The sequence below is a fragment of the Hibiscus syriacus genome, unplaced genomic scaffold (assembly GCF_006381635.1).
Source record: "Hibiscus syriacus cultivar Baekdansim isolate YM2019G1 unplaced genomic scaffold, ASM638163v2 tig00112216_pilon, whole genome shotgun sequence".
Lineage (NCBI taxonomy): Eukaryota > Viridiplantae > Streptophyta > Magnoliopsida > Malvales > Malvaceae > Hibiscus > Hibiscus syriacus.
Window position 1 is genome coordinate 516,308 of NW_024063269.1, and position 72,089 is coordinate 588,396.

Here is a 72,089-nt window from a genome sequence, read left to right on the forward strand (position 1 = left end):
ATATCAGTCATCTGAGTCATATTCATTTACAGAATTTTTACTGTATTCGAATCGTGTGTAGAACTTCATTAATTACACATATGAGAACAAACATTTCCATTCATGCATTTACCAATACCAACATGTTCCATAAAGCATGAAAATGTAGTAATGTATTACCTCGATTTTCATGCCATACTGATCAACCATTTAAACTCCATTCGAACGTCCTCGATTTATACAGATGGATCGGAAGGTACTGGGTCGAGATTCCAATTTTCTTCTCTCACGAACCCGGACCATAAAATATACGAACTTGAATCCAATATAATTCCCCTTGTGATCAAAATTATTATTAGAACTAATTTAATAGTTTGGGAATCCAAATGATAAAACTAAAACTTTTAAAGTCGCTAAAATATTTAATAACTAAAATCATGTACTATATCAAATTAATTTAAACTTATCATAGCTTGGTTGAAATTTATTCAAACTTAAGAACAAGTTAGAACCTTACCAAACATAGAGGACTGAGACTATGATTTGCCCATCTTACTTTTTCTACACCCCACAACCACGTGAATTTCAAAATAAATTATGAAACCACTTCTTCATTTCACGCAACCTTCCACCATTTCTATATTTTTTCTTTATTCTTCTGTGTTGTTAATATCTCACGCAAGGATATTCCAACGGCTGATCATCGGCTTCCATTATCTACTGGTGGACACCACATCAGCCGTCGTCGCTAACCGTAAGTCGAAACCCAAATTATACAGTTTGAATCACCTCATTTTCCTATCAGAAATCTAGCCTTTGATCATCGATAATATTTATAAATAGCTACATATGATGGAATTGTACTCAATATGGAGCTCACATCGTCGATTATTGATTCTGTTGGAGCTCGGCTAAGCCCGGTGGTAATTTGCATCTCGGCTACTGTAAGGATGTTGATCAATGGCTGATGTGGTTTAACGATATGGCTCAGGATGTAAATACTTATATAATTTATATATATATATACTTATAGTTTATATATATATATATATATATATATAGTCTATAAAGTATATAAGTATTAAAGTATACACTATAAAATATAAAACTATACAATATAAGTATTAAATATAAAATATTAAAGTATATATACATATATAAAATATAAAGTGTATATATATATATAAACTATATATAGTCTATAAAGTATATAGTATAAAGTATTAAATAAAAAGTATAAAACTATATAATATAAGTATTAAAGTATTAAAGTATAAAACTATAGAAATAAATATTAAAGTATATAGTATAAAACTATATATTCATATATATATATATATATATATATATATATATATATATATATATATATATATATATATATATATATATTATAAAGACAAAAGGATAAAAGTATACAATATAAAGTATAAAGTATATAAACTATATAGTGTATATATATTTATAAAAAGTATAAATATATAAACTATTAAATTATATATATATATATATATATATATATATATATATATATATATATATATATATATATAATATAAACTATAAGTATATATATAAACTATATTTTATAAAGTAATACTTTTTATTTAATACTTTATAGACTATAGTTTATATATATACTTATAGTTTATATATATATATATATGTAGTCTATAAAGTATATTAAAGTATATAAGTATTAAAGTATACACTATAAAATATAAAACTATATAAGTATTAAATATAAAATATAAAATATTAAAGTATATATTATAAAGTATAAATATATAAACTATTAAAGTATATATATGAATATATATAAAAGTAATTCTCTGATTCTTTTCTCTTCTTACTTTCTAGGTTTCGAAAGAAGAATTACAAAACTCATACATGAATGAACATTTCAAAGGTAAAGAAATGAAATAAATAATGATAATAAAATAAAGGAAAACCTGTTTATGAGTTGCTAGTATAGCTTTCGAAACTCACTGCTTGTGATAGTATTGCTGTCGAAATTCACTACTTGTGCTTAGAATACAGGGAAGGAATGTTGTTTACACCGTTTGATCTCTGAATATGGGAAAGAAAACTTTTACACGCACCGTTCTTTTGTTGCTTTTTTGTGTTTAAAAAAATAAAAATAAAAATCTTTGTTCTTCTCGTAATGGTCTCTCTCGGCTCAAGTATCTCCTCTATTTTTTTTTATAATCTCCCTCCGTGTCTGTGTTTTTTCTCTCTGTATCTGATGGTTAATGCCTAAGAACCGACCCTCACCTCCACTTTTCTTTGGTTAACTCCCAATAACCATTTTTTTAGTTTTTTAGGATTTCACGTGGACTGGGCTTGGTCTTTGGATTGGGCCTCCAACTACTCTGCTTCAGGTCTGCTCCGACTTAGCCCCGGATAAATCAAGTATCTACAGCTGCCCCTCTTTACTCATTGTCATGTAATGAGATAGGACAAAGATCAAAAGATGATCAAATTTTTCCGGTCATGAGAACTTTAAAAGATTAAACCACTCACTGTTACGTCGGGATAAATGAGACTTGAAAAATCTTCAAATGACGAGCCTGCTCCCTATTCCTTCAGGAAGTATAAGACTCGAACAATCTTCATAAAATATGTCTGCTCCCTATTCATTCAGGGAGTATCAGACTCGAACAATCTTCAATAAATGGGTCCGCTCTCTATTCCTTCAGAGAGTATAGAACTCGAACAATCTTCATAAAACGGGTCCGCTCTCTATTCCTTCAGAGAGTATAGAACTCGAACAATCTTCATAAAACGGGTCTGCTCTCTATTCCTTCCGAGAGTATAGAACTCGAACAATCTTCATAAAACGGGTCCGCTCCCTATTCCATCAGAGAGTATAGAACTCGAACAATCTTCATCAAACGTGTTTGCTTCACTATTCTTCCATGAAGGCTTATAGATGATTTGCTTCACTACTCTTCCGTGAAGGCTTAAGTTTGAATTGCTTCACAACTCTTTCGTGAAGGCTTAAGTTTGACTTGTTTCGAAGGCCAAACCTGAAAATCAAACATTACCAAACATTAATGTATGTTTGAAAAATATTATACTCAAAAATTTAGATTTTGAGAAAATTTCTGAAAATCCATCTTCATCGTGAAAACTTGTCTAGAAGCCATTGGATATGTGAATCTACTTTGGCTCAGTTGTCGTCTAAACATCATTGTTTTCAATATCTCAAAACTAGTTATCCTCATCTTGATGCTTTCACATCTTCAATCTTCAACTATCCTTGGGACCTGTAGATATTTAAGTCATCATGCAATTATGAATGCCATGATCCTATTCATGTCTAAATGTATGCAATTATGCAATTTAATGCGTTTTCTTCTTCGAATGAACTCCATTTCCTTTTGATCTCGATGGAACTCGGTTTCATCTTGGGCACAGAACATTTGATCAGCTCATCCAGCTAGCAATCTCAACACCATATCATTCGGTTTAACAAGACCTTGACTTCTTTCTTTCCTGAAAACCCACCGGTACCCATAACCAACTTCTTAATTAATAACAATCTCCTTGGATCATCTTTTAATGGCTGAAATTTTCTATGAACTCCAAGGTTTTAGTTTCCCGTAGCCACAGAAGCTTACATGTTTAAACCATTGTCAGCTTCAGAACACCCGCATTTTCCAAAACCTTTTGCACAATAATACAAAATGATCACATGTACTTCAGGTTAAGCTATATGTTTTAGCCTTTCAAAATAAGATGCTTGCAAAAGGGAAATTAGCAAGAAAATACATCTCTTTATTTATATAATGCAGAGAATTTTTAGGTAACTACATGGCAAACTTTTAACTGGGAAAAAAGCAAAAGAACAAAAGAGTAGGCATCTTCAAATATCAATAATGCAAATGCTTTTGAACTGGCACGCCGTTAGAATGACTTGAGTGTAGCTTCAGTCGAAAGGATCTCCAAAATTGTGATGATGCTTAAGAGTGTGAAGCTACTCCTAAACTCCCAAATCTCCATCATTGGATGCCCTAAACCAGTATTGAATCTCATGTGCATTCAATTTCTCTCCTGGTTATTTCAATCGATACTCATTAATCTTTAGTCTCAACCCTGATCACCAACTGTCATTATTACTATCCATATCAGGAGCTCTTTCCACTTTCAAAATCAATTCAGAACCTCCACCATGCACGAATTCTGAATTTAAACAAAACTCAAGTCGCCCTTTGCGGGTTTTCAACTTGAGACCTCCTTTGGTTTTCAACTTAAGACCTCCTTTGGTTTCAAGACGCCCTTTGCGGATTTTCATCTTGAACCCCCTTTTATTTCTTTTTCTTTTTCTTTTTTCATCATTTTTTCTTTTTTCATTTTTTCATTTTTTCTTTTTTTTCTTTTTCTTTTCTTTTTTTCTTTTTCTTTTCTTTTCTTCATTTTTTCTTTTTCTCTTTTTCCTTTTTTCATTTTTCCTTTTCTTCCTTTTTTCCATCATTTTCATTTTTCTTCAAGCGAAATATCTCTTAACAACGTCGGAATTCACTGGATAGGGTAATTCCGATCCGTGCATTTCGGTTAAGACTAGAGCTCCCCCAGAAAAGGCTTTCTTGACAACATACGGTTCTTCACAGTTGGGCATCCACTTTCCTCGGAAATCCTTTTGAACAGGTAAAATCCTTTTAAGCACCAAATCTCCCTCATGGAATTCTCGAAGGTAAACTTTCTTACCATGTGCTTGTATCATACGTTTTTGGTACATCTGACCATGACAAATAGCTTTCAATCTCTTTTCTTCAATCAGATTCAATTGGTCATACCTAGCCTGTACCTATTCTGCCTCATTTAGCTTTACCTCAGACAAAATCCTAAGTGAGGGAATTTCCACCTCAATAGGTAAAACAACTTCCATCCTATATACCAGAGAAAATGGAGTTGCCCTAGTTGACATCCGTACAGAAGTTCGATAGGCAAACAGAGAAAATGGAAACTTCTCATGCCAATCCTTATAGGTCTCAGTTATCTTCTCTATGAGCTTTTTCATGTTCTTATTAGCCGCCTCTACTACCCCATTCATCTTTGGTCGATAAGTGGTGGAATTATGATGCTTTATTTTGAACTGTTTACAGACCGAGTCCATCATCTTATTATTTAAATTCAACGCATTATCGGAAATAATCCTCTCTGGTAAACCATATCTACAAATGATCTCTTTCTTTCAGAATTTGCATATTGTCGACTGGGTAACATTTGCATAAGAAGCTGCTTCTACCCACTTGGTGAAGTAATCTATGGCTACCAGAATGAAGCGATGACCATTTGAAGCTTTGGGCGAAATTTGTCCAATGACATCCATGCCCCACATTGAGAATGGCCACGGAGCTGTCATTACATGCAACGGGTGAGGAGGAGTATGTATCTTATCTTCATAAATCTGACATTTGTGATATTTTCGGGCATAATTGACACAGTCTGTTTCCATAGTTGACCAATAATACCCAAATCTCATAATCTGCCTAGCCATAGCATGCCCATTAGCATGGGTACCACATATTCCCTCATGCACTTCTTCAAGAATCAATTTGGTTTCTTTCGTGTCCACACATCTTAACAAGACCTAATCCAAACTTTTCTTATTTAGAGTCTCACCATCAAGCACATACCCTGATGTCATTCTTCTAATGGTTCTCTTATCATTCTCAGTGGCCTGTTCTGGATAACTCTGATACCTTATATATTGCAAGATATCATAATACCAGGGGTTCCCATCTTCTTCCTCTTCAATATTAAAACAATGGGTTGGATACTCATAAGCTTTCATTTCAATGGGCATCATATTTGAATGCTCGTTCATCTTAAATACTGCTGCCAGTGTGGCTAAGGCATCTGCCATTTGATTCTCTTCTCTGGGGATATAATTGAAAGTTACTTCTTTAAATTCTTCAACAAGTTCTATAACCAACTTACGGTATTCTACAAGCTTGGGATCTTTTGTCTCCCATTCTCCTCTGAGTTGGTAGATTACCAAAGCTGAATCTCCATACACCTTGAGCATTTTTACTTTGCGTTCAACGGAAGCTCTAAGACCCAGAACACAAGCTTCATACTCGGCCATATTGTTTGTACAATCAAAATTAAGCCGACTGGTGAAAGGATAGTGCTCTCCCTCTGGTGAGACCAAAATTGCCCCGATTCCATGTCCCATGGCATTTGAAGCACCATCAAAGTTCAACTTCCAATATTTACTAATGGACGTAACTTCTTCTTCCACCGAAATAGTCATTAGATCCTCATCTGGGAAATCAAAGCTCAACGGCTCATATTCTTCCAAAGCCCTACTTGCAATGAATTCCGCTATAGCACTTCCTTTGATTGCCGTCTGGTTTACATACTGAATGTCAAATTCAGACAATAGGATCTGCTAACGAGCTAATCTTCCAGATAATGCAGGCACACATATAAGATACTTCAAGGGATCAAGCTTGGATATAAGCCAAGTAGTATGATACAACATATATTGCCTAAGCCTTCGGGTAGCCCATACTAAAGCGCATCACAACTTTTCAATGGGTGAGTATCTAGTCTCACATTCAATGAACTTCTTGCTAAGATAATAGATAGCCCTTTCTTTCTTCTCAGATTGGTCACGTTGCCCCAGCACACACCCCATTGAATTTTCATAAACCGACAAATACAAAATCAATGGTTTGCCTGAGATAGGTGGCGCCAAGATTGGAGTACTCGACAAATATCTTTTCACTGCTTCAAAAGCTCTTTGACAATCCTCACTCCATTCCTCTGAGTTATTCTTGCGAAGAAGGCGGAATATGGGATCAAACTTTTCTTTCAGTTGTGAAATAAACTGAGCTATATAATTCAATCTCCCCAAAAATCCTCTGACTTCTTTTTGTGTTCGTGGGATTGGCAAGTCTTGAATAGCATTTACTTTATCTGGGTCTATTTCAATTCCCTTTTGGCTTACTACAAATCCCAATAACTTCCCAGATGTCACCCCAAAAGTATATTTATTTGGGTTGAGTTTTAGCTGGCATCTTCTTAGTCTTTTAAAAAGCTTTCTCAAATTCCCAATATGTTCTTCCTCTGTCTTGGCTTTGACAATCATATCATCGACATAAACTTCTATTTCTTTATGCATCATGTCGTGAAATAACGTCACCATGGCCCTTTGATATGTTGCCCCTGCGTTTTTCAATCCAAATGGCATTACTTTATAACAAAACGTTCTCCATATAGTAACGAATGTCATTTTTTCCATATCTTTAAGGTTCATCTTAATTTGATTGTAGCCAGAGAAACCATCCATAAAAGAGAACAAAGAATTTCCAGAAGTATTATCCACTAGCGTGTCTATATGTGGCAAAGGAAAATTATCCTTTGGACTAGCTCGGTTGAGATCTCTGTAGTCGACACACATTCGAACTTTCCCATCCTTCTTCGGTACTGGGACGATATTCGCCACCCATTCAAGATATTTGGCCACTTTAAGAAACCTGGCATCAAATTGTTTTTTCACTTCCTCTTTAATCTTGAGCAGCATCTCGGGTCTCATTCTTCTCAGTTTTTGTTGTACCAGCTTACATTCAGGCTTTATTGGCAGTTTGTGAACAACCAGTTCTGTATCTAAACCCGGCATATCTTCGTATGACCAAGAAAACACATCCTTGTATTCTTGAAGCAATTCTATCAACACATGTCGACCTCTGACTGACAGAGTGGTACCAATCTTTACTTCTCTATTATCCTCATCTGTCGCTAAATTAAAAATCTCAGTAGACTCTTTATGAGGCAGAATCTGCTTATCTTTATTCTCCACCATTTTTAGCAATTTAGAAGGTAGTTCACATCCTTCATCATCATCACAATCCTCGATTTCCCCTTGACATATAGGCTTCTCGAAATCAATCTCCGGGTCAGAGTCATTGGCATTCATATTATTGATATCTGAGCTCCTGAAAAAATAATGAAAGAGAAGATATATATACATATATACATATGGGAGGATCTTTTCCCATATAAATAAATAGAAATAAATAAATACATACATATATACAACAAAGAATGAATGAATGAAATGCATGGGAGAATGTTTGCCATTTGGAACTAACAGAATGCATCTTTTATTGAAAGCAAGAAAAAACAAACAGCTTAACCTTTTACATAAAATCACCTATTGCCCTAGGGTATGAACAACAGGGAGAAAGTTCTAGTGCATTACTCTGTAAAAGATTTGTAAACTACAGGCAGTTCTTCCGCGGTCCAATTGTTCAACACGAAGCCCGGCGGTGCAGGATAAATGCTCATAGCTCTCATTTCCTCAAACTCACCATCAGTTATAACATTAATGCCTAAATCTCCCAAGGCATTCTCAACCATCACCTCAGTGTTCCTTGAATTCCCTTGAAACATATGTCCCCCAGATATGAAAATACTGCTCATCGGTGGGAAGATCATGAGTTCCCAGCTAAGGTCTTCACCAGCCAATCTGGCCTTTCTCATTTCCTGACCCTTCTTAATTCCCCTCAGCTTATCCCTCGGAGATGGCTGATACCCCAAACCAAATCGATCTTTTTTAGTAATAGGGCATATTGGATTCACCGGTCCTTGCAACTGTCGACCTAACCCCTTTTCAACTTTCGCTCCTCTTCCAAGAGTCAATTTGAGCCCCATCTTGGTACAGTTTGACAATCGAGGCTTTGGTATCTTCCTGCCTTCAGCCACGAATGTAGCATTGACAAACTCCAACGATCTGAAAGAACACTCGACGGCTTGTTCATCAACTTCAATATACGGAGCAGTAGTAGAAAAAGAAGCAATAATGTCCTCTTCAGCATGAATACATACCAACCTTCCATTGATCACAAATTTCAGTCTCTGGTGCAATGTGGACGGAACTGCACCGGCCTGATGAATCCAAGGCCTTCCCAACAAACAATTGTACGTAGGCATAATGTCCATTACGAGAAATTCCACTTCATAAGTTGCTGGACCAATAGTCAGAGGAACATCAATCTTGCCCAACACTTCTCTTTTAGTCCCATCGAAAGCTCGAACCATACTTTGAAAGGTTCTCATAAGTGTACTATCTAATGGAAGCTTCTTTAGAGTCACTAAGGGCATCACATTCAAAGCTGAACCATTATCAACCAAAACCCGAGACAACACATGCCCTTTACACTTAACTGTGATATGCAAAGCCTTCTGACTACCAATCATCCCAGAAGGGATCTCATCCTCAGAAAAAGATAAAAAAATTATCAGCTTGTATATTGGAAACTAACCAGTCCAATTTTTTAATGGGCAACTCTTTCGGAACAAAAGTCTGGTTCAAAACCTTTAACAGAGCATTTCTATGGGCCTCTGAACTCAAAAGTAATGATAAAACAGAAATACGGGCAGGCAACTTGTGTAACTGTTCAACAACATTGTACTCACTGTGCTTTAGAAACTTCAAAAATTATACCGCTTCACTCTCGGTTACTGGTTCATTGATAACAGGCTTATCTTCTTCTATCTGCACATCGACCTTTTTCCCCTTATCAACCGTAACCTTCTTCTCAAACTCTTTAGGTGGATTAAGAGAATAACACCTACCACTTCTGGTAAAGTGTCCCACCTCATCTACTTCCTCATTCTCTTTTGTTACCTCTCCCATCTAGCAATCATATCTCCAAGGCACTTGTTTATTATCCCGATATGGGAATGGAGATTGAGGTGTAATAACCACTTTCGGAGCTATCTTTTCAGGCAATCGATTCTTGGGAGTAATGATTAGGGGACAACTGCCCCTTTAGATGATCCTTCTGAAGCGCAAACTTCCGCTTCCTCTTCTTCAGCAATCTCTTTAAAGAACTCAATTTCTTTACTGTTCATCATGTCTTGTACCAAAGATAGAAAGTCAGGACATTGTTGAATATTGTTTCCTTCACTGTTATGATACTGACATACCTCTCCACTGTTAAACTGTTCAACCATCAAACTGGGCTTCAACAATCATATCTTAACCATCTGGCACCACACCCAACTCATGGGTGATACCACATCACTAACATTCCTTACAATTTTCTTTTTTTTCTCTTCACTAATCGCGTTAACTCCTGCCCCTGCATGGCTTGGCAATGGATTTTGGGCTATATTCGGTTGCTCATTGTCACCAGAGTTGATGACATTCCTCATTCTCAAAGCTTGGACAACCTTCTTAAACGCAGTATAATTCTCAATGGAATGCCCGAGATTCCCTGCATGGTACTCACACTGAGCATTAGCATCATACCATTTGGGAAAAGGAGGTTGCATTGGTGTCACGTGATACGGCGAAACCACATACCGATCATATAAAATCTGAAACAATTCCTAATAGGTCATCGGGATGGGGTCAAATTGAGGCCTCTCTCTCCTCTGGTCTCTTGATCCTTGTCTATTGTCATTTTGTGTTGATGACCCTTCTCCTTGAGGACGGGAAACAGTGATGTTATTAGAATCGTACTGCCTCACATTACTGACTTCGTTTTCATTTTTCCTCGTTGGTGGCCTCTTACTAGACTCTCCTCCCTTGAGCTTTCCATTCTTAACCGCCATTTCAATCATTTCTCCCGTCGTAACTACATCAGCAAAACTTCGATAAGAGAAATCATTTCTCTCGTCGTAACTACATCACAAATAAATCTGCACCATCTCTCCTATTTCCTGTACATGTGCTAGTAACTCCACGACCTTCTGGTTTTCTTCAGCCTCGTGATCCAGTTCTTCAGTCACATCAGCAGATTCCTAAGATAAAATGACCAAATATTGAGCTATTCTTCGCGCGTGTCCTAGGTAACAAGCAATAAGGTCCTCTCTTTGCTTAACTCTCGCCTGAGCTCGCTCCCATCGAAAACGCCACTGTATATCCCCCTCATAAGGAACTATCGATAGCTCACTTGCTTGCCTCTGAAAATCTTGAACCATGGCTTCAAGTTCACTCACTTGTTTTTTCAGACTTTCAACTTCCCCACGACTTGAACTACCTTCCCTGCTTCGGTATCGTCATAATGCAATCTCTAAACTTGAAATTTTCTCATTCAACTTCTCATTCTGGCCTTGACTCTCTTGTAACCGTTGCTCTAAAGAATGCTTTTCTTTCGATAAAATCTTAACTTGGTGTCTGCTTTGCTTGAGCTCTTCTTGACTCTCTCCGGCTACTCTTTTGAGGCTCGCCACCTCTTGCCTCCATTCGACAGATGACTTACTCTAGCTAGAACCTGTCTGAGCTTTTACCATTCGCTGATAAGTTGACCGAAGATCGTCAAAGTCTAGCCGAAGTTGTTTCTCCACTTTTTCAATTCGATCTGCTCTACTCTTCTAAATGTCAATCTCCAATCCCTTTTGATACACTTCATCTTCCAAATTCTACAAATCCATTCTCCATTATCTCCGTTCTTCTTCGAAATCACGCTTAGCTAACTCTAATGGAGATGGCACCACTCTCAACGGTTCCTCCACCGACTGAATATTTTCAGGATTCACTATCGGGATGTTGTCATTTACTCGACCACTTCTCCACTGCTCGTATTCTTGAGATAACTCGAGATCATAAGTGAACAGATTCACACGACGAGTTTACTTCCAGGCCTCAGCAACCCCTATAACTTTACCCTTATATTGAACTCCTTTGAATGCAAAATCCGACCCTACCAAGTCCCATATGGCTGGAATGAACTGCCTTGACCCATATGTCTGGAAACTAGTAGCGGTGCATATCTAACAGAACCCCATATACCTGGTAAAGGAACCCAATCTCGCTCTCCACATCGGTAAAGTATAGATGAAGAGACATTCCATGAAGCTCGCCACAAAATATCACCGTCTCTGATATCCTTGAAGATGACCATCCATTTTTCTTCGGTGAAGCCCCCAGGCCATTCTTTAGAAAGAAAATCCTTCAAAGGCGAAAACCCCTCTAGAAACACTCGTCCTGGTGCTCTTTCAACATGTTTGAAATGACTCATAATCCATACTAGCAACAAAGGCGCACACCCTATAAAGTGTCATTCTCCTTCGCGCTTATAAGAACTCAAAGACCGGAACGTCTCAGCTAAAATGGCTGGAACAGGATCCACGTGCTTGTCTAATCTTTCAAACAGGTCAACGACTGATACATCTACATATCCTAACACCTTTGGAAAAATAACGAGCCCATAAATCCCTAAAGCAAACAAGTCAAGCTTCTTTCTCTTATTAGGGTGATGATTAATTACTTCTTTCAAAGCAGCCCAAGAGATACACTCACTTTCTCCCTTCTTCTTAATGTTTCTGATTACCCAATCTCCACTCATTCCGGTCATCAATAGTAATTTCTTCTTAAACGAATGAGTGACTGGCAGCTTGGTATATATTCTATTTATCTGGGACCTCGGACAATGGACCAAAGCTTGATACTCCTCTATTATTGGTGTTAGATCCACTCTACCAAATGTGAAACAACTATAAGTCAGATTCCAGAACTGCACCAATGCTCTAAACAGATTTTGGTCAATAGGAACATCCAGAAGATAAGGAATATCGCCGTACAACTGATAAAATATCTCCTTATCGGCTACTGTCCATCTTCCCCATATCTCCTTTAGCTCACTTAGATCATTCTGACGCACGCTAATGTGAGTATAACCAAATAACTCCGACACGTATCCAGGCATCACACTGTCCCCATTGGTCAGTTGGGACTGTTCTGACCACCTCAGAACATTGGCATAGTCCTCAGCCTCTTTATGAATCGTTCGTTCCATATTACTGGCCTTCTATATGGACATCGATCCCAAATCAACACCATGTAATGGACATTGCAATACAAAACAGAAAAGAAATAAAGCAAAGACAACAAAAGATCAGTTAGTAAACATAAAGCAATTAAGTTGGGATAATAATTTGTTCAAGAATCCTACTCACATGTTGGCTACCCAATCATGCTTTATCAGATCCTACCCAACATGATATCTACCCCCATGCTTTGTTATTCACAAAAAGAAATCCTAACCGCATGATATCTAATTCGCATGCTTATTCAAAAAATAAATCTAACCGCATGATATCTAGTTTGCATGCATTTATTCGAAAAAATAGACCTAACCGCATGATATCTAGTTTGCATGCATTTATTCGAAAAACAAAAATAAATAACTAAAAAAAAAAAGCTTTTCCTTGTGTACCCTCCTCACGGGATTCTTAAGGTTCGGGTTTGGTTCAACCTAAGTTCAGGCTCTACGTTCACTATATGCCGGGTTAGGTTCTAAAGTAATAGGTTCTCGAATTGTCCTTGTCGGTGCCCCCTTGGGCTGTCGAACCCTCAATCCTGGCCCATCACAGGCTTTAAGGGATCAAGTTCAATTTCGAGGGAACATACTTCCTTATGTCCATGCGGAGGTGATTACCATCACGAGGACCATAAGGCGTGAGCTCCATAAGCGGTCCACTATCCCATGCGGAGGTGGAAACCACACGAGGGCATAGTCTCTCACTCCTACTTAAATAGGACGGAGCGGAGTTTTAGCTCATGTTATGACAATGCAGTTGTGCAGTGTGTGAGGAAAAGCGAAAAAAACACACAATAAAAAAACACTCAAAATTTTCTAAATTCACACAATTAATCTGAACCATTAGCAAACAAATCAGTACAACTATTTATTAGTTAATCGAATTAAATTAAAAAAAATACAAACAAAACTTATTAAAAACCAAACAAGGGATCAAAAACCAAATTAAAACGAATTTGTAATTTTCAATTGCAAAGACAATTAATTAATCGACTATCGGCTTGACTCTCTAAAAAAATGTCCCCAGCGGAGTCGCCAAGCTGTCGAAACGATTTTTTCTTTTAAGTGTGAGATTTTATAAACCACATTAATTCTTAATTATCTCTTTTTAATTTAAAAACAAATGTGATTTAAAAGACCTCTCGTTTCGAAAAATATTGAATTTCCTTTACGATCGAAAAATACGGTTCGAAGAGTCGCCACCAATCTTTGATTAGGGTGTGATTGGGCACCAAAAAATGTTTGCTATTTTAAATAAAAATTAATTTTAATTAAAACAACAAATTAAGGTCTGCGTTACCAAAATCCAAGTTCGGGAGTCGGTTACGTGTAGGGAAGGATTAGCACCCCCACAACGCCCTAAATTGGTACCTAGTCGATTAATTAACGTCCTTGCATTGAACTTTACAAATTCGAATTTAATTTGATTTTTTGATCCTATAAAACAAAGATGTAAATTTAAAAACACTCAAAAGCACTCAAATAAATTAAATTAAAATTACCAAATCGTTTTAGAAAGATAAAGAATGTTCGATTATTTACAAATATCGAGACCAGATCTTAAAGATATAACAACCTTTTCTCGATAAATTTAAATAAACGAACATTTCCTTTTCTCTCGTTCCCAAATTTTAGGTGACAAATCAATTTTTTGGTTTCACTTTCGGGATACACTTTTAATTTAAAATCGTCAAAACGGCCCTCTAATTAGTTAAGACAGACCACTCGAAATAATTTTAAATTAAAAGGGTATTACCCTTAGTCCGATTATGTAGTAGGTCGAGTTATGCACGTGAGGCTATCATACAAATTATGCAAAAAGTGGATGTCATGCCAAAATTAATTAAACAAAATTAAAAATATTATGCAACGTGACATACAAAAAATTATATACATATATTTTAATTAAAAATCATAAATTATGCATATTAACATATTATGTACAAATATGACTCAAATATAAAAACAAAAACTTAACATGTTAAACTATAAATTAAAAAAATGTATATTTACATGTTAAAATAATGACTAAATTTAAATATATGTAAAATTAAACATACAAATCAAAAATTAAACCAGAGACTTAAATAAAAACACACATAAATATAAGGGATTTAAACATGAATAATCTAATGAAATTACAACTAAAATTACAACTGGAAAAATAACGAAATCAGGACGAACACAAAAGGTTAAATTCAAAAGCATTCTTAAAGGTGACTAAAGTAAAAAATATGCTAACCTTATAAGGACCAAATAACAGGTTATATCCTAAAGCCATAGTGACTAAAAAATAATTAACCCAAATGTCTAACTATGAATCTTAAACTAAAATATCTAAGCTAAACTCACTGAACCTAAATGCCTAAGTAAATCACGTGCTCAAGCTCTCTACCCTCCATCTCTACTTCTCTCCCTTCCTTATCGATAGAAAACAGAGAATTACAAAACTCTCTTCATCTGTCAGCATATTCAACGGCCACGGTAATGACCAAAACCTCTACCGAAATAAAGCAACCATCGCAGCCCTCTATCGTTCACAGTCTCCCAACGACAGAAAGAAACTTATCGACGAAGAAGAAAGGTAATTTTCATTTGGGTTTTCATTTCTATGGACAAATTCTTACTGCCTTTTTCTAATTTATTTTAATATTTTCTGTTTTAATCTCTGATTGGATCTGTAACTCTAGCCCCAGTCCCTATCTCTATCAGTCGAATCCCACCGAGACTACTGTCGCACAACTAAAGTAATTCTCTGATTCTTTTTTCTTCTTACTTTCTAGGTTTCGAAAGAAGAATTACAAAACTCATACATGAATGAACATTTCAAAGTTAAATAAATGAAATAAATAATGATAATAAAATAAAGGAAAACATGTTTATGAGTTGCTAGTAAGCTTTCGAAACTCACTGCTTGTGATAGTATTGTTGTTGAAATTCACTACTTGTGCTTAGAATACAGGGAAGGAATGTTGTTTACACCGTTTGATCTCTGAATATGGGAAATAAAACTTTTACACGCACTGTTCTTTTGTTGCTTTTTTGTGTTTAAAAAAATAAAAATAAAAATCTTTGTTCTTCTCGTAATGGTCTCTCTCGGCTCAAGTATCTCCTCTGTTTTTTTATAATCTCCCTCCGTGTCTGTGTTTTTTCTCTCTGTATCTGATGGTTAATGCCTAAGAACCGACCCTCACCTCCACTTTGCTTTGGTTAACTCCCAATAACCGTTTTTTTTAGTTTTTAGGATTTCACGTGGATTGGGCTTGGTCATTGGATTGGGCCTCCAACTACTCTGCTTCGGGTCTGCTCCGACTTAGCCCCGGATAAATCGAGTATCTACAATGTCGTTGGATATAGGAACGGATGTCGCTGGAGATAGTGATAGATGGAGATGGAATGAGTTGCGATTTAGGGATTTAGGTTATGAGTTGATGCTGCTGCGTTGTTATATACCCAAAACATTTGTGTTGCAAAACTAAATCATGTTGTGAAATTAAATTCGTGTTGCGAATTCGAAAATTCAATTGCGAATTCGAAATTCAGTTGCGAATTTGAAATTCCGCGTTGCGAATTTGACTTTTGTGTTGCAAATTTGACTTCTGTGTTGCGATTTACAAATTCGCGTTGCGATTTACAGATTCACGTTGCGAATTTGACATATTTGTTGCGATTTACAAATTCGTGTTGCGATTTACTTATTCGTGTTGCGATTTACATATTCGTGTTGCGAAATTGGAAACTGGGTTGCGAAATTAGAGTTCGTGTTGCGAATTTGTTGGTCATTTTGGCAAATCCAAAAAAAGTTGGTTAAAATCGTATATTATAAGGCATTTTCGGTCACTAAGGTTATTTTCTCTTAAAATTTAAGATTTATACTAAATTATCAAATCACTCTAAATATGCTGGTAGACATTCTCTTTGCATAACATGTGGTGTCTGAAAAGATTTTAAAATAAAAAGGAAGAAAATGATGTTTCTTTTTCTCACAATTTCCTTCTTTTGCAAACCATTCAAGTAAAATAGTTTTGGGGTCTGCTAAAAATAAAATGTTGGCAAATGGCCAGAACCAATATACCATACATACATATTATTTTATGAAAAATAAACTAATTGGAAGCTTTGTTTCCATTGAAAATTATGTTGTAAAGTACCTGAAAATGTAAAGTACCTTTCCTTTCTTTACTTTTCTTGTTCTAATTTTGAGTTTAGTCCCTCTACTATCTTCAATTTTTAGATTTGATCCATCTAATTTTTATAACCATTTGTATACTTTTGATCAATTTATCCAAATTAGATAATATGTGCTCATTATTTAACTGACCTTCCAAATTGGATTCGTTTTATTCACAATGTTAAGATTTGAATCATAGACCTTATTTAAGGGATCTACTATCTTATCTCTTTATAATTGGTGATTTGATCCATCTATTTTAGCTTGACATAATTCAATCTTTTACTTTTATAACATTATTAATTGATCAAATTGATAACGCCATTTGATGTTTCTCTTAAAAGTGATGTTTTTTTAAAATAAAATAGAATTTAGGCAAACCTTTAACAGAACAGATGAAATAAAAAAAAAATAATTGGAATTTCGTCTCGACTCTAATTACACGTAAGACATGTAATTTTATTAGGATGATATTATTTAAATATACATTTGATATTAGAACTAGACATATCTTTCTATGTTGGTGTTTAAAGAAATTTTGCTTTTAAGTTGTTATCTATATACTTTTCTTTCAAGTTGTTATCTAGATAATTTTCTTTCAAGTTGATACCTGCATTAGACATATTTTTCAACTTTGGTGTCTAAGAAAATTTTACTCCCAAATTGATACTTGAACTTTAATTCTATCAATTGCTTTGATATTTTTGTTGATGATTTTAACTTTTGATGACATGATAACATAAGATTAAAGTTCAATGATCAATTTGAAAGTAAAAATTATTTATGTACCAACTTAAAAAAATACGTCTAACTTAAGTGGGAGACGTATATATATAAGTCTATCTGTAAACTTGTGTAACTTAATCTTATCATAAAGTCAATCCTGAAATAAATCTATGAAAAATTACCAGAAACTTTCGTAGCTGTATGCAATCTATCATCTACTTTGTTTGAGATACGTCTAAATGTAAGAAGAAATCATTAAATTTTCAAACTTTTTTTAATGGTGGAGAAGCCGGAAAAGTGTGATTTGAGATCAAGTAACCTTCAGCTTCAAGTGAAAAACTTGTCAAAGACTTGGGCATTGCATCTACGATTAGTAATGGACAATTTCACAAGTTTCTCCAACCCAAGTTTCCATTTTTGCTTCGTCAACCCTTCACCCTCAACACCGTTAAATACTCAAACACCACATTACATTTATTCCATTCCATCTTCAAAACAAAACTCATCAATTCTCATCTTTGATATTGTTGTTATTCATTTGAAGGTTTCTTAGCAATGAAGGGTAAGCAAAAGTTCTTGTATGGAACACTTGAAGCCTCCATTTTCGATGCTACCCCATACAAATCTCCGTTTCCTTTCAATGTAAGTTCTTTAAATCAATGTTTGTTTTTTGTTGTATCGTGTTTACTGAGATTAATCTAGGTATAATGTCAAAATATATTCCTAACATTTGATTAAATAGTCATTTTGATTGGCCTCTATTATTTGTTTTGGATTATTTTTAGCTTTAACGTTTTATTTTGAGGCAAAAAACCCCTCCATTAATGACAATCTTCAGTCAACAAATGATTAACGTTCTAAAATATAGGTCATTTTGTCCTAAAATGAAACATTGGGGCCAAATTGCTCAAAGAAAATAGAATAGAGGCTAAAGAAATTATTTAGTCGAATATCAAAAGTGTTTTACCCTAAAATAAATGTTGGATTCAAAATGCTCCATAAAATACATGAAATAAAATTTTAGTATGAACATATTTTGACATTATGCCATCAATCTATGGGTAAAAGGGAGTATTATTTTTATTAGAGTTCTTGAATTTAAGTAACTACGTTTAAAAGGTATGTGTATTATTAATGGATAAAAAATGTTTTAAATATATATTATCTTGTAATCACCTATAGTTCTGTTAAAAAATAATGTTTGCTTGTTTGTTTATTTGAAGTGCATGCTTGCGAACGGAAAGGCAACCTACGTGACGATAAAGCTAGAGAATACAATGGTAGCCAAGACGAGCTACGAACGTGATCGTGTATGGAACCAAACGTTCCAAATACTCTGCGCTCATCCACCTGATGCAACCATCACCATTACATTGAAAACAAAGTGTTCAGTGTTGGGAAAATACAGCATCCAGGCGAGGCAAATCCTGAACGAGTCGAGCTTGATCAATGGGTTGTTTCCTTTGCAGCTGGAGAATGGTAAAACCAGCCCAGACGTGAAACTGAGGTTCATGTTGTGGTTCAAACCAGCTGAATTTGAACCGACATGGGCAAAAGTGATCGAGCATGGTGGATTGCAGGGTCTTAGAAATGCTACGTTTCCTCAACGTCCAAACTGTAATGTGAAGCTTTATCAAGACGCCCACCATAGCTCAGCTTTTCAGCCTCCGTTTTCTTCTCCCAGAAAACTGTGGGAGGATGTGTACAAGGCCATTGAGGGTTCTAAACATCTGGTTTATATTGCAGGCTGGTCTTTCAACCCAAACATGGTTCTGGTAAATCGAAACATTTAATTTAAAGTCTTAACATTTAATTTAAATTTCTCCTAGTAGATTGAAATTGTAAATTAATTAACGGTCAATATGTTGTCGACATGATATTTTTATATATGTTTAATTATTAACGTGGTATATGTCACGTCACTTAAAGAGATAATGTGGCTCGTATCATGTCACCCAAAATGATAATGTGTACACATCACGTTGACAATTAATAACATATAAAAATATCACATCATTAATATATGTGGACCGCTAGTCAACTAACTGTTTTATTTTAATATAGACTGTTTTAACCAAAAATTAAAATGTTGGAAGATAAAATAGTTCAAAGGAACACAACGATCATTTGTGTAAACATTGAGATTGTCATTATGCCTTAGAATTTAGACTCTAATGATAATTATCTTCTTGTTTTTTAAATTCGAATTAGGTCCGGGATCCTGAAACAAATATTCCGCATGCAAGAGGAGTAAAGCTGGGTGAATTGTTGAAACTAAAAGCTGAAGAAGGTGTAGCCGTGAGGGTTATGCTTTGGAACGATGAAACTTCCTTACCATTAATCAAGAACCAAGGGATAATGCGAGCACATGATGAGGACGCTTTTGCGTATTTCAAGCACACCAAAGTCGTATGCAAATTATGCCCCAGATTGCACCATAAGTTCCCCACACTCTTCGCTCACCATCAGAAGACCGTAACAGTCGACACCAGAGCCGCCCACGGTTTGTCGATAAACGACCGAGAAATCACGAGCTTTGTTGGTGGAATCGATCTCTGTGATGGCCGGTACGACACGGAACAACACTCGTTGTTTCGAATGCTCAATTCGGAGTCACATTGTTCCGATTTCTATCAAACCAACATCCCCGGGGCTACACTTCACAAAGGAGGGCCAAGGGAGCCATGGCACGACGCTCACGCTTGTGTAACGGGGGAAGCCGCTTGGGACGTGCTTGCGAATTTCGACCAACGATGGAGCAAACAATGCGATCCTTCTTTATTACTCCCTATAAACTCAATACCAAACATCACTCGACAGCCCTTCGCTGCAACCAATCCCGACGACTACGACGACAGGAACTGGAAAGTACAAGTTTTTCGATCAATCGACCATGTCTCGACCAACCAACTGCCTAGAAACTTAACCGCAGAGCAAAGCATCCATGAAGCCTACGTTGAAGCAATAAGACGAGCGGATCAATTCATTTACATAGAAAACCAATACTTCATCGGGGGATGCCATTTATGGGACAAAGATAAGAACTCGGGGTGTAGGAATTTGATTCCCATAGAGATTGCTCTGAAAGTGGCGAGCAAGATCAGAGCGAAAGAGAGGTTTGCAGTGTATGTGGTGATACCAATGTGGCCGGAAGGGTTGCCGGAGAGTGAACCGGTGCAGGATATATTGCATTGGACGAGGCAGACGATGGAGATGATGTATAAATTGATCGGTGAAGCCATAAAAGAAAATGGTGGGAATGGACATCCAAGGGATTACTTGAACTTCTTTTGTCTTGCGAATAGGGAGAGAGAGAGGATGGATGAGTTTGTTCCCCCACAGTCCCCTCATCCTTCTACACAATATTGGAATGCTCAAAAGCATAGGAGGTTCATGGTTTACGTCCACTCCAAGCTCCTGATAGGTAATATCTCATTCCTTTAACTTCTCCCATTATTATAACCATGGATCAATCCACAGACAATATTATCCCTTTATCATTTCTACAATTATTTAATTAAACGTTAGATGCATTGTTTGTTATTATATCATATTTAATATAAATTTTTATGTCCGTATCCTATATAAACTTTTACGTTTGTTGCTGGTTCTTGCAGTGGATGACTTGTACATTCTAATAGGATCTGCCAACGTAAACCAAAGATCAATGGACGGCCGTCGAGACACCGAGATTGCCATCGGGTGCTATCAGCTGTCGTCGGGAAATCCTGAAATCGATTCAGCGTCGCCTAAAGATATCCATGATTACCGGATGTCACTATGGTACGAGCACACCGGACTTGCCGAGGACATATTTCTGGAGCCGGAGGGCTTGGATTGTGTGTACAGAATGCGTTCATTAGGTGACAAAATGTGGCAAATTTATGCAGATGAAAAAATCGTGGACATGGAAGGAGTTCACCTTGTCACTTACCCTGTTAAAGTCACAGCAGATGGTTTGGTTGAAGATGTTGCCGACAGTGACGGGAATTTTCCGGACACAAAAACTCCGGTGAAGGGAAGACGATCGAAAGTGCTGCCGCCGGTATTTACTACTTGATATAAGGAACTGTACATACCGCTAGATTTGAACATCTAACTTCAAATGTACATTAAAATAATTTTATTTATTTATTTTTAAAATGGGTTTTAATTAAACAACTTGAGTTTGGAAAGGGAAGCTGTAATAAGTTCCTATGTTTTAGGAATTTTAACTGCTGTAATGACTGTTTAATGCAATAATGGTAATGAATATTCGTAGTATTGAATAGATGTGTTTATGTATTGAATTAATTTTTTTTTTATTAAGGATCAAATTGGAATTAGATTCAAGTTGGATCAAGGTATGATAGTTTTAAGATTTTTCTTATTCATATCCAGCCTCAACTTAACCTAAGCGATAAATATGTAATGAAAAACTTTTGTTGACTGACTAACTTGATTAGTTTCTAGTTAGACCGTTAAATAAAGATACGTACGGTCAACAATTAATTGTAACTTGATGCCGAGCGTCGTTAGTGGTAAGAATTTTTCCTGGTGGTGGAGGAATATTTCGCGGCCGTTACAGCCGCCTTCAGAGGGATTCATGAGTTATATTCGGCTTATACTGGGTGATAGGAATTCCATCGAGTTTTGGTCGGACTGTTGGACTTGTGTAGGCCCCCTGAAAGATGTTTTCCCTCGAATTTTTGCTCTGGCTATTAAAAAGAGCGGCAAGGTAAGCCATTTTGGCAATGTAAGATGGGAATGGAATATAATTCTAAGAAGACGTCTCTTTGATTGGGAAATGGAGTAACGGAGCTCGTTTATGAATGTGATTATCACTGTATCTTCTAATCATTTAAGTAGGGATATCGTAAGATGGGTTGGGGATTCATCCAGCCTTTATACCCCGAAATCGTATTGTAATATCCTCTCTTCCATTGGGCCGTATAAGGACAGGTTGTGGAGTTTGGTGTGGGCGGGTTTGGCTCCACCTAAAGTTGAGTCGTTCATTTGGAGACTTGTCCAAGGTCGCATTCCGGTTCCAGCAGAGCTAAGGAAGCGAGGTATAGGTGGGTCATCATCGGATAATTGTGCGTTGTGTAACAAAGAACTAGAATCCGTCATACACCTATTCTGCTGTTGCGAGGTCTCTTGGAGGGTGTGCCAGGCGTGGTGTGTTCTCTGGAACATTCAGGTGGTCGTTCCTAAATCGATGGAGAGTTTCCTAATCATGTGAGAGAATCTTATGTTAAAATCAATTAATCTTGCGTGCAGAAACAATTAACACACATTCAAAACCTTGTGATGATATCAAGACTTGTTTGATTCTTGATAACAGATTCAGAACCCAAAACAAAGAGTGTTATTGTTTTTTTAAGAGAGAAAGAAATAGCTTTGAGAAAAAAAACTGTCTGCTATGCATGGTTTTCAGAACCGGATCGGTTAGCAAACCGGTCATACTATCGTTTCACTGGTTCAACCGGTCGAACCGGTCCGATCGGTCGGAAAAACCGGACGACGTCATAATTATTTAAAAAATTAAATAAAAATACCAAAAATATTTAATAAAAAATAATTTTTTATATCACAAGTTATATTCAAAGCAAGTCATAACATATATAAGTTAAAAACCATAAAATCAAGTGAAACAAAATGATTCAAATTAACTACAACATAATATTTAAGGTAAAACATATTAAATAATAAATATAATTGTATAACTATAATTAAAAAATAAATTTGGGGTTAAAAAAATCATAACAAAATTATATAACTATTCTTTCACTTCAATCAAGCTCGAATTTTAGGCTTCAATGGAGCTTCTAATTTTTTTTTTGAGTTCAAGTTTCAATATTATATTTCGAGTTTGAGTTGAACTTGATAATTTTTAGCTTGTGAGTTTGAGTTGAGTTGAGCTTACTTTTAAAGTTTTCAAGTTCGAGTCGAGCTCAGCAATACTCGAGTTCGACTTGGTTCGTTTAACAAACGACGTTGTTTGGTTTAATTTTTTTTTTAAAAAAACACAAAAATCCAGTTTTTTCCCAGTTTTTTCCGGTTTTCAGCCGGTTCGGTTCAAACGGTTTAGCGGTTCTGGCCGGTTCACTAATAGCGGTTCAACCGGTTTAGATTGAACCGGACTAAGCAACGGTTCCCGGTTGAACCGGCTGGTCCGGTCCGGTTTTCAAAACAGAGCTGCTACATGAGATTTTAAAAAACTGATTACACTATGTTTTTTAAATCACAAAATAACCGAAAGATCTCTCTACTTTTCAGTTACACATAACACCACTCAAACTTATATTTTCACCGTATGAGACGAAGGGATTTACACCCGATAATTGCCTCCTCAATACTACACTAATCATCACCGTGTGTACAACAACAACAATTATCAATTACTTAAATTATATGAATCAGTATTAGAAATCAAAATTTTTAACATTTTCCCACTTGATTCATATATAACAAGTATATATAATTTGAGCTCACTTAAATAATGTAATATAAAAGCCACAACTTCGTAAGAACTAAATCGACTGAATCATGGCAATCGCGGGCCTGGCAAACGTCCTGATTCCTTCAATGTATTACATGTCAATCCAATTCAAACAGACACAATTTAATAAGGTAGACACTCGAAAATATCTTATTTGACAATGTCTTAAAATAAGATCCAACATCTATAATCATAACAAAATATGCATAATTGAAATATGATTAATAGATAAGCAAAATCCAAACAAACATCGATATCTAGAGTATCAAACAAACATAAATGTGCAAGACATATTCATACATGTATAACTAATCATCCGCTATACAAGGACTTTGCGACTACTCCCATTTCACTAACATGGCCAATAAATGTCTTAGGAGTTAGTCCTTTAGTCAATGGATCTGCAATAATATCATGGGTGCCAATGTACACTATTTGAACTCTTTGATTTTACACATCTTCTTTAACAGATAGATACTTAAATCCATATGTAATAATGAAGTACCTCGATCTGAATGATTGGCAAGTATCACAATGTTGTGATGGGTTAGTTTAATTTGACTCGAAATCCTAAATTCTATAAATTGTTGTTTTACTTATATTTTGTGAAATTGCTAATAATTCTTTGTGAAACCAAAATGTTTAAAATGCCTCTGATTGCCCAAATAATAGAATCACTCCTGTCATATTTGAAATCTCAAGTAACTCTGATGTAAAAGATTTTGAGTACCTTTCTGATTGCTAAGTACCTCCAAAAAATATATGGATCCTCTAGTGTGTTCCTTATGTGCCATATAATTGTTTTACCTATTTTAGAATGTGATTTTTCGAAATTAAGGATTTACTAAAGTATTGATTTATTGTTTATGAACTATGGCTACATGATATGTGTTCTCTGGTGACTGTTTTTACTGATAAATAAATATGTCTGAACTCTAATTTCCTGCTACCACTGGATACTGTCTGAAAAATGTTTTTCTTCGGGGTACTATGGGATCTGGTCTGAAGTCTCTGTAGGTTCAGTTCTGATCAAGCTAGTAATTCCTTATAAAGGTTCAACACCGATCAGCTGGTAATTCCATATTGCAGGTTCAGTTCTGATCAAGTTGGTAATTCTTTATATAGGTTGAGCACCGATAAGCTGATAATTCCATATTGCAGGTTCAGTTCTGATCAAGCTGATAATTCCTTATATAGGTTCAACACTGATCAACTAGTAATTCCTTATAGACCTAAGGCGACCCTTGAGTGGGCTTTTGGGCCCAATGAGCCTAGTGGTAAGACCTTATGGATCCTAAGGTACTCCCTTAGGGTGGCTCCTCTGCTATGTGCATTAGGTAAGTCCTTTTGGGCTTGAGGGCATACCCCTCAGGTTGACACCTACACTTCGGTTAGGGTAAGACCTTATGGACCCAAGGTGGTCCCATAGGTTGGCACCTATGCCCAATGGGCCTAGGGTAAGTACTTATGGATGCAATTATGGGGAATTGCATATCGGTATTCGGTTGGAGGGTATTATTGTGGTTTTAAACCATGTTTTAAACTACTAATGTTTTTAAAGGATCTATACATATTTCTCTGTTTTGTTGGAACACACTGGACTCCCCAATTTAATCTTTTGAATCTGTCTCTCTTTGAATACTTCCTTCAGACCATAAATTCATGTTTGTAATTAAAGACTTAGCTAATGAAATCTGAATTCACCGTTAGAATCTGATGATGATTGTTCAGCTAAGGAAATTATCTTTACCTTATACCTGATGGCCTATTACATTCATCTGGTAGTTTTGTATTCCTGAGCTTTCCAAAGCTCACTCTATTACTTACCATTTCAGATTAAAGAGTTTAATCCTGTGCTTTTACCGACATCAGTAAAGGAGTTCCATCGGTATTGCTTGCGGAGTATGGTGTATGTATTTAGGGAGGGGCATGTGTTGTATTATGTTTTTATATTCGAGTTTGAAATTTGTTTTACTACTCGATATTGAAGGATTTTATTTTAATATATAAATGATTTTCTGAACTTGTATTTTATCTATAAATTATTTTACGATTTTAAATGGATTAACAAAAATTTTAAATTTTTTCTGGATTTTTACTGTGTGCCGCTCCGGTGAACATAATGTGAGACTTCAGATCGGATTACCCGCATCGATCTGAGGGTGTTACACATACATTAGAAACCCTATTCGTTCCTAGGTCAGCGTATGGGCTTGTGCACTTGGGCTTCTGTCCTATGTCATACTGCTGGACCGTTTGCTGTGGACCTTGATTTAAAACCTTAATAGGATCTAGATCTTGACTATGAAATGGACCTGAATAAAATAAATTGAATTAGTGATAATAATAATAATAAATAAAAAATAAAATAAAATAATAATATAATATAATATTTTCAAAATTATATATTAAAATACTATTTTCAGAACTATATAATATATTATATACTATTATAATATAATAATTTACCTTTAAGCTATATATATAATATAATAAAAAAATATGAAATATTTATCCATATGAAAACGTGTGTCTACCGTATTTAAACTATCAATTTTGATCTATTTTAATATCTAAACTGAATTAGTATTTAAAATATTAGTTTGGTCTGTCTTAGTATCTAAACTTTTTTTTCTTTCAAAATCATACCTATTATTTAGTTTTTGTTTCATTTTAGTATCTACTGTTAAAAATTTAATGCATTTAGTACCTAAACTTTAGTTTTAATCCGTTTTAGTAACTAAACTTTCAATTTTTTCAAAACTTAATGTTAAATTTTGAACAAGTGTATTAAAATGAAACAAAAATTAAACTATATGTATGATTTAGAAAGAAAAATAAAAGTATAGGTACTAAAATGGACTAAAATTGATAATTTAGATATTACACGTATAATTTACCCAAAAATATACATAAATGATCAATTAAAACGCAAAGAAAATTATAATTTCTATACCACTCTTTACTATTTATATTTTTGAGTTTGACTTTTATTTTTTGCTTAAATATTAAACTATAGGGTGGTGTTTTAATGAGTCCATCAACTATTAAAAGTTACAAAATGGTATACTAATTATTGAGCGTCGTTTTGTTGACTCTTCGACTATTAAAATTTACAAAAATGATCATTTTATTATTCATATGTTTTATACTTGTTCTTTTTCATTAAAATATGTTGACCGAGATATGATAAAAATCTTATTCTAGAATTGTTTGAGCTATATTAATGGATCAATTATTCGTTTACATTATGTCGTTGAGCTAGTGCTTGAAATAACCAACGATGTCAATATACATCGTTAAAATATGATTCTCCCAGTCAACTGGTTAACATCCAGCGCAGATGGTCGTCAAATTTTTAGAGGAAAATGACGAGTTTGGAACATATGAATAATCGAGCGACCATTTGTAACTTTTAATAGTTAGGGACTCAAGAAAATATCATCCTATAGTTGGGGATCATTTTATAGATTTTCATAGTCGATAAACTTAACAAAACATCATCTTACGAACGAGAGACTATTTGTGTACGTAACCCTAAAAAATAAGTAAATTTTTATTTTAAATTTTAGATCAAATAAATATTTAAATAAAAATTTACAATCAAATAAGTCTTATTTTTTTGAATTGAAAATGAGACTAGAACAATAGGCATAAGAGCATGGTCTTCTTATGGTGCAATGTTTGCTTCCAGAGTTAGAATGTCTGTAAGTTCGTCTTGGGGAGAATTAACGCTAAGCAGTCTAAATGATGTCTCAGGGTAAGCTTGACCATCTTATCAGCAATCTTGTGTTCCCAGTTTTTGGAATCCATTTAATCATCCAAGTTCGATATCTGAGAAGTTCACAATTGCACATACTAAAGAGATATGACAATCAGGTGCTCCACCGTCATTCACTAGCTTTACTGCTTGGCTGCAGTCAGATTGGATCCATAGCCTTGAAATGCTCAGGCTCGACGCAATGAGTAAATCTTCATAGATGCCCCCAAGTTCCGCTTATAGGGTCGATGTTGTCCCTACATTCTTTGTAAAACATGTAATCTGATCACCATTGGAGTTCCGAATCACTCCACCAATCATTCCTCGTTCATCGATAGCTGTCACTGCTCCGTCAGTGTTTAAACATGACCATCCAAGGGGAGGTCAAGGCCATGTTAAATAGACCAATGATAATTAAATTTAGGCAAAAAGACATTAGAGGTTTATGTACTTTTTGAAAAAAAATCAATATGATCCTTGTATTATTTTCTCTCAATGCGACTTTCCCAACTCAAAAAACAAACTCAATTGTGGCTATTTGACCAATGTTTTTCGTCGTTGACCATTACAATACTGACGTGTCAGCTTACAGTGCTAATGTGACAGTCCACAGTGTTGACATGGCAGTCCATCTGCCATGTTTGATTTACCAATTTAGTCAATCTGTCATGTCATCCGCCACATTAATATGTCATTTTGGATTGTCATGTCATCACCGTGGATTGCACATCAGCATCGTGAACCGCCACATCAGCACTGTAACGGTTAACGACGAAAAAACATTTGTCAAATGATCACATTGGGTTTATTTTCTAAGTTGGAGGGTCACATTGAGAGAAAAAATAATACGAGTCACATTGATCATTTTTCAAAAATACATGGACCTCTGATGTCTTTTTTGTCTTAAATTTACTAAGGAACAACAATTGCTAGGTTGATTTTTTTTAAATAAATAATTAAAATTTTGAAAAGTTTTTTATAAAATTCTAAAACAATATTTTAAATTATATATATTTTAATATAAATATATATATATAATTCTAAATTTTTAATAAAAATAATTTATTTTTCAAGAATCTAAAATGAAAATTAGAAGATGTAGTATCAATTTTTTAATTGAAGGTGAATAGTTTTAGCCATTTAGCATTGATATCATTAGTGTTTTTCCCCCTTTAAAACTTCACTAACACATGATTGCAGTCATAGCAGCTTTACAAGCGACCATTATAACTCGGTGAGCATACCAAATTCAAAGTTTTATATAAATTAAACTATCTAGAAATTAACAATCTCCACGAACCGATTGATTCATGAACCGTATATAATTATAATAGAAATGATTTGAAACATCAAACAATCGGTTTCCCTATGCCATTCTATTGCTGTAATAAATCCATAATAATGCTCCTCTATATGTTTTTTTTTTGTAAAGTAATAACTTCAATTGATTTTGGCCTTCTTCATGCTCCAAGCATTCAACTTTTCAATCTTAACTGCTTCACTTCCATTGTTGAAAACGTACATATGGGCGGCGGCGTTAATTGCCAGTGTGGGATAAACTCTAGCTGAGATGCAAGCTTTGCCACCTCCACCAAAGCTCTCCACTATCGAATGATCTATCTGTAAAATTTCAAAACACGTTGTTAACAGTGTCGAATGAGGAATTTTCCATAGGTATAATGTCAAATAAAGTCCCTAATGTTTGGTTAAAATCAGTTTAGTCCCCATTCTTTTTTAAGCATTTTGACTCCAACATTTCATTGAGGCAAAAAATACCCTCTATAGATGGAAACCATTATTCAAAAAACATTTTTTTATTAGTGTGTGGTGATTACAAGGTAGTATATGTTCGAAAGACTTCCAACCATTTGCTTGAACTGATACCTCTAAGGATAACAATAATCTCTTTAACCACTAAAGTCGTTTGTTTTGTGCTAGTTATCAAATGATTAGAGCTCTTAAATAGAGTCTTTTTATCCTAAAATGAAACGTTATTGACTAAAATGCCCTAGTAAAAAAGAATAAGGATCAAAGTAACTATTTAGTCATTGCTATGGGCTCTTTTACCTTAAAATGAAACATTAGAAGCCAAAATGTTTGTAAAAAGGAATAGGAGCCAAAATGATAATTTTAATAAATATTGAGGGCTTATGCCTTTTCCAAATGTAGAAAGTTTGATATCCCCAATTTTCAACAACAGCTTCTTAAAATTTTCACTTGATGAGAGTGGGCCTTGTTTGTGGAAGAGTTCAGGTAATCGGATAAAGTACAAAGTGTGTAGGAAATCTTGATTTAGGTTCGAGTACTTGCCTAGTTGTTTGTCATGGAAACTTAGAAAGTAAACCAATCATTAATGGTATAAATATCCAAAGAAACTCACCAAAGTCCTCAATGACAGGCTTTGATGACGAGGGTCCACATCCAGGAAAGCCCCATATGTAGTCTTGTCGTTGTTTTGGTTTAGGGATGATCTGTGGACACAAGAAAACAAGCGAGTTCAGCCTTTGTAATCATGGAACAAATTGAAAAGGTTTGAAAATTGTTACCTGCTTTGGTCACTGCACATTAGCACCACGTATTTGTTTTGACCTTTGAATATTCTGAAAAACACTGCAGTGTTCTCACTTAAGCCCTTTGATGCTAAAACCAGCAGCCCAAATGGACCCACACCGCCTTTGACCGACGCACCCTGTTGGCTGCATAGGACCTGAGGGTTGGTCCAGCTTGGGTTCACCGCTTCAGCTTTGTCAATGTTAGGTATCTCAAATGAAATGTCTACATCTGCCTGTGTAAGATGAATTCAAACAGAGTTTATTAGCGAGACAGAGAGTAAGTTATTCGAGTTCGATTTGGTTAAAGTTTAGTCGACACTCGAATTGAATGGACTCAACTCGGGTTCTTAACAACCCTAAGCACCGATGAAACCAGCAACTCACCTGTGAAGCAGTAACACCAGAAACTTCAACAACCGATCCTCCCTTGAGCAATTTGGTAGGCAAGCTTACGTGATTAGCACGTAGCATCTCTATTTCCACAACCGGCCATTGTATCAATTGTTTTCCAGATTTGTCCAGCCAAACTTGCCTAGGAATTGCCTGCAAAATCACATGCTGTTTAGCTGTTAAGAAACAAACAATGAAAAACCAAAATAAAGGACGAAGCTTACATGAACTCCAGCCCATCCTTTCTTGATATCATCAGCGACGCTCGATGATTCATTCAACCAACCACATAATATTCTCCTGTCTTTGATACTGTCTAGGAATGTCTTGGAAGCGTAATATTTTCCATAATCATATCTCAACCCCGAATCATTCTCGACCGATCCCTTGTCCGGTACATAGACATCCCTCGAACTGTCATACGACCCGATCGTGTACAAATCGTGCTTCGTATCGTCCAAGCTGACTTTAAGAACGTGCTTGACGGACGGAACATTAACAGAGGTGTCGACGCCATTTTGGCCACGGAGTGGAACAGGGTAAAAGTCAGGGCATTCCCACATCCCAGTGTCTTGAGCCGAATGCAAAGGGGCAGGGGCTTGAACCCAATTCACAAAATCTTTGCTCTTGAAAAGGATAGCCATGCCCTGGCGATGGACCTTGCTTCCTATGAGTACCCTCCACTTCTTATCAGGGCCTAGCCAAGCAGTTGTGGGATCTCTAAACGAGCTGGCGTTGATCTTGTTCTGTGCATTTGGTTGCACCAAAGGGTTCTTGGGCGACTTCACCCATTGTCGGAGGAACGGATCGGATAAATTCCGCGGCACGGCGAGATTCTGGACTTGGTTGTTTTCCGGGTCGATGCCGGTGTAAAGCATGGCTGGTTTGCCACCAGGGAGGATGGTGGCAGAACCAGACCAGCAGCCATTAATGTCACCTGGCTGGGAAGGGAAGATAGCTGATTCATGAGGGGTCCAATTCACAAGATCTTTTGATGTGGAATGAGCCCACACAATGTTGCCCCACACTGCACCTTTTGGATTGTATTGGTAAAAAAGATGATAAAGTCCCTTGTAAACCATAACCCCTGCAAAAATCAGCAGTAAATTCAGCCACTTTTGCCATCTAAAATAAGCATCAAACTCAGGGTTTTAGAATCCAAAAGGCACTAACCATTAGGATCTGTTTCATCAAGCCATATCCATTTGCAAATTCAACAAAACAAGGAAGCAGAACAGAAATAGTTAGACATTCAGCAAAACAGATGAAAAGAAGATGGAATTCAGAGAGAGTTTGAGGTGAAATATACCATTTATCCAGTTTTTGGGAGGTTGAAAATGATAGCTGGTTCTGTAATGTTGATTTGCAGATTGAACTGTTTCAAGGTTCCTATAAACATGGTGGGAAGCTTCAAGTTCCACAATTCCATGGCTGGCCAAGAGAGCAAAGAACAAAAACAACCCAGAAATACAAGAATTTGCCATGTTTTGCAGAAATGGAGATCAGATGAGAACTGCAGGCTTATACTATCAAGGTGTATTTATACAAGGAGAGTGCATAATTTGGCTGCCCATGGATCATGAACTCATATTTAAAAATTAAAAAAATAAGAAAAAAGAAAATCAAAAGGAAAAGGAAAGAAAATTCAAAGGTTGGATGTTAGTCTATACTTTTGTGGAAATTAATTTCCTTTTAATTTTCTCATTCTCACAGTTTCATCTGTTGACTTTTATGAGTTTAATTTTCAAAGTTCTGAGTAAAAGAATGAAAACCCTGTTTTGATTAATCAAACACGTTATCAAATTGACTAACACGTAATTTAGTCTAAACAATTAGTTTATATTCTTTTTCATTAAGAATTTTTTACTTGTGTTTGTATATTTAAAAATCACCTGTTGTTAAGGTTGCGTGGCTTATATTTTCTTTTATCGTATCTGAGATAATTAAGAAGAAATTTATCTCTTTGCTCGCTGGTGAAGATAGAAGTGTTAGAAACTCGATTTGATACTATTTCTTTCTGTGAAAACTTCCTGTTGAAGAATCGGGCAAAGTAAACGAAAGAACACAAGAATTTTAACGAGGTTCGGCAATGTGCTTACGTCCTCGATGCCCTTCGATCACTCCTCTCCATCCCCTGTCCTCTTTACCGATATATTTATGAGTCATATCTTACACTTCCTATGTAAACACGAAATTTATCTCTGTAAATAGATGTTAGGGACTAAGGTTTAAAAGTAAGTTGATTAAACCCTAAATCATATTTCTTGTATTTTTTCGACATGGTAAATTTTTCTCACTTTTTCCCATATTCGTTCCATAAAATGTTTTTTCACGTTAAATCTCGATATTCTTTATTTATGAATGTTTTACATTAGTTTTTATTTTGCTTACATTATTACATGTGTGGCCATTGTTTAATTTTCACGAATATTGAATGAACATATCCATAAGTATATATATAACTAAATATGTTGGAAAAAAGTTAAAAATATATCTATGAACAATAAACAAACTAATAATAATTCAATACAATTATATTTTATTAATGAAATAATTAAATATTAATAACCATATTATACATGAAATAAATATAAATATAAATAAACCGAACAAATCTTTAATCTCCTCCGTTTAATAAACAAACATAAATTTTTATCCATATTCTTTGATCCCGTTTGTTTAATAAACAAACATCAAATTTTTTATACTCTTATATTTAACATAGCAAATAAAAAATAAAAATAAAAAGTACGAGTAATTTATTAAGCGTTTTCTATATAAATTTATATCCCTTTTATCTTTTTGTTTCGAAATAAAATGTGTAAATTTATTTAATTAATGGAAACAACTTGAATAAAGATGATGATTGAATCCCAGTAATGTGAAACTTTGGATAAAATTCTATCGGATAAGGCTAATTGTTTTCCCGTGATTATGTATAAAATCAAATACTACTTGCCTTGGTGCCCGTGGTTATTACACGTGATTAATAACATCGAACAAATCCACTGAATTTTTCTACATACCCATACACCACATATTGGTGTTAAAGGTTTTTTTTCTTCCTTTCGGCTTTATATCTTGTCCTGATTAATTAGAATCGACTCATATCATATATTTGGTTCTGGTAGATGAGTTTCTCAAAGATTGTTTTTGCATATACAATAATTTAAACTCAAAACTTTACTTAAACGATGTTAAACTGTTTACCACTTGAACTAGTATCGTTGAGGGTTAAAGCTCTGGAGATATGAAAAAATACGATTGCGTTACTTTTAATTAAATGTTTTTTGAGTTTCTTTTCCGCTAAATACATTAATTATTCAAATCGTTTCCATTAAAAGTAGTTCTTTTCTCATTTTCTTTTTGTGAGTTTCTTTAAAAATCTTTAATTGTACGAGGCAAGTTGACGGTGTCATTGATATCATTGTGATATTTATCTATGTTTAATCCTAAAAATGTATTGAAAACAAAAAAAAAATCTAATTTTAAATATTACAATGAAATCGATATAAATCCTTAATAAAACATCCTAATATTAAAAATACAAACAACGAAATAAATATTTTATTTAGGGCCAATTTGGTTCAGATTTTGAAAAACGATTTTTAAAAATGTTATAAAAACGAATTTTAAAAGTGTTATATAAAAGTGCAGTTTAAACTTAATTATTTAAAATTTTTGTTAAAAAGTAAGTTTGAAAAAAATAAAATGTCAATTATAGACATTATGTTGTACAAAAGTGTAGTTTAAATTTAATTGTTTATGGATAAAGTGTTAAATTCTGATTAGATAAATATATACATGGATAGAATCAAGATTCTAATTCTTTCAAAAAATATTTTTCTAAAATAATTAATAATTTATAATTATTTCATAAATATTTAAATTAAATATATATTAAATATAATTTATTTATTTCTAGGTTGGGAGGCTAAATACCCTCAACATTAATATAGTTCCGTTCCATGATACATGATAAGTGATAACTTATATAAGTATGTATCAATGTCATACGTACGTACATGCATATATTATTCTCATTATTTAAGTTTGTATTAATGTTATATATATATATATATATTAGGATTGAATTATAAAATATATATATTAATTTTATATTAATTTAAAACTATTAAATTAATGAAAATTGATGATGGTTGTGATTAAGCTTAAAAATAGAAAGCGTTTTATGAAGAAGAAAATAAGAAATGCATAATCTTTATCATCAATTTGGTAATATTGTGGGAATAATAGTCTTATTAACCTTCAACCGCTAGTTTATTTTTCCATCGAATCAAATTAGTTAAAGGTGTGCTTTCATGAGCCCATGCTAAATTTTCAATCAATTCTTGCCAATATCCGCGCCAGTAAATTAAGAACATAAATCCGATAGCCCAAACAAGATGTTCAAATAAGAACATCCACTCCCATATTGATAAATTACTCATATGATAAGTTGTGAAGAGTTTAACCAGAGATAATCTCTTAACCATCCCATCAAATAAGTGGGAGTTTGTCAGATGTTACCCTGTCATAATGTGATGTGTTTCCAATGTCAATAAAAAGTATCAGTTATTTCTTTCATCGCCCCAAACAAGCTAATATTAGCGCTAATGGTACGTAAATGTAACTCGTTGTTTAAAGAACTATCCAGAGTTCCTAGAGCTCCTTGTAAAGCTTGTTGTAAAACCCGTTGTCGGACTTGATTAATCGCTCTTTGTTGTTAAAAAATGGTTTCTGTAACACCCCAATTTAGGGGTTAAAAATTAAAAATTATAAAGTGGTGGATTTAATTTGGTATTTTGAAAGAAACAGTGGGTTAAATTGCAAAATTTTAAAGTTGGCAGACCGCTTTAAGAAGCGTAAGAAATTCAGTGGCTAAACCCATGATTTACCCATTTTTATTTTGGAGAGAATTATAAATCTATCCCTCGTATGTTTTCTGGAGAAATTTTTCCAGATTTTCCTTTTCATCAACCCCACTTTGAACTCTGATCTACTCGTCGTCCGACCTCCGATCGACGAGCCGAAACCACCATCGTGTTCGTTGTCAACCGAGGAACAAAATCCCTCAAACCTTTCGTCGTGAATCGTCGTCGTTCGTCGTTAATTTCAGTCAGAAGTATCGTCGGTAATAACTCAATTTTAGTTGGTTTTTCATCGATTCACGATGATCGGGTCATCCGTTTACGACACCTCCCGCACCATCGTGTTCCTTGTGCCGTTCCGAGTCCACCAGTGTCCTCCCTTTTCTCCGGCGGCGGCGACGCGTGTGGAGGTGAAGCGGTCAAAGTTTCCTATTTGTTGAAATCGAGCTCTCCGCCGTTCAAAAATTTGAACCAAGCTTTGTAAGTATCTCGAAATCGCTCAAAATAATTTTTAGAAATTTTTCTGGGAATTTAGCACTGTTCACGCTCCACCACGCGCCGCCACTGCACGTGGGGAAGGAAAAATGACTGGTTTGACCGGTTTTGTAACCCATTTGACCGGTCACGACCCGACCCGACCCGTTAACCCGACCCGACCCGTTGACCCGTTGACAGTTGACCACTATTGACCAAAACTTTGACTGTCTTTGACCGGGCATTAAACGACCTTTGACTTTGACCGAGTATACCTATCCTGACATTTTTCGACGTTCCAAATCCGATTCTGCAGTTCATTTCTCGAAATTCGAACCCGAAGGCCTTGAAATTGCCGATCAAACCCATTGACCTTGATTTTGACCGAAAATTCCAAATTTTCGAAAAGTCATATTTTATACTTTCGACGTCCTGAATCCGAATTCGAAGTCCGTTTCGCCAAATTCGAACCCAATAAGCTATCTTTCACTGATTTATCACCCGATTCGATCCGTTTATCGCAATTAAGCTCTGTTTCTGATATAATTTATGTTGATATGTATCTGAGGAATTATTGGAAGTTGAATTGAAGATCAAAGGCGTTCGAATGGAATTTTTTATGGTTGATCAGTATTGCACGAAAATCGAGATAATACTTTACTACCTCTTTATGCTTTATGGAACATGTTTATATTGATAAATGCATGAACAAGATAATGTTGGTCACTTTGGTGGAGTTGAATAATTTATACACTTGATATGATGTGGTAGAAATTCTGTAACTGATTACGGATCGAATGACTAATATAAGAGATTGAGGAATTGTTAGATTATATTACAAGTTTGTGATTAGTGATAAAGAAATCATCCCTGTATCTGCAACTTATAATTTATTTCATCAAAGGTTATATGTTAAAGGTACTTGGATGAGAAATTATGAGAATACTCCGGTAGGGTAAAAGTACAAAAATACCCTTATGTTATAAAAAGACAAGATTTGAATATAGAAGTTAGATAAAAGGATTTTACAAACATATTAATCTGATAAAAATATTGATGTGTATAAGAAATGTTAGTTTTATTTGGAAATTATGGATAACCGGTTTTAATCCTATGAGAGTTTGTGAAGGATACTAGAAGTTTGTTAAGAGAACCGTTTCAAGATCAGAGAGTATTCAAGAAAGCAATTAATCATTGGATCTCTAAATTATATTATTTTCGTTAAGAGCTAATATTGAAATTATATGGTTAAGAAATTACAGAAATTCCCTTAAGAGATAGAATAGTTTGAGTTGACTCTGAATGAGAAAATACTTAGGGGATTCGTACTTAACTCGATTAAGTACGGATTTAATTTTTAAGATCCTGACTTAGTGCAGGAAAATTCCTGATATTTCGTTTGTAAAATCTGAGAAGACACTTGACCCGTAAATATTCGAATAATGAGTAAATACTTAAAGAATAATTTAACGGGGGTATTTTGCTGTCAGAATTATTCGAAAGGACTGAAGTAAATGATAAGATTGAATTAAATAATAAGACCGGATGGCAGGAAAAGATTAAAATACCGTAGATCTATAAAATGACCAAAATACCCCTGTAATGGAAATGACCCAAGAATACCACCAAGCTCAAGAATGATTGGATATCTTCGAGCTCTGAAATAAATAGAATAAAAATGAATACCAAAATTACCAAAATACCCTTATGGCCTATATTAAGTAAATGTCTTGGATTAATTAAGGAATCCAAGTAAGCATAGGTATTGGACTACCTTTAAAGGTAATGGAAAATAGTTTAAGTGAGTAGATCAACCCTAAAGCTATGTCAATACCTGAATGGAATAGATATTACTAGAACATGTATTCGTCTTCTCAAGTTTGGCTCAATGATAAATTTTGGAAGTATTCAGCTCAGCTCAACTCTAGATCGTATTCAGTACTAAGAATTGGACGTTTGTTCGACAAATCAACCACGAAGACCAAATTGAATGGAATGGAAGTACAACATGTATCTGAAATTCAGGAACGTTTGAATTACTCTGGAAAATCCTGAAGTAACTGGAATGGATATGACTGCTAAATGAACTAGGTAACCTCAATGACTGAGGATTTAATAAGTGATTTGGATAAGTCTGGAAACTCTGATGAGTTTACGTAGTGTACAATTACAATGGGTTATGAAGAAATTAATCAAGTACGTCAGCATTCCATGATATTGTGGAAACGTGGAAATGAAATAAAGACATTGGAAGATTTATTCAGCGATGATTCCGAAAATGGTCTACGGATAAGAATTTGTGGTATTAAAAAGTAAATACCTTAGAAGTAAAATGAATTGACCAGTCGACATAGATTGTTAAGGTTCTGAATCTTTGTTCTCAAGTTGTTCGATTATCTGATTAATTGACATGGATGTATAGGATTCTGAATACCCTTATGATTACGTAAAACTTCTGAAAACTGTCCGAATAAGATAATATCCTGAGAATTCACATTCTGAATAACTGATGATTCTGTCAGTTAATGAACTCTTCCAATAGTGATTCTAAATTCCAATATTCTATCGATATACTGAAGAACTGTGTTTCTCTGCCTGATACAGTACCTCTAAATAATACCTGTAAACTCTGGTGTGTTCCCTACTCACATGAATATTTTATCTGATTTTCGATTTGAATTCTGATCTGATACTTAACATGGATTCTGATATGATATCTGACATGGATTCTGATATGATACTTGACTTGGATTCTGATCTGTTACTTGACCTGATTTCTGATATGATACTTGACCTGATTTATGTTTTGATTTTAGATATATCCGTTTACAGACGGAAAATGTTTTAATTGGGGGGTATTGTTGAATGAAGAAGTTTCGCAGGTTCCTCGGCTTTGTGCTCAGGGCCTTATATGATATGTTGGGTTGGGTGTATGGTTCTGGGGCACCTACACATTATGATGTGTTGGGATGGGGGTATATATATATGTTTTAAAAAGATCTGAAAAGTTACATGGTTTTTGGGAACACACTAGATAACCTATTCTGATCTCCTGAACTCAGTCATCCGAAACATTTGTCTGAACTGAAAGCTCATTGTCTATTACCATCTGAAATATCAGTAGAATCTCTGCTCATCATAAAAATCTATAAATGTTCGGAAATAATAAGGATATGTATGTTTATCTGTATCTGCACGTTCTTCAACATTATCTGGTAGTTATGTATTACTGAGCTTTTCGAAGCTCACTCTATTACTCACCTTTTCAGGTTAAAAGAATTGTATCAGTGCATCTATTGACTTCAGTAAGGGAGTTTTTCCGGCGTTGTTGCAGAGTATGGTATATGTGATTAGGGGGCATGTAATTGTATTTTGATTTATATACGAGTCTGGAAATCTATTTTATTTTTAAATAGTGACAAATGATTTTATTAGTTTACATGTAATTTAAAAAGTTTTAAATTTTCCGCTATTTTTACAGTGGGTCTCTCCGGTGGCCCAAATGTAACACCCCGGATTGGATCTGGTTACCCTTATCGGTCTGTGGGGGTTACATTTAGTGGTATCAGAGCTATGGTTTGAGTCAAAATTTTTCAAGTTAGACCGGCCGGTCGAATGTCAAAATATGTCTGATCAATATATGCCCCTAGACTACAATCGTACTTCTCTGAGCCGAAACTCCAAGGTTGAGTCTCTATCTGTAACAAGCGAACCGAAATTTCTATCTGTTAAGGTTATACTTGTATAAAAAGGAATACCGGTAACATCTGTCTAAACGCTCTAAAGTATCTCACGAGCCATGTGAGAGTTAATTATCTGAGAAATTTTGACTCGACTCCGGAAATCAAATTGGGATATGCTACTACTCTACGAGCCTATTCTTATGACCAAGACTGAATTGATTACTCAAGGAAATTTTCGTTCGGATTCTTTTATTAAAATGAGAGAAAGTTCTGATAAGAAGGTATATTCAACTGGTTAAGGATTAGTGGAGGATCCGTATTTCTATAAGAGCTACATGGAAGATATAAAAAAAACTTATGGAAGTTTCATTTCTGCAATAATGTGACATGAATAAATTTCGAGGATGAAATTCTTTTAAGGAGGGGAGAATTGTAACACCCCAATTTAGGGGTTAAAAATTAAGAAATTATAAAGTGGTGGATTTAATTTGGTATTTTGAAAGAAACAGTGGGTTAAATTGCAAAATTTTAAAGTTGGCAAACCACTTTAAGAAGTGTAAGAAATTCAGTGGCTAAACCCATGATTTACCCATTTTTATTTTGGAGAGAATTATAAATCTCTCCCCCGTATGTTTTCTGGAGAAATTTTTCCAGATTTTCCTCTTCATCAACCTCTCTTTGAACTCCGATCTACTCACCGTCCGGCCTCCGATCGACGAGCCGAAACCACCATTGTGTTCGTTGTCAACCGAGGAACAAAACCCCTCAAACCTTTCGTCGTGAATCGTCGTCGTTCATCGTTAATTTTAGTCGGAAGTATCGTCGGTAATAAATCAATTTTAGTTTGTTTTTCATCGATTCACGACGATCGGGTCATCCGTTTACGATACCTCCCGCACCATCGTGTTCTTTGTGCCATTCCGAGTCCACCGGTATCCTCCATTTTCTCCGGCGACGGCGGCGCGTGTGGAGGTGAAGCGGTCAAAGTTTCCGATTCGGTTAAATCGAGCTCTTTGCCGTTCAAAAATTTGAACCGAGCTTTGTAAGTATCTCGAAATCGCTCAAAAAAATTTAGAAATTTTTCCGGGAATTTAGCACTGTTCACGCGCCCCCACGCGCCGCCACTACGCGTGGGGAAGGAAAAATGACCGGTTTGACCTGTTTTGTAACCCATTTGACCGGTTTGACCAGTCACGACCCGACCCGACCCGACCTGTTGACCCGTTGACCGTTGACTGGTGTTGACCACTGTTGACCAAAACTTTGACTGGCTTTGACCGGGCATTAAACGACCTTTGACTTTGACCGAGTATACCTATCCTGACATTTTTCGACGTTCCAAATCCGATTCCGCAGTCTGTTTTTCGAAATTCGAACCCGAAGGCCTTGAAATTGCCGGTCAAACCCATTGACTTTGATTTTGACCTAAAATTCCAAATTTACGAAAAGTCATATTCGACGTCCTGAATCCGAAGTCTGTTTCGCCAAATTCAAACCCAGTAAGCTGTCTTTCACTGATTTATCACCCGATTCGATCCGTTTATCGCAATTAAGCTCCGTTTCTGATATAATTTATGTTGATATGTATTTGAGGAATTATTGGAAGTTGAATTGAAGATCAAAGGCGTTCGAATGGATTTTTTTATGGTTGGTCAGTATTGCACGAAAATCGAGGTAATACTTTACTACCTCTTTATGCTTTATGGAACATGTTTATATTGATAAATGCATGAACAAGATAATGTTGGTCACTTTGGTGGAGTTGAATAATTTATACACTTGATATGATGTGGTAGAAATTCTGTAACTGATTACGGATCGAATGACTAATATAAGAGATTGATGAATTGTTAGATTAAATTACAAGTTTGTGATTAGTGATAAAGAAATCAGCCCTGTATCTGCAATTTATAATTTATTTCATCAAAGGTTAAATGTTAAAGGTACTTGGATGAGAAATTATGAGAATACTCCGGTATGGTAAAATTACGAAAATACCCTTATGTTATAAAAAGACAAGATTTGAATATGGAAGTTAGTTAAAAGGATTTTACAGACATATTAATTTGATAAAAATATTGATGTGCATAAGAAATGTTATTTTTTATTTGGAAATTATGGATAACCGGTTTTAATCCTATGAGAGTTTGTGAAGGATACTAGAAGTTTGTTAAGATAACTGTTTCAAGATCAGAGAGTAATCAAGAAAGCAATTAATCATTGGATCTCTAAATTATATTATTTTCGTTAAGAGCTAATATCGAAATTATCTGGTTAAGAAATTACGGAAATGCCCTTAAGAGGAAGAATAGTCTGAGTTGACTCTGAATGAGAAAATACTTAGGGGATTCGTACTTAACTCGATTAAGTACGGATTTAATTGTTAAGATCCTGACTTAGTGCAGGAAAATTCCTGATATTCCGTTTGTAAAATCTGAGAAGACACTTGACCCGTAAATATTCGAATAATGAGTAAATACTTGAAGAATAATTTATCGGGGGTATTCTGCTGTCAGAATTGTTCGAAAGGGCTGAAGTAAATGATAAGATTGAATTAAATAATAAGACCGGATGGCAGGAAAAGATTGAAATACCGTAGATCTATAAAATGACCAAAATACCCCTGTAATGGACATGACCCAAGAATATCACCAAGCTCAAGAATGATTGGATATCTTCGATCTCTGAAATAAATGGAATAAAAATGAATACCAAAATTACCAAAATACCCTTATGGCCTATATTAAGTAAATGTCTTGGATTAATTAAGGAATCCAAGTAAGCATAGGTATTGGACTACCTTTAAAGGTAATGAAAAATAGTTTAAGTGAGTAGATCAACCCTAAAAGCTATATCAATGCCTGAATGGCATAGATATTACTGGAACATGTATTCGTCTTCTCAAGTTTGGCTCGATGATAAATTTTGGAAGTGTTCAGCTCAGCTCAGCTCTAGATCGTATTCAGTACTAAGAATTGGACGTTTGTTTGACAAATCAACCACGAAGACCAAATTGAATGGAATGAAAGTAAAACATGTATATGAAATTCAGGAACGTTTGAAATACTCTGGAAAATCCTAAAGTAATTAGAATGGACATGACTGCTAAATGAACTAGGTAACCTCAATGACTGAGGATTTAATAAGTGATTTGGATAAGTCTGGAAACTCTGATGAGTTTACGTAGTGTACAATTACAATGCGTTATGAACAAATTAATCAAGTACGTCAGCATTCCATGATATTATGGAAACGTGGAAATGAAATAAAGACATTGGAAGATTTATTCAGCGATGATTCCGAAAATGGTCTACGGACAAGAATTTGTGGTATTAAAGAGTAAATGCCTTAGAAGGAAAATGAATTGACCAGTCGACATAGATTGTTAAGGTTCTGAGTCTTTGTTCTCAAGTTGTTCGATTATCCGATCAATTGACATGGATGTATAGGATTCTGAATACCCTTATGATTACAAACAGCTTCTGAAAACTGTCCGAATAAGATAATATCCTGATAATTCACATTCTGAATAACTGATGATTCTGTCAGTTAATGAACTCTTCCAATAGTGATTCTAAATTCCAACATTCTATCGATATACTGAAGAACTGTGTTTCTCTGCCTGATACAGTACCTCTAAATAATATCTGTAAACTCTGGTATGTTCCCTACTCACATGAATATTTTATCTGATTTTCGATTTGAATTCTGATATGATACTTGACATGGATTCTGATATGATATCTGACATGGATTCTGATCTGATAATTGACTTGGATTCTGATCTGTTACTTGACCTGATTTCTGATATGATACTTGACCTGATTTATGTTTTGATTTTTGATATATCCGTTTACGGACGGAAAATGTTTTAATTTGGGGGTATTGTTGAAGGAAGAAGTTTCACAGGTTCCTCGGCTTTGTGCTCAGGGCCTTATATGATATGTTGGGTTGGGTGTATGGTTCTGGGGAACCTACATATTATGATGTGTTGGGATGGGGGTATATATATATATGTTTTAAAAAGATCTGAAAAGTTACATGGTTTTTTGGGAACACACTAGATAACCTATTCTAATCTCCTGAACTCAGTCATCTGAAATATTTATCTGAACTGAAAGCTCATTGTTCGTTACCATCTGAAATATCAGTAGAATCTCTGCTCAGCATAAAAATCTATAAATGTTCGGAAATAATAAGGATATGTATGTTTAACTGTATCTGCACGTTCTTCAGCATTATCTGGTAATTCTGTATTACTGAGCTTTTCGAAGCTCACTCTATTACTCACCTTTTCAGGTTAAAAGAATTGTACCAGTGCATCTATCGACTTCAGTAAGGGAGTTTTTCCGGCGTTGTTGCAGAGTATGGTACATGTGATTAGGGGGCATGTAATTGTATTTTGATTTATATACGAGTTTGGAAATCTATTTTATTTTTAAATAGTGACAACTGATTTTATTAGTTTACATGTAATATAAAAAGTTTTAAATTTTCCGTTATTTTTACAGTGGGTCGCTCCGGTGGCCCAAATATGACACCCCGGATCGGATCTGGTTACCCTTATCGGTCTGTGGGGGTTACAGTTTCATTTTTGTAATTTTCTAATTGTTCTAAAATCTTATAAGTTGAATTAATCAAATTCAATTTTTCTCGTTCTATCTCAAAGTATCCATTCACTCAAAACTGATCCACCTTCATTTCTACTTTTCGTACTAGATAAAATTATTATATATTAACAAATACGATTGAGTATCGTTCGAAAAAAGCCTTTGGTGTCCCTTCTAGTCAAGAATTGGGGCCTCATAATCACTAGACAATATGTTTTTCCTTTTCTCACATACCTTTCTTCGTTCATGGTTCGATATTCTGGTGTCCTAGGAGTAGAGGAACACCACCAATCCATCCCGAACTTGGTGGGTAAACTCTAATGCAGTGACGATACTATAGGGGAGGTCTTGTGGAAAAATAGCTTGATGCCATGATGATGAAAAGCTTAACACCTCTCATTCTTATTAATTTTTCAATATGAAAAAGAAATAAGAATGAAAAATGAAAAGGTAATCTTATTCAAAACCCCAATTGTGAAATCCCCTCTCTCCCACTTCACACCTCGGAACTCACCGTTCTTATAGAGAGAGGAACTTTCACATCTTTATAACCCGAAATATCTTGGGAGAGGAAATGTTCCTTTTTTTAGGGTACTCCTGGGAACATATCAAGTGGAGAGGAGGTGGGGCCTATAGCTCAGATGATTAAAGCATATGGCTACGAACCACAATGTCAGGGTTTCGAATCCTTCCTCACCCACAATCGACCCAAAAGTGAAGGACCTTTCCCTCTGGGTAGGAAAATTATAATCGAGATAGCATACCCAAAGCTATAGAACTTGGCTGTAGGTCTTTTGCATAAATAGAGTGGTCTTTTATTTATTATATATTTACTTTTCTATTTTATATATAGTATTTATATATGTATATAGTATTCCTGGCCAAAACAAAATAAGCATTTTTTTTGTTTTACGCCTTGTAACTCTTCCTCATCCAGGCTTGGGCAGAATAACAGAGCAAATACAAGCATTAGTAGCATAGAAAAAATACGCTCCTCGTCATAAAATTAATGTGTTTACTTGAGGTAATTGTAGCCTCTCGGGAGAATCGATGATGCAATTCTATTATTTATTTGATATGACATGAATAGTTGAAGGAAATTTCCCAAAGAAAAATGGATTATGGGAGTGTGTGACTTGAACTATTGACTAGACCGTGCAAAAATATGTCTTTATCTGCTACATTGGAATTCACAACCAAATGTGTCTTTGTTCCAACCACCTTGTAAGCCCCATACAAAGGATAGGCTGGTTCGCTTCAAGAAAATCTTTCTATGATCAGACCTAACGATGTTATGTAGAAACAGGGCTCCGTAAGATCCAATAGAATAAGTGATTTGGCATAACCAAAATTTGATTTTAGTTATTTTTTACTTTCTTATCTTAATGGTACGAAAATGCATTCATTTTTTCTGCATCAACCCGATTTTATTACACTATCAGAGTGAAACAAGAGATCTAAAGAAGAGCCAAAGGCTAGACTATTATTTGAGAAGAAGAATACCCAAATAATAAATATTATTGATTAAAATGATATTTTTGTTGTTGTTGCAAAAGACACGTCTTTACCGATGTGGCATTTTTTTTAGATGGCTTATCCCACAACTGACGTCATCCAAGATTAATATTAAAAAAATAAAATTTATTCAAAAAAAAATAATATGCACAAAATACGTTTTAAAGACACATATTTATAAGTACATGAGATAAAGACCGTGACATCGATACACATGGATAACATTATCTTCAACTATTCGATAGGTGCATGTTTAGAATATTATATTTAGGGTGCGTTTGGTTCACATAATGTAAGATTATCAGTGGGAAGATGATTACCGGTAGGAATAAGATTACTGGGAATATTGTATTTTGTGTTTAGTTCGTTTAGCATGAATGTAAGATTACAGTGTTTGGTTAAAGGAATAAAAGATTATTGGAATGTATACTTTACCAAATTATCCTTATTATATATATTTTTTAACAAGTTGAATTCTACTATAATATTACTATAATTAATTTATATATTTTCTTTAAAAAATTTAAATTCATAAAACTTATATAATTTTTTTTTACAAAATTGAAAAGATAAATAGGTTTAATGAAAGGGTAAAATTTTATTTTAACCCCTGAACTTCATATAAAATTCTAATTATGGACTTTTTTTAAATCTAAAATAGTTTAAGGATAAATTTATAATTTAACCTTCGTAGAATTTTTATTATTCAACGACAGAAGAATGATATTTTTGAAGAAAAAAATTAAGGGTATTTTAGTCTAAAACGCTGATAATCCAACAATACCTAAGGGAAGGGGTAATCATATTCCCAGTAATATACCCCCAAAATATCACTATTGGGAATAAAAGATTACTGGGGAATAGAATTATTGGCAACCAAACGGAGGAATAACATTTCATTCCCCTGGTAATCCTAGATGACTCCAACCAAAGGCCCCCTTAATCATTTTTAAAAATTCATACATAAATAATGTGAGATATATAAATATCACATCAAAAACTTATTCAATTTTAACCGTTAAAAAGATAATTTTTAAAATTGATCAGATTTGTACTGTCGTACTAATAACCTTTAATAGGTAGGTTTATTAATAGAAATTTCTTTAAAAACTATAAAAAAATATTTTATTAAAAAATAGAGTAGATAGTATTAGTTAGATTGAAATCGTAGTTTTGTTCCCTCTTACTTACAAACCTTAACATAGTTTTAGGGAAAATAAACTTAATTTGAACAAAATTTTCAGTAAGACTGTTTTTATTGGCCAGTAAACTAAAATACAATTCTGAAATAAAAGAATTTAGAGATTTTTTTTAAGCTTATTGAATAGTCCGCCTTATTAGTATTTCAATTAAATAAAAAACATTGATGCAAAAAAGGAATGAGAATGCAGCTGAAGAAAGAAGGCAAAAAGAGGTTGGAAGATACGATTGGATCTCTATATATTCATATCTCTATATTCAATTAATAAAATTTCAAAAGTTTGACATTTGTTCCTTATAACATTCAAACCTTTGAAAAGTATGAGCAATTGTGTGGAGCCTCCCACTTTATATATATATAATCACTTTTCGTGTTGTGCATGTATAGCGGTATCTTACATCTCACGTGGTCAATTTTACACCTCAATTCCCATTTTACCATTTAATTCTATGTTGACTTATTCCTACATTATCGATATCTATTCATTCGATTTTAATAAATAATAAGAATATTATGGATTAATGTATATATCAAGAGGTTGGTGAGGTAAAGTTTATTTTCTTATTTTATATCTAGATGATATATTTTTTTGTAGTGAGATGCATAGATATGTTATGTAAGGTGAATTTTTAAAACAAATATATAATACGAAATGAGTGATATGTTTTATGCCATTAATTTTAAGATTCATCGCGATAGATATCAAGGTATTTTAGACTTATCTCGAGAAATATATATCAAACAATTTTTAAAATTTCGAAAAGATTGTTCATCTAAGGTAGCTCCTATCGTGAAGGATGATAAATTAAATTTGAATTGATGTACGAAGAATGACTTTGAGAAGGAGCAAATGAAAAATACTTGATATGTTTTTGCTGTTGTGAGCTTGATTTTTGTTCAACTTTATGTAAGGCATGACATTGCATTTATAGTGTTAGAAAGATATAAGATTAATTAGGATGTTGACTATTGAATTGTTGCAAAGAAAGTTTTGAAATACTTCAAAGAGACAAAAGATTACATGCTTACGTACAAACGATCAAATTGTTTGGAGGTGATTGGCTACCCTGATTCATACTTTATTGGTGTTGTTGATTCACGTGAATTAACATCACCTTACATGTTTATGTTGTTAGAGAAGTTCTATCTTGAAGAAATCTCAAGCAAACCTTACCTGCTACTTTTATGAAAGCTGAGTTTGTTTAATGTTTCGAGGCTATCCCACATGGAGTATGGTTGAAGAGTTTAATTCATAGGATTAGATTTATGGACTCGATTTCTAAGTCATTAATAATATGTTGTGATAATTGACCTACTATCTTTAGGGTCTAAAAATAAGTAAAAATCGAAGAAAACACACTGACATTAAGTATTTGGTCATAAAATATAATGTTAAAAAAAGTGGTCATTGAGCACAACACTGAGCAATTGTGAGTTGATCATTTAACTAGAAGAATGTCACTATATGAATTTAAGGTTGTTAATATAAAACTTGTCCTTAGATTTTAAATATTAATCATAAGAATGATTGCAATGAAATTTTATTAATTTTTTATATGCATATTAATTTAATTATTTTGAAAATGTTATTAAAGTTCAGATTTAGAATAAATATTTTGTTTATCCATTAAAAATATTTTATTAAAGTGTTGAAACATGATATAATGATATAATGTGATACATGAAAAATTAGACTCAACTTAAAGAGAAAAATATTGTCATGATTTGTGCATTATATTTCGACTTTTAATTACTCAAGGGTATTATGAACCCAGTGAAAGAATGTTGGAGGTGCATCTGATACGTGAGATTTATACCCACATTTGACAATCTCATGTCCAATTGAAACTATTTTCTGATAGTTTTCAGCCTTATTGATGCCCACACTTCATTCACATTTTATTAAAAATACAACTATAAATACTCGTTTAGCATAAGGTCACTAAATACTAAAGCATTCAGAGCAATTTTTTATTTATAGAAAAGGACTTATATTCAATCTAGTGTGGTTTAGAGTGCCTTGAATACATTTTGATGGTTTTAGTCTTTGATGCAGTTAAACTTAAAGTGTTTAACGGTAGTTCGTGATGCTCAATAATATTTTGTTGTATTTGATAGCAGTGCTATTACATACCCATTTTTACATTAATTAGATAATGAATGAAGGTATTTTATATTCAATCTTTTCATCGTGTTTATGCTTGTTTTATATTTTCATATGTCACTGGTGGACCATTATTGTTAGAGCTATGTTAGAAAAATTGATTGTTGTAAAACGAGACATTAGCATTGACTGGAAAATATTAAATAAAGTATGCAAAAGGATGATAACTGTGTTGTGGTAATCCACTGCCTTAGAACTGTATTCGTCCAGATGTGTGTAATCGCTACAATGGACGAATGACCTCCCGAAGTTAGCACGACTCTCCAAATTTCGTACACCTGAAAGATGAAGTGGACTTAGGTGGTACTGCTCTTCTTTTAACTCAAACAACACTCAGAATAGGAAGAGTGTTTCAAAAGCAAATAATTGCTTAGAGATATTTCTCTTGAAGTGTCTATGAAATGGAAAAATTAAACATCCATTTATAGGCTCAACATAGAGGTAAAATGGTAAACGATCTATAGCAATTACAAAATAATTAATTTTCATAAACACTGACCACAAATAATATTAAATATTTTGTAATGGATATAAATGGCAAAATAAACTCTGATAAATAATATTTTACCGAGAGGATATTGTCTAAAAAGAAACACATACGAACCGAATCGGACCACGCCAAACAGTTCATACCCAATGTGAAATTATTTGTATTACCAACATTCTCCCACTAATACAAAAGAATTTTTTTTATGAAAAATGAAATTTGAAGTTAAAACATGAGAAGAGTAATAGCGAGATTAATTACTTAAGCACTAGTGAATGTATATGGAACTAGTACATAGTGATGATGAGTAATTCTTCTCTTAGATAAGCGAACGAATCTTGAACTTTCTAAGATCAAGGTGAACTTATAACACACAACTAACCGCTTCATCTATCAAATTCCTTGATGTGTCTACAAAGTATATATATGAATGTGTATATATATAGCCCTCTTTTTCTCAGGATTCTAGTAAGTGTACTAGAAAACTGGCCCAATATTTTTCTTAGAAGGTGGATAATCCTTCTCATTTACGTAGGTTATTTCATCAGATTTATCTTAATATAAATCACCCGAAATCATGCCTTGAAATAATTAAGAGCTTTTACAATAGCTCAACCTCACAATATGTATGATGAATTTTCACAAATGAACCACTCAAACTTTGGGATAAGAAATCATTAAGAATAAATATTCAACCTCATTAATCGACAAATTCAATATTTCCTTCTCTCTATGAACACTCAAACTCTTACGTTTGAATTCACTAATAGTTTTAATAAAACTCATCCTCTCTAGTGGTAAGTTCAAGTAGTCCTCCATGATTAGGACTACCCACTCAACACTGGGTTATGAACTTATTAAGAATATATATTCAACTAAAAATCTATAAATTCATCAAGTCTTTTTCACTAAGACTACCCAAAGCATGGGCTATGAATTTATTAAGAGCAATTAAGCTCATCATGTGCATGTACATTATTCGTCATAGGGATAGAAAAATATAAATGTACACTATGAGTCTTTCCATGGCTTCGTTTTAACACATTGAACTTAGATAACTAAGTTGAGTATCAACCTTGAATTCCTCAACCAATGGGCTTCAAACCTATCCCCCTCGAAAAATCAAGAACCAGTTTCTAATTTTAACATTTAGTAAGCGGATCAACTAGGTTCCTCTCTGACTTTAATCATCACTTTAAGACACCTCCACTTTTGTAACATTTTAGGATACAAATAATTCTATAAGTTCCTTGAACAATGTGTAAACAAATTCTCATACACATATACTCAATCAAACTAACATCCATTACCCGGCCTAGATGTTTCGATCAAATAAAGTGACTTAGAAAGTTTATGTGATTAAAATAAACATTTCATAGTAATATAATATAAACATTTTAACATGAGATAAAATGTCTAAATACTTGAAATAATAAAAGTTTGATAATTTAAATGCAATTTAAAAGTAGTTAAAAGTAAAATCAAATGCCACAGTCTGTCAATTATTGATAGAAATTGTACGAATAAAATACTGGTAATTGAGACTTAATCCTCCAGTTATCGATTTGATCCTAATGTTCCGAATCGTCTGGAATGGAAGAAAGAAATGGGGTGAGCCAAAGCCCAATGTGATCCGAAACTTAATTCAAACAAGTAATAAAATTTACATGCGAAACACATAAATTTAATCATGACAACATAAGAAATGTAATGAACATCATATATGAGCAATTATGTAAATAATAAACATTACCAATGCATCACATCCAAATACCTATGTAATTTAAGTTTATCAATATCAGCATCTCCGGTAACATCTCTAATAATAGTGACTCCATTAATAACGACTCCAATAACAATGATCAAATCACAAAATATAATCCCCTAACCTCCCCTCCCCCCGATATTCCAATAACAAAAACTCCGTTAACAACGCCTTCTATAATAAAAAATGTAATCCCCTAACCCCCAATACTCCAATAAAAATAACTCCAATAATTAAAAATCCAATCTCTCAACCCCAAACTTCAATATATATAATTATGCATCACAAAATTTCAACATATATAAACTAATACATGTCCACCACAAGAATCAGCATGTCTTAAATTTTAGAATTTCACACAACAACAATCAACACCACATACTTCAATGGGAATATAAATATTTTAATTACGCGTATGAATTTTTCTAAAGTTCATATTTTCACACAATCTCAAAACATAAAATTATTAATTTTAAATATTAATGAAACACTAACACGGGAAAATATACTCGTATTAAACTAAATGGATTTGAGAATATACGAATAATTAATTTAACTCCAAATCAGGGGCATGACACACACACCCACTAATATTTTATAAATGTAAATCAATAATGTTTATATGATGACAAAGAAAAGACACACACCTAGAAAATCTTGATATCCACTTATTTAACGAGCAACACTCTTTTCACATCCCGACGAGGAACTGGGTCTAACGAGATTCAATTGACATCGAGATGATCCAGATTCACTTCATGCATCAAAACGATTCATGATTTTAACAAATCCTAACTTATACAAATTATTTAACCATCCTTTTAAATTAGTTGTTACTACAATGGAAGATGGCACATCAAGAATTCACATAGATGGAGAGATATTTTGAATTTTAGGGAAAATGGTTGAATCATTGAATAAGTCACTTATCTTCTTGGCTTTTCCTTTACTAACCTTTATGCTTACAATTTTTACATATTTGGTTTAAATTCTAATATTTTCCATTTATTTTTTAAAATTTCTAAAACTGTATTTTAAATATACTTATGAATTGAATAAATCTAACTAAAATTTTAACCCTTATCTTGGTGTATGACAACTCTATCATCGTTAAATAAATTTCGTCCTCAAAATTTTACCTGAATCAAATAGATTGGGGTATCTCTTTTGCATATCTTCTTCAGGTTCCCAAGTCGTTTCTTCCAAACCGCAAATCCTCCAAAGAACTTTGACCAAGGGAATTCGTCTCTTCCTCAAGACCTTCTCATCTCTTCTTAGAATCATTATTGACTCCTCCTCAAACATCAAATTTGGTCTCACCTCGATTTCTTCTAACGAAACTATGTGTGATGGATCTGACTTGTACCTATGAAGCATAAAAACATGGAACACATAATGGATATGCTCCAACTCTGAGGGTAGCTCAAGTTGATATGCTATAAGACCAACTCTCTTAAGAATACGACATGGTCCGATGAACCTGGGACTTAGTTTCCCTTATTTTTTTTCCAAATCTGAGCACCTTTTTTCCAAAGAGATACCTTCAAAAATACTTGATCTCCCACCTCTTACTCATTTTCCTTATGCTTAAGATCTGCATAAGACTACTAATGATCAAAAGCTACCTTAAGATGATTTTGAATCATACATACCACATTTATTGTATCCCAAATCAACTCTAGACCTAAAATGTAACACCCCCAACCCGTAACCGACCCGGATACGAGTTCGAGATGTCACATTGACTTTTTAAAACAATTTACTTAAACAAAATAATAAAACATTTGAACTTATATTAAAAAAATACGATATTATACAGGTTTATACAAAGTTAATCAAAATACACAGAGCATACACAACTTAAACCTTTGATTACATGTCAACGATGATTTACATAACAAAATGACCTACAATTTAAATTGTTTCTAATTTGATGATTGTAGGAGTAATGATGTCCCTGTGGTCTAACCATGCTAAGCTAACTTCTCAGATCCTACGTGTAAAACACTTACACGCTAAGTCATCGACTTAGTGAGGCATAATAATAATAATCTATAAAATCATAATACTATCATGAATGAAATATCATGCAATCCAATATTTATTCAATGCAATTTCTATAACCATGCATGTTACACATAAGCTTATCAATTTAACAATCATAAATTCATATTCATAATTCTATTAGCCCATGATACAATACTGAGAACCTAAGGTATGTGATTACATAGAGGTTGTGCATTATGCTGTCACCACAGCTCGTAACCGAAGTGCCATAGAATTATACCGAAGTGCCGCGTAAAATTGCACCATATTGCCACATAAGATGTCCATAAGGACTACATAGAAAATCCTTAAGAATCATATACATATGCCAATGAACAAGTATGTGTCTCAAAGGACCTCATAAAAGTTCCAAAGTATACATATATGTCCCGAAGGACCGCGTAGACCCTCGACTCTTGGCATTCCAACTATACCTATAGCTCTCATTTACATAACATGGGCTTTTACATTTCACGTAATTTATATCTCATAGACAATAAATTTTTACCTTCAACACATGACTCATGTAAACTTTTCATACATATTCTCTTATAATCATCTTCACCTAATGTATATAATATAATTCATGTCATGTATCATAGCATGGAATGTAATCATGTATTAAGGTATTGACTCTAGACTTATCACAAGTCTAAAGTTAATATACTATTATAATCATACTATGCATATACCATCACCTAGATTTCTTTGTTTTTCCCTTGATCGATCTTACATGACAATTGTTCCGGAACTTGTTTAGGCTCAGTATCTACATAAATATAATTTCCAAGACGATTATCAGAAGCCTAAACATTATAATTCGATTCTAATAACTTAAGTTAATTAATGAACAAAATTAACATTTTCATCTCAAGTGGTATCGGTACCCCTAAGTACGATACTGATACCTCCCTTTAGAAGGGTATCGATACACTACTGGGTATCAGTACCCAAATTAAATTCGATGTTTACAGGTATCGATACTTGCCTGATGGTATCGGTACCTATGGTATCGATACCCCTTCTTTAGGTATCGATACCCGATGAAGATGTTCATTTGAATTGGTCTTAGGGTATCGGTACCCATTCATAGGGTATCGGTACCCTTTGCCCAGAACATGCTATTTTCTCCTGAAAATTATCAACACTTCAGCCAATTTCCATATATAAAACCCTTTTTATACCACCAAACTCAACTATAAACACTTTAACTAACTTCTATCATTTCAACACATTATTATCTTCCATATATCATCCAAATTCTTAAAACTCAGAATCTTACTAAATTTTCCATGTAATTCAAACTTTTTTCTAACAGTTATAACTTCTTATTCACACATATGCAAGTCAAATTCAACTTCTAAATTCATTTATACACCCTTATTCAAAATTTCATTTATCCCCTTCTTTCCTTTAATCCTCCATAACTTACAACTCTTTGAGTTTATATGACCCTTTTTTATCTCCATCATCTTTCCTAAGGCTCCATTAACCAAAACCATACTTAAATATTAAGGATTAACCAAAAGAAATCCAACTTACCTTGACTATGAGGCTTCACGATTGGAGAAGAAGAAGAAGGTTGAAGAGATGTCTAGAAACCTTTATTTCCTACACATGCCCCACGTGGGTTATAAAATAACCTCAAATAATATTTAATTTCTTCCCATTGATCAATGACCTATTTGCCCATTTATTCCTCCTTCATTTGCTAAATCATCCTACACTAAATATTTCAATTAAGTCATTGCACTTTTTAATTTACCTAATCTGATCATTGAATTTTAAAATCTCACAATTTGGTTACTAACCCAGTATTGAGAATGTTACAAATCTCCCCCTTAAGAAAATTTGTCCTTTAATTTTCATTGCACGAACAGATGAGGGTACTGATGCCGCATATCCTCTTCACGTTCCCACGTTGCTTCTTCTACTTTGTGATTTCTGCATAGCACTTTGACTAACGAAATAGTTTTATTTTTTTAACTATTTGACTTCATAAACCAATATTTTCACTGGTTTTTCTTCATAGGTCAAATCAGGTTGGACTTCTATTTTCTCCAGTTTAACGATATAGGAGGGATCAGACCTATATTTCTGTAACATGGACATATGGAAGACGTTATGAATTTTCTCCAATTCCGGTGGTAAATCTAACTGATATGCTATTGGTCCTATCCGTTTAACGATCTCATATGGCCCAATGAATCCGTTCAATTTCTTTTCTTTTCAGGTCAGAATATGACTTTTGCCTATCAAATGCCACTTCAGATTATGCTGAATTTCCCGAACTTTTTCTTCCACATCTTGAATCAAATCCGGACCAAGAACACTTCGGTCTTTAAGCTCATACCAGTTTAATGGCGTACGATATTTCCTCTCATATAACGCCTCATAGGGTGCCATCTTAATACTGGACTGATAACCATTGTTGTATGTGAATTCCGCCAGTGGTAAATACTTCTCCCACGACCCTTTGAACTCAATTATACATGCTCTCAACCTATCCTCCAATATTTGAATAGTCCACTCTGATTTTCTGTCAGTCTGATGATGAAAAGCCATACTAATGTTTAGGCGAGTTCCCAACACTCTATGTAGGGATTTCTAAAATCTCGAAGTAAATCGAGGGCCTCGATCAGAAACTATGGAAACAGACACTCCATGTAATCTAATAATTTCTCTAATATACAGCTCCACATACTTTTCCATAGAGAAATCAGTTCTGACATGGATGAAATGTGTTGACTTATTCAAACGATCAATGATCACCCAAATTGAATCTCTTTTGTTCGGAGTCAGAGGTAACCTCGAAACAAAGTCCATCATCACATTTTCCCATTTCCATTGAGGAATGGAAAGCGATTGTAATAATCCTGACGGAACTTGATGTACGGCTTTGACTTGTTGACATGTTAAACACTAAGACACAAATTCAGAGATATTTCTCTTCATCCATGGCCACCAAAACCGATTCTTCAGATCCATGTACATTTTGGTTCCACCTAGGTGCATCGTTAATGGACTGCAATAAGCCTATCTCAATATATCTCTCTTCAATTCCTCATCGTCTGGTATCACAATTCTTCCTTTATAATACAAATTTCCATCCGACTTAACCTCAAAATTCTTATTATTTCCATTCTTCAATTGCTCTATTTTTTTTGAACAATCTTCATCTTTACTTTGTAATTCTCCAATTCGATCCAACCATGCTGGTTTAAACTTTAACTCTGCACATAGACCACTATCTCTAGTTAAAGATAGTCTTGTATCCATAGCTCGTAACGCTGCAAACATTTTTCTACTCAAAGCATCTGCTACCACATTAGTTTTTCCGGGATGAAAGTCAATTATGACATCATAATCCTTTAAGAACTCCACCCATCTTCTCTGTCTCAAATTAAGCTCTTTTTGAGTCATCAGATACTTCAAGCTCTTATGATCTGTATACAAGTAACAATGTTCTCCGTACAGATAATGACACCAAATCTTGAGAGCGAGCACTACTACAAGTATTTCCAAATCATGAGTTGGATAATTATTTTCATGTGGTTTGAACTGTCTTGATGCATAAGCTACCACTTTCCCCTCTTGCATTAATACACATCCCAACCCATTATGGGACGCGTTACTGAATACCACAAAATTATTGCCAGATTCAGGTTGAACCAATAGGGGAGCTTCTGTCAAAATTCTCTTTAACGTTTCAAAACTTTCTTGACACTTCGAAGTCCAAATAAATGGTATGTTCTTTCTCATCAGTTTTATTAAAGGTAGTATTATCATCGAAAATATTTTAACAAATCTTCGATAATAACCTGCGAGCCCAAGGAAACTTTGAACTTTAGACACAGTCTTTGGAACTTCCCATTCCAGAATAGCCTTTATCTTTTGAGGGTCCACCCTAATCCCGTTTGTAGAGACCACATGTCCCAGGAAAATTACTTCATTTAGCCAAAACTCACATTTGGATAGCTTGGCATAAAGCTTCTTATCTCTTAGAATTTACAATACTATCCTCAGATGTTCGCTATGCTCTTCATTGGATTTCGAGTACACCAGTATGTCATCAATAAAGAAAATTATGAATTGGTATAAATAAGGTTGAAATATCATGTTCATGAGATCCATGAAAGCAGTAGGTGCATTCGTTACTCCAAATGGCATTACTATGAACTCGTAGTGACCAAATCTTGTTCTAAAAGCTATTTTCGGAATGTCTTTCTCCTGAATCTTCAATTGATGATAACTGAAACGTAAATCAATCTTCGAGAATATCGAAGCTCCCTTTAACTGATCAAATAAGTCATCAATTCGGGGATAGGGATACTTGTTCTTGATGGTCACCTTGTTGAGTTATCGATAATCAATGCAAAGACGCATTGACCCATCTTTCTTCTTAACAAACAAAACTATAGCTCCCCAAGGTGACACACTTGGTCGAATAAATCCTTTCTCTAACAGTTCTTGCAATTGATTCTTTAACTCTTGTAGTTCTTTCAGAGCCATACGGTAAGGTGTCATTGCAATAGGAGATGTTCCCGACACTACTTCAATTTGAAATTCTACCTCTATATCTGGAGGTAATCCTGGTAACTCCGCGGGGAAAACATCAGGGAATTCTCTTACTATCAAAATCTCATCTGACCCTTTCTCTTTAGCTCTTGTATCTACCACATTTGCAAGAAAACCCTGACATTATTGTAGCATCAACTTCTTTTCCGACATCACTGATATTATATTTGATAACGAACTAACTCTTTCACCGCTCACATTCATTTATGTTCCTTATGGACTTCTCAGAGTTGCCTTTTTCAATCTATAATCAACATTTCCATAATAACGAAATAACCAATTCATCCCCAGAATTACTTCAAACTCATCAAAGGGTAGTTCTATCAGATTAGCAGGTTTAATTCCCTGAATCCTTATGGGACACCCCTTACAAACCTTATTTACCCGAGCAATATGCCCTAAAGGATTTGTTACTACCACCTCATTACTCGTAGCTTCTAATGGAATTCTCAATTCTCTTACTTATTTACTACTAATATAAGAATAATTGGAACATGTATCAATCAATACCAATATCAATTTAGCAAACAACTAGAAATTACCTACTACAATCTCGGGATCATCACGATCTTCACTTGTCTTTAGATTATATACCCGCGCGGTTAAACGAATTTTATGTTGTGCGGAGAATTCAGACTGGTTCCTTCCTCTACCTCTTCCTCGTCCTATTTGCGAGGCAAAAACATTTCTTTCAGATGGTGCAAGCTTACCAATCATTAATGGGCAATCCCGGATAAAATGTTAGGCATCTCCGCATTGGAAACAAGCTCCAGAAGTCATCCGACACGTCCCAAAATAGTTCTTTCCACAATGCTGACACTGTCTCGCTTGGCCTTGATTGTATCTCCCAGTATCAGATCTCACTGACTGCGTCTGCCTAGCTCTCATCGGACTTGTTCCTCTAGCAGAAGATACAATAGATTCAGATCTAGCTTGAGAATGGAATCCTGAATCTCTTCCTCTTTTTGGTGGTACTAAGCTTGAAGAAACACCAGTCCTCTTAGATGCCTGAAATATTGAATCCCCAAATTTCTTATTCTGAGCTCTTTCAATAGCTTTAGCATGATTAATCACCTCTTGGAACGAGGACAGGTTCAATACTATCAGCATTTCCTTTAGTCTAGGGCACAAGCCCTTCACAAACCATTTACAGGTATCTTTTTCTGTAGGTATAAGCTCAGCTGCAAACCGAATTAGTTTATTAAATTCACACTCATATTCATATACGGAGCGATTCATCTGCTTCAGATTCATAAACTCCTACTTCATTTTCCTGATGAATTGATCTCCAATATACTTATGTTTAAACTCCTCCAAGAACAGAGACCAAGTCAATTGCTCACTTGACATCCTCATGGTGACATTCGTCAACCATATCCTCGCTTGTCCCATTAGTAAAGATACATCACCATCAAACTTCTCCACATCAGAGCAGTGGAGACTATCCAGCATAATCTTCAAATCATTTAACCAAAGATTTACCGCAACCGGACCTTCCTCAGCTTCTCCCTTAAATTCGAGAGCTCCTAATCCTCTCAACTCTTTCGCTACTTTCATTCTTGGAGTTGATGGAGCAGGAGGCTGGAGACGTATCAGAATAGCGTCCAACGTCCAAAAGAATGTGTCCTGATCTTGCACATGCACTCCCTGAGATATCTGTCCTTTACCTTGCCTGACCAGGGAAGGTGAATTAGTGCTTTCATCAGGCCTATCCTCTCCCACTTCACTTCGGGAGCTACTATGTCCAGAAATCTAATAAGAGTAAACATATCCTTCTATTAGCAAGACGTCATACTCATTACTATATCAGATCAGAAGTTCTCACTATATGTTGGCATGTATTCAATTAAAGACACTCTAAACTCTGGTTTATGCCTAGAATCGGCTAAACAATAGTTCTGATACCATTAAATATAACACCCCCAACCTGTACCCGACCCGAATACGAGTTTAAGATGTCACATTGAGTTTTTAAAGCAATATACTTAAACAAAATAATAAAAAATTTGAACTTATATTTAGAAAATACGATATTATACATAGGTTTATACAAAGTTCATCAAAATACTCAGAGCATACACAACTTAAACCTTTGATTACATGTCAACGATGGTTTACATAACAAAATGACCTACAATTTAAGTTGCTTCTGATCTGATGATTGTAGGTGTAATGATGTCTCTACAGTCTAACCTTGCTCAGCTAACTTCTCGGATCCTACATGTAAAACACTTACATGCTAAGTCATCGACTTAGTGAGGCATAATAATAATAATCTATAAAATCATAATACTATCATGAATGAAATATCACGCAATCCAATATTTATTCAATGCAATTTCCATAATTATGCATGTTACACTTAAACTTATCAATTTAACAATTATAAATTCATATTCATAATTCCATTATCCCATGATACAATATTGAGAACCTAAGGTATGTGAGTACATAGAGTTTGTGCACAATATTGTCACCACAGCTCGTATAAATGCATCAAAGTGCCACGTAGAATTGCACCGAAGTGCCGCGTAAAATTGCACCGTAGTGCCATATAAGATGTCCATAAGGACCACATAGAAATTCCTTAAGAATCATATACATATGCCAATGACCAAGTATGTGTCTCAAAGGACCTCATAAATGTTCCAAAGTATACATATATGTCCCGAAAAACCGCGTAGACCCTCGACTCTTGGCATGCCAACTATACCTATAGCTCTCATTTACATAATATGGGCTTTTACATTTCACGTAATTTATATCTCATAGACAATAAATTCTTACCTTTAACACATGACTCATGTAAACTTTTCATACATATTCTCTTATAATCATCTTCACATAATGCATATAATATGAATTCATGTCATGTATCATAGCATGGAATGTAATCATTTATTAAGTTATTGACTCTAGACTTATCACAAGTCAAAAGTTAATATGCTATTATAATTATACTATGCATATGCACTCACCTAGATTTCTTTGTCTTTCCCTTGATCGATCTTACTACCAATTGTTCCGGAACTTGTTTAGGCTCAGTATCTACATAAATATAATTTCCAAGATGATTATCAGAAGCCTAAACATTATAATTCGATTCTAATAACTTAAGCTAATTAATGAACAAAATTAACATTTTCCCCTCAAGTGGTATCAGTACCCATAAGTACAGTACCGATACCTCCCTTTAGAAGGGTATCGATACACTACTAGTATCGGTACCCAAATTAAATTTGGTGTTTACAGGTATTGATACCTTCCTGATGGTATTGGTACCTACGGTATTGATACCCCTCCTTTAGGTATCGATACCCCATGAAGATGTTCATCTGAATTGGTCTTAGGGTATCGGTACCCATTCATAGGGTATCGGTACCCCTTGCCCATAACAGGCTATTTTCACCCGAAAGTTATCAACACTTCACCCAATTTCCATATATAAAGCCCTTTTTATACTACTAAACTCATCTATAAACACTTTAACTAACTTTTATCATTCCAATACATTATTATCTTCCATATATCATCCAAATTCTAAAAACTCAGAATCTCACTAAATTTTCCATGTAATTCAAACTTTGTTCTAACACTTATAACTTCTTATTCAAACCTATGACAAGTCAAATTCAACTTCTAAATTCATTTATAGACCCTTATTCAAAATTTCACTTATCCCCTTCTTTTCTTTAATCCTCCATAACTTATAAATATTTGAGTTTACATGACCCTTTTTATCCCCATCATCTTTCCTAAGGCTCCATTAACCAAAACCATACTGAAATATTAAGAATTAACCAAAAGAAATCCAACTTACCTTGACTATGAGGCTTCACGGTTGGAGAAGAAGAAGAATATTGAAGAGATGTGTAACCTCCCAGACCGATACGGGTAACCAGATCCGATCCGGGGTGTCACATTTGGGCCACCGGAGCGACCCACTATAAAAATAGCAGAAAATTTAAAACTTTTTTATCAGTACATGTAAACTAATAAAATCAGCTGTCGCTATTTAAAAATAAAACAGATTTCCAGACTCGTATATAAATCAAAATACAATTACATGCCCCCTAATCACATGTACCATACTCTGCAACAACGTTGGAAGAACTCCCTTACTGAAGTCGATAGATGCACTGGTATAATTCTTTTAACCTGAAAAGGTGAGTAATAGAGTGAGCTTCGAAAAGCTCAGTAATACAGAACTACCAGATAATGCTGAAGAACGTGCAGATACCGATAAACATACATATCCTTATTATTTCCAAACATTTACAGATTTTTATGCTGAGCAGAGATCCTACTGATATTTCAGATGGTAACAGACAATGAGCTTTCAGGTCAGACAAATATTTCGGATGACTGAGTTCAGGAGATCAGAATAGGTTATCTAGTGTATTCCCGTAAAACCAGTAAAAAGATGCAGATCTTTTAAAACATATATATATATATACCCCCATCTCATCACATCAGAATGTGTAGGTTCCCCCAGAACCATACACCCAACCCAACACATCATATAAGGCCCTGAGTACAAAGCCGAGGAACCTGCGGAAATACTTCCTTCAACAATACCCCCCAATTAAAACATTTTTCCGTCATTAAACAGAGATATCAGAAATCAAAACAGAATTCAGAACAGATATCAGAACAGAATCCAGATCAGAAATCAGAACATAATTCAGGTCATATATCAGAACAAAATTCAAGTCGAAAATCAGATAAAATATTTATATGATTAGGGAACACCAGAGTTTACAGATATTATTCAGAGATATTGGATAATATTATCGGGTAAAGAGACACAAATCTTCAGTTTACCGATAGAATGTCAGAAGTTAGAAAAACTATTTGAAAAAGTTCATTAACTGACAGAATCATCAGTTATTCAGGATATGATTTATCGGGATTATCTTATTCGAACACTTTTCTGAATCTCTACGAAATTTGAAGGTATTCAGAATCTTTACAATCTATGACGATTAATCCGATTATCGAACAACTACAGATGAATAGCTCTCAGAACCAATACTTACCAACTTGTCAATTCCTTAACCTTCCAGGGTATTTAATCTTTAATATCAAATATTCTTATCCACATATCATCTTCTGAGTCATCACTGAATAAATCTTAAGGAGACAAACAAATATTCTAATGGTCTTTATTTCATTTCCATGTTTCAACTATACTAGGAAATGTTGACGTACTTGATTTATGGTTCATAATCTATAGGGATGATAAATCATATAAGTTTATCTGAGTTTCCAAACTTATTCCAATCTCTTACTTAATCCTCAGTCTTTGAGGTTACTTAGTTCATTTAGCATTCAAGTTCATTTCAAATACTTAGGGGTTTTTCTAGGGTAATCCAGACATTTTTTAAATTCGTATACATATTGTACTTCCATTTAATTCAATTTGGTCTTCGAGGTTTATTTGTCTAATGAATATATATATTTCTTAGTATCGAAGGAGATATAGAGTTGGGCTGGGCTGAGTACTTCCAAAATTATCATCGAACCAAACTTGATAAGGCGAACAAACGTTCAAGTAACATCTATGCCTTTCAGGTACTGACATATCATTAAGATTGATGAACTCCCTTAAGCTCTGTTCCATAACTTCTAAAGGTAGTCCAACACCTATGCTTATTTGGATTCCTTAATTAATCCAAGATATTTACTTAATATAGGCCATAAGGGTATTTTGGTCATTTTGATGCTCAGTTTTATTCTATTCATTTAAGAGCTCGAGGATATCCAATCATTCCTGAGCTTGGTGATATTCTTTGGTCATTTCTATGACAGGGTTATTTTGGTCATTTTACAAATTCAGTGTATTCCAATCATTTCCTTACGTCTGATCTTACTATTAAATTCAATCTTATAATTTATTTCAGTCATTTCGAATAATTCTGACAACAGAACAACCCCGACAAATTATTCTTCAGGTATTTACTCATAACTCGGATATTTCTAGGTCAAGTGCCTTCTCAAACTTTACAAACAGAATATCAGGAATTTTCCTGCACTAAGTCAGGATCTTAACAATTAAATCCGTACTTAATCGAGTTAAGTACGAATCCTCTAAGTATTTTCTCATTCAGAGTCAACTCAGACTATTCTACCTCTTAAGGGCATTTCACTAATTTCTTAACCAGATAATTTTGATATTAGCTCTTAACGAAAATAATATAATTTAGAGATCCTATGATTAATTGCTTTCTTGAACACTCTCTGATCTTGAAACAGTTCTCTTAACAGACTTCTAGTATCATTCACAAACTCTCCGAGGATTAAAACCGGTTATCCATAATTTCCAAATAAAACTAACATTTCTTACGCACATCAGTAGTTATATCGGATCAATATGACTTTTCAGAGTTATTAACCAACTTCCAGGGACAATTATTGCCATCCTACAACATAAGGGTATTTTTGTAATTTTACCCTACCAGAATATTCTCATAATTTCCCATCCAAGTACCTTTAACATTTAACCTTTGATGATATAAAATATAATTTACAAATCCATGTCTGATTTCTTTATCACTAATTACAAACTTATAATTTAATTCTAACAATCTTCCAATCTCTTATATTAGTCATTCGATCTATATTCAGTTACTGAATTTCTACCACATTCATATCGAGTGTATAAATTAACCAACTCCACAAAAGTGACCAACATTATCTTATTCATGCATTTATCAATATTAACATGTTCCATAAAGCATAAAGAGGTAGTAAAGTATTACCTCGATTTTCGTGCAATACTGATTGACCATAAAAATTCCATTCGAATGCCTTTGATCTTCAATTCAAATTCCAATAATTTCTCAGATACATATCAACATAAATTATATCAGAAACGGAGCTTAATTACGATAAACGGATCGAATCGGGTGATAAATCAATGAAAATTAGCTTACTGGGTTCAAATTTGGTGAAACGGACATCGGATTCTGATTCAGGACGTCGAAAGCATAAAATATAACTTTTCGGAAATTTGAAATTTTTGGTCAAAATCAAAGTCAACGGGTTTGACCCGTCAAAGTTTTGGTCAATTGTGGTCAACGTCGGTCAACGTTTAACGGGTCGGGTGGGGTTGTGACCGGTCAAACCGGTCAAAACAGTTCCAAAACCGGTCAAACCGGTCACTTTTTCCTTCCCTACGTGCAATGACGGCGCGTAAACAGTGCTAAAATCCCGGAAAAATTCCTAAAAATTATTTTAAGCGATTTTGAGATACTTACAAAGCTCAGTTCACAATTTTGAACGGCAGAGAGCTCGATTTCAACGAATCGGAAACTTTGACCGCTTCACCTCCTCACGTGCCGCCGTCGACGGAGACCAAGGATGACACCGGCAGACTCGGAACGATGCAAGGAATACGATGGTGCGGGAGGTGTCGTAAACGGATGCTCGTATCGTCGTGAATCGACGAAAAACCAATTGAAATTGAGTTATTACCGATGATACTTCTGACTGAAATTAACGACGAACGGTAACGATTCATGACGAAAGGTTTGAGGAGTTTTGTTCCTCGCTCGACAACGAACACGATGGTGGTTTCGGCTCGTCGATCGAAGGTCAGACGGCGAGTAGATCGGAGTTGAAATGAGTGTTGTTGGAGAGGGAAAACTGGAATTTTTCCTTCCTGTTGAACCTGCGCACAAGGATTTATAATTCATCATATATTAAAAAGGGTAAACCAAGAGTTTAGCCACTGAACTTCCTACACTTCATAAAACGGTCTGCCAACTTTAAAATTTTGAAATTTAACCCACTGTTTCTTTCAAAATACCAAATTAAATCCATCACTTTATAATTTCTTAATTTTAGCCCCTAAATTGGGGTATTACAATTCTCTCCTCCTTAAAAAGAATTTCGTCCTCGAAATTCGTTCATGTCACATAATTGCAGAAATAAAACTTTCATCAGTTCTCTCATATCTTTAAGTAGCTTTTACAAAAGTAAGGATCCTCAACTAATCCTTAACCAGCTGAGCATACATTCTTATCATAACTTTTTCTCATTTCAATAAAAGAATCCGAACAAAAATTTCTTTGAGTAATCAATTCAGTCTTTGTCACGAGAATAGACTCATAGTGCAGTAGCATATCTCAATTTCAATTCTGGAGTCAAGTCAGAATTTTTCAGATAAATAACTCTCACATGGATCGTGAGGTACTTCACAGCGTTTAAACAGATGTTACTGGTATTCCTTTTTCTACAAGTATAGCCTTAACAGATAGAAACTTTGGTTTACTTGCTACAGATAAGGACTCAGCCCTGGAGTTCCGGCTTAGAGAGGTACGATTGCAGTATAGGGGTATGTACTGATCAGACATATTTTGACATTCGACCGACCGGTCTATCTTGAAAAATTTTGACTCAAATCATGGCTCTGATACCACTAAATGTAACCCCCCCAGATTGATACGGGTAACCAGATCCAATCCGGGGTGTCACATTTGGGCCACCGGAGCGACCCACTGTAAAAATAGCGGAAAATTTAAAACTTTTTTATCAGTACATGTAAACTAATAAAATCAACTGTCACTATTTAAAAATAAAACATATTTCCAGACTCGTATATAAATCAAAATACAATTACATGCCCCCTAATCACATGTACCATACTCTGCAACAACGTCGGAAGAACTCCCTTACTGAAGTCGATAGATGTACTGGTATAATTCTTTTAACCTGAAAAGGTGAGTAATAGAGTGAGCTTCGAAAAGCTCAGTAATACAGAACTAACAGATAATGATGAAGAACGTGCAGATACAGATAAACATACATATCCTTATTATTTCCAAACATTTACAGATTTTTATGCTGAGCAGAGATCCTACTGATATTTCAGATGGTAACAGACAATGAGCTTTCAGGTCAGACAAATATTTCGGATGACTGAGTTCAGGATATCAGAATAGGTTATCTAGTGTGTTCCCGTAAAACCAGTAAAAAGATACAGATCTTTTAAAACATATATATATATATATATATATATATATACCCCCATCCCATCACATCAGAATGTATAGGTTCCCCCAGAACCATACACCCAACCCAACACATCATATAAGGCCCTGAGCACAAAGCCGAGGAACCTACGGAAATACTTGCTTCAACAATACCCCCCAATTAAAACATTTTTTCCGTCATTAAACGGAGATATCATAAATCAAAACAGAATTCAGAACAGATATCAGAACAGAATCCAGATCAGAAATCAGAACATAATTCAGGTCATATATCAGAACAGAATTCAAGTCAAAAATCAGATAAAATATTTATATGATTAGGGAACACACCAGAGTTTACAGATATTATTCAGAGATATTGGATAATCTTATCGGGTAGAGAGACACAAATCTTCAGTTTACCGATAGAATGTCAGAAGTTAGAAAAACTATTTGAAAAAGTTCATTAATTGACATAATCATCAGTTATTCAGGATATGATTTATCAGGATTATCTTATTCGAACACTTTTCATGAATCTCTACAAAATTTGAAGGTATTCAGAATCTTTACAATCTATGACGATTAATCCGATTATCGAACAACTCCAGATGAATAGCTCCCAAAACCAATACTTACCAACTTGTCAATTCCTTAACCTTCCAGGGTATTTAATCTTTAATATCAAATATTCTTATCCACAGATCATCTTTTGAGTCATCACTGAATAAATCTTAAGGAGGCAAACAAATATTCTAATGGTCTTTATTTCATTTCCATGTTTCAACTATACTAGGAAATAATGACGTACTTGATTTGTGGTTCATAATCCATAGGGATGATACATCATATAAGTTCATCCGAGTTTCCAAACGTATTTCAATCTCTTACTTAATCCTTAGTCTTTGAGGTTACTTAGTTCATTTAGCATTCAAGATCATTTCAAATACTTAGCGGTTTTTCTAGGGTAATCCAGACGTTTCTGAAATTCGTATACATATTGTACTTCCATTCAATTCAATTTGGTCTTCAAGGTTTATTTGTCTAATGAATATATATATTTCTTAGTATGGAAGGCGATATAGAGTTGGGTTGGGCTGAGTACTTCCAAAATTATCATCGAACCAAACTTGAGAAGGTGAACAAACATTCAAGTAACATCTATTCCGTTCAGGTACTGACATATCATTAAGATTGATGAACTCACTTAAGCTATGTTCCATAACTTCCAAAGGTAGTCCAACACCTATGCTTATTTGGATTCCTTAATTAATCCAAGATATTTACTTAATATAGGCCATAAGGGTATTTTGGTCATTTTGATGCTCAATTTTATTCCATTCATTTCAGAGCTCGAGGATATCCAATCATTCTTGATCTTGGTGATATTCTTGGGTTATTTCCATGATAGGGGTATTTTGGTCATTTTACAAATTCAATGTATTTCAATCATTTCCTTCCGTCTGATCTTACTATTAAATTCAATCTTATAATTTATTTCAGTCATTTCAAACAATTCTGACAACAGAACAACCCCGGCAAATTATTCTTCAAGTATTTACTCATAACTCGGATATTTCTAGGTCAAGTGCCATCTCAGATTTTACAAACGGAATATCAGGAATTTTCCTGCACTAAGTCAGGATCTTAACAATTAAATCTGTACTTAATCGAGTTAAGTATGAATCCTATAAGTATTTTCTCATTCAGAGTTAACTCAGACTATTCTACCTCTTAAGGGCATTTCAGTAATTTCTTAACCAGATAATTTCGATATTAGCTCTTAACGAAAATAATATAATTTAGAGATCCTATGATTAATTGCTTTCTTGAACACTCACTGATCTTGAAACGGTTCTCTTAACAGACTTCTAGTATCCTTTATAAACTCTCCTAGGATTAAAACCGGTTATCCATAATTTCCAAATAAAACTAACATTTCTTATGCACATCAGTAGTTATATTGGATCAATATGTCTTTTCAGAGTTATTAACCAACTTCCAGGGATAATTATTGCCTACAACATAAGGGTATTTTTGTAATTTTACCCTACCGGAATATTCTCATAATTTCCCATCCAAGTACCTTTAACATTTAACCTTTGATGATATAAAATATAATTTACAAATCCATGTCTGATTTCTTTATCACTAATTACAAACTTATAATTTAATTCTAACAATCTTTCAATCTTTTATATTAGTCATTCGATCTATATTCAGTTACCGAATTTCTACCACATTCATATCGAGTGTATAAATTAACCAACTCCACAAAAGTGACCAACATTATCTTATTCATGCATTTATCAATATTAACATGTTCCATAAAGCATAAAGAGGTAGTAAAGTATTACCTCGATTTCTGTGCAATACTGATTGACCATAAAAATTCCATTCGAACGCCTTTGATCTTCAATTCAACTTCCAATAATTCCTCAGATACATATCAACATAAATTATATCATAAACGGAGCTTAATTATGATAAACGGATCGAATCGGGTGAGAAATCAATGAAACATAGCTTACCGGGTTCGAATTTGGCAAAACAGACTTCGGATTCGGATTCAGGACGTCGAAAGCATAAAATATGACTTTTCAAAAATTTGAAATTTTCGGTCAAAATCAAAGTCAACGGGTTTGACCTATAATTTCAAGGCCTTCGGGTTCGAATTTCGAAAAATGGACTGCGGAATCGGATTTGGAAAGACGAAAAATGTCAGGATAGGTATACTCGGTCAAAGTCAAAGGTCGTTTAATGCCCGGTCAAAGCCCGTCAAAGTTTTGGTTAACATTGGTCAACGTCGGTCAACGGTCAACGGGTTGGGTCAACGGATCGGGTCGGGTCGGGTGGGGTTGTGACCGGTCAAAACAGTTCCAAAACCGGTCACTTTTTCCTTCCCTACGCGTAGTGGCGGCGCGTGAACAGTGCTAAAATCCCGGGAAAATTCCTAAAAATTATTTTAAGCGATTTAGAGATATTTACAAAGCTCGGTTCACAATTTTGAACGGCGGAGAGCTCGATTTCAACAAATCGGAAACTTTGACTACTTCACCTCCTTATGTGCCGCCGTCGACGGAGACCAAGGATGACACCGGTAGACTCAGAACGATGCAAGGAACACGATGGTGCGGGAGGTGTCGTAAACGTATGCTCGGATCATCGTGAATCGACGAAAAACCAATTGAAATTGAGTTATTACCGACGATACTTCTGACTGAAATTAACGACGAACGGCAACGATTCATGACGAAAGGTTTAAGGGGTTTTGTTCATCGCTCGACAACAAACACGATGGTGGTTTCGGCTCGTTGATCGAAAGTTCGGACGGCGAGTAGATCGGAGTTGAAAGGAGGGTTGTTGGAGAGGGAAAACTAGAATTTTTCCTTCCTGCTGAACCTGCGCATGAGGGTTTATAATTCATCATATATAAAAAATAAGTAAACCAAGAGTTTAGCCACTGAACTTCCTGCACTTCATAAAACGGTCTGCCAACTTTAAAATTTTGAAATTTAACCCACTGTTTCTTTCAAAATACCAAATTAAATCCACCACTTTATAATTTCTTAATTTTAGCCCCTAAATTGGGGTGTTACAAGATGTCTGGAAACCTTTGTTTCCTACACATGCCCCATGTGGGTTATAAAATAACCTCAAATAATATTTAATTTCTTCCCCTTGATCAATGACTTATTTTCCCTTTTATTCCTCATTCATTTGCTAAATCATCCTACACCAAATATTTCAATTAAGTTCTTGCACTTTTCAATTTATTTAATCTGATCACTGAATTTTAAAATCTCACAATTTGGTCACTAACCCGGAATTGTGGATGTTACATAAAACCTTTCACTCACTCAACTCACTCCAACAAAGCGGTGTTCGATACCTATATCCATACAAAGCCTCATATAGAGCCATCTGAATACTATAATGATAGTTGTTATTATTATATGTGAATTTTGCTAACGGTAAGTGATCCTCCCAACTACCTCAAAGCTCAATCACATAGCCTTGTAACATATCTTTTAGAATTTGTATTACACGTTCAGACTGGCCATCAGATTGCTGATAGTAAGCAGTACTAAAATTTAGATGGGTACCAAGTATCTCATGAAGCTTTTGCCAGAATCTGAATGTAAACCTTGGATCACGATAAAAAATGATAAATATTAGTACACCGTGTAATCTCACAATCTCTAAAATGTATAGCTTTACTAATTTTTGTAAATTGTAATATGCTCGAACCAAGCGAAAATGAGTGGAATTTGTCAACCTATCAATAATAACCCATACTGAATCTTTCTTCGAGGGTGTCAATGGTAATCCTTACAAAATCCATGATGACTCTCTCACATTTCCATCGTTGTATTTGAATCAAATGCAATAATCCCGAAGGAACCTAGTGCTACCTTAACCTACTAGCATGTTAGGAATTTAGATACAAATTTTGTTACGTCCCTCTTCATACCAGACCACTAATACAGATTCTTCAAATCCTGATACATCTTATTACATCCATGGAATATAGCAAAATGACTATTATTACATCCATGGTGTATACCTCACGAAGCATCGATTGCCTCAACTCTTCATAATTAGGTACACAAAACCTTCCTCGATAATACAAAATTCCATTTTGATCAAAAGTAAAGTCTGAATCTCCACCTTGCTCAACTTGTTTAACGCGAGGTAACAAAGTTACATCCAAGGGTTGCTTCGCTTTAATCTCCTCTATCAAAGTCAGCTTTAAATGCAACTCTGCCAATAAACAACCATTATCCATCATACTCAAATTAGTAAACATAACCCTCAGATCGATCCTCTCCTTCCTGCTAAGTGCATCAGCCATCACTTTGGCCTTTTATGGATG

General features: G+C 34.5%; 2 protein-coding genes and 1 long non-coding RNA gene across 3 annotated transcripts; 2 read left to right on the forward strand and 1 right to left on the reverse strand.

The window, feature by feature from the left end:
* Positions 1 to 14,501: 14,501 nt before the first annotated feature.
* LOC120175851 lies at positions 14,502 to 35,571 on the forward strand. The gene is made up of 3 exons (XR_005521280.1): positions 14,502 to 14,513; positions 14,587 to 14,591; positions 35,414 to 35,571. It is a non-coding gene; the product is annotated as an uncharacterized LOC120175851 (long non-coding RNA).
* On the forward strand, positions 18,166 to 21,794 carry LOC120175849 (phospholipase D alpha 4-like). Its single transcript, XM_039182408.1, has 4 exons — positions 18,166 to 18,303; positions 18,885 to 19,436; positions 19,873 to 21,085; positions 21,279 to 21,794. The coding sequence occupies exons 1-4, from the start codon at positions 18,217 to 18,219 to the stop codon at positions 21,719 to 21,721; spliced, it is 2,295 nt and encodes a 764-aa protein (XP_039038339.1). The 5' UTR covers positions 18,166 to 18,216; the 3' UTR covers positions 21,722 to 21,794.
* Positions 29,329 to 32,376, reverse strand: LOC120175850 (beta-fructofuranosidase, insoluble isoenzyme CWINV1-like). The gene is made up of 7 exons (XM_039182410.1): positions 32,154 to 32,376; positions 32,018 to 32,026; positions 31,069 to 31,931; positions 30,839 to 30,997; positions 30,449 to 30,687; positions 30,283 to 30,373; positions 29,329 to 29,522 (listed from the first exon to the last, which is right to left on the reverse strand). The coding sequence occupies exons 1-7, from the start codon at positions 32,326 to 32,328 to the stop codon at positions 29,343 to 29,345; spliced, it is 1,716 nt and encodes a 571-aa protein (XP_039038341.1). The 5' UTR covers positions 32,329 to 32,376; the 3' UTR covers positions 29,329 to 29,342.
* Positions 35,572 to 72,089: the final 36,518 nt, after the last annotated feature.

Coding starts and splice junctions, on each gene's coding strand:
- LOC120175849 (XM_039182408.1), top strand. CDS start 18,217: ATGAAGGGTAAGCAAAAGTTCTTGTATGGAACACTTGAAGCCTCCATT. Junction 18,304..18,884: donor AATCTCCGTTTCCTTTCAAT/GTAAGTTCTTTA, acceptor GTTTATTTGAAG/TGCATGCTTGCGAACGGAAA. Junction 19,437..19,872: donor TCAACCCAAACATGGTTCTG/GTAAATCGAAAC, acceptor AATTCGAATTAG/GTCCGGGATCCTGAAACAAA.
- LOC120175850 (XM_039182410.1), bottom strand. CDS start 32,328: ATGGCAAATTCTTGTATTTCTGGGTTGTTTTTGTTCTTTGCTCTCTTG. Junction 30,998..31,068: donor AAGGATGGGCTGGAGTTCAT/GTAAGCTTCGTC, acceptor GTGATTTTGCAG/GCAATTCCTAGGCAAGTTTG. Junction 30,688..30,838: donor CTGGTGTTACTGCTTCACAG/GTGAGTTGCTGG, acceptor CATCTTACACAG/GCAGATGTAGACATTTCATT.